Source organism: Diceros bicornis, chromosome X (genome assembly GCF_020826845.1).
Source record: "Diceros bicornis minor isolate mBicDic1 chromosome X, mDicBic1.mat.cur, whole genome shotgun sequence".
Lineage (NCBI taxonomy): Eukaryota > Metazoa > Chordata > Mammalia > Perissodactyla > Rhinocerotidae > Diceros > Diceros bicornis.
In genome coordinates, this window is record NC_080781.1 from 30,223,132 (window position 1) to 30,295,220 (window position 72,089).

Genomic DNA, 72,089 nt, shown 5'->3' on the forward strand with positions numbered 1-72,089 from the left:
TTAGTGCCCTTATAAAAGAGACCTCAGAGTGCTCTTTGGCCCCTTCTCACATGTACAGTTATAGTGAAAAGACAGTCGTCTATGAATCAGGAAGCAGGCCCTGACTAGATACCAAATCTGCCAGCACCTTGATCTTGGACTTCCTAGTATCCAGAACTGTGAGAAATACATTTCTGTTGTTTATAAGCCACACTTAGTCTATGATATTTTTGTTTTAGCAGCCAAAAAGGATTAAGACAGCATCCTTAATAATTTTTGCTAATATTTCAGCCTAAATTATGTATGTGTTGGGGATGTGTAGTTTATGTTAATATGATGAGTTGTAGCAATCACAAATTCGATCGATTTCCTTTTAGCAATTTCCTTAATCTCAACAGAGGTAAATTCAAACACTTTTTCAAAAATGGTTTTATCTGGCTATGTGTTGCAAATAACATGTAAAGGAGGGGTTGTAGCAACAGATGTTTGATACAGAACTACTTGTTCCTTGAGTCATTTTGAGAGTCAGTCAAGCCTATCTTTCCCTTAAGATTGAATTGCAAATTTAGGCTTCTTTTCTTGTATATATGGATGACCTGGTATGTGATTCACTCTTTTCCAATTTTTTCATTATCTACTAATCCCAGAAGATCAGTAACAGTCTTACATCCATTTCTTTTTCCATACATAAGGTTTTAGTGTATACTGCATGTAATAGAGCTAAAAGAATAACAATTGCATTCATAAATGAATAGGCTTTCTCCATCATTTTTCCATTTTTGGAAAGATTATTCATGTCTTTGGCTTTGAACAGTTTGAATCCATACAGTATTTTCTCCACTTTTCACATTCTATACACATTTAATATTCCAAGCAATTCATTTTGTAATTTGATCAAATGAAGGTGGGTCACAAATGTTTTCAACCTGTCAACATGCTCAGTAGCTGACTCCACTCATTGGATGTAGTATTTTCAGGACTGTGAACAAAACCAAAGTCGTAATTACTCTAGCAAAATATTCTGATTTTCATACGTTTGACAAGTATTTCTTGAGTGTCTATTCTACACAGTACACTATGCTAAGTGATGATCCCATTATTGTGTCTTTGTGTGTGATGACAGATGAATTATTGGCTTTTTGTTTCCTACAAAAGAGTACCAAGAGAGATTTGTCATCATTATTAGCTACAAAGCATATGTAGTAAGGTAGTTGTGGAACCTATTGCTCCTGTTAAAATTGCAAGTGAGTCTTTGTCTTTTTGCACTTGGATTCATTGTGTAGATATTTGTTTTGAATAGTAAGCAGTTGTACTTCATTATCCTCTGTCTTTTGCTGCCTGAACTCCACACCTTTAAGTAAACATCAGTGGTAAGAAATAGTGGGCTATGTTGATAATGTAGTGTGGTGGGGTGAACCGAGGTTCCTCTGCCTTTCTTAGACACATTGGATTTAGGGATCAGAATGAAGCAATCTGGGCATGATGCACTTCCATAATAGTTAATACAAGAAAGCTTATAAGAACACCAGGTCAGCGAAAGGGGAAAAACTCTCTTAATATAAGAAGATACTATTTAGTTAGAAATCAGGTCAAAGTCAAAGTAGACAAGGAAGAGAAATTTCTTTTGTGGACCAGTTGGGAATATTTGAAAAGAAATTTTCTCCTATAAGTTGAGATATGAATAATTTCAGACATATTTTAAGGAAAAAGAAACAGAGTAGAAGCCTTTCACTATTCCAAACTCCATTCTTAGGACCAAAAGAAACCCCTCACCACTGTCCCTCTGGGCAGTAACTGGGCAGATCAAATGCCATTTACATTCATCGTAACCAAATTGCCACATTTGCAAGTCTCAAGGGGCCAAGTTGATTTTCTTAGGCAGAGGTAATAGCCTAGAAGATTGGGGCAAGTGAAAGCACAGAAAGCCTGTTTTTGAATGAGAGAAGACTGGGGAAAGGGTTGGAATGAGCAAGTTAGGAGCATCGAGAGGGATTGTGTATATGCTGGAGGAGTCCTAAGGAGTATCCCCGAAGGACCTTACCCCTCCACTGCCATCCTTCACCCATGGCTCATAATGACCCAGGCAGTAGGGTGTGTCTCTGTGTGCAGTACAAGTAGTGTTGCTAGACACTGCACCCCTTTCCTACGTGCACTCCACCCAATCTATTTGGTTTTGGAACAATCATCTGATTCAGCTGTGACCCTCTTATGGCTTCTTTTGGGTCAGCATATATTTTCATTCTGGGAAAAGCCGGCCAGACAGTATTGGAAAAGGTAGGAAGCGTCCCTCTATCCTTTTAGGCCATCTTCCTCTATGGTCTGCTGAGCAACCAGATTGTGAATTCCAAGAGGTAGACCAAGCACTTCATGCTACCCCAAACCATTTATTTTAAATAATGAGCCTACTCATCATTCAACCTGATAATCAATTTCAGTTTTATAACAACGAAGAGTATAAAAAGATGACCATCTGTTGCCACAGTTTTCTGAAAAGGTCTATGTTCGTTTTAGGTTTCCAGAAAAATATAAGCAAATTAAGCATGAGCAAAGCAAAATACTTTGTGACCAGCTCCTTCCCAAATTCTGGTAATGCACATCCTCCTCCCCCAAACACACACACATCCCATGACTACTAGCAGCTGGGAAAGCATATCAAGCATGTGAATGTGAGTGTGAGTGAGCCAGGGCATACGCAAATATAGTCGTAATCAGTGACTAACTCAATAGAAGAATGCCTTCTCTAAACTTGAACTACAGCACATATTCTTTACTTCAGTAGAGTTCAACCTTGACTGCCCATTAGAACTGGAAAACAGTTACAAATCTGGATGATAAGGCCACAGCCTACACCATTAAATCAGAATCCTTGGGGGTTCGGTCCAGTCAGCCATAGTTTTACAAACTTCCCGGGTGATTCCAATGTGCAGCCAACTTTGAGAATCAATGCTTCACACGATAGTTTGCAACTGAGAAAACTTTGTTGAGGATTATCCCTTTATAATCTTTTATTGCAGTAGTTTATACCTCTATAATGGACATTGATCTGACATAATGCAGACCTCCAAAGATGCAAACTCACTTTAATAAGATATAAATTTGCGGCAGGTATGATACCTTCCTAAGTCAGATATTTTAATATGGGCTGTGGTTCTAAGAGAAAATGTTCTCTATCCACAAACTATTCTCACAGGGTTAGGGGCTCTGATATGATGCATTCTTCCCATGGTGCACATTAGCATACACAGAAAAAGTCCACAGAGGCAGACTTCATTACCAGGATGCCAGTGGAGTCAGGGGAAAAAAATCAATACAGCCCACTTACTGCCAGCTTTGGGAAGCATTTGATATTTAATATTCGCTAGAGTGCAATGCTGAAATGCCATTTTCTATTGATGTGCAGTCCGTGGAAAGGCAGCAGGGAGGCACAGCTGTTCTTTAAGAGCTCTCATAAACCTGTCAATGTGGTTTTCGTGCCATTGTGGTATTTAGTGTTGTAACTGGTCTTAGTCATTTTATATTCCCAGATTCTAACAGGGCGACATATGTCACTTATTACTGGAATGGAAAATAAGAGTTTAGTTCTACTCTTTAAGAATCCGAGTACTTATCCTATAAGATCTTCATTTCCCAAATCCATACATTTCTGAAATCTGTGTAACTCAAGATAAGGACTGAATTATCCCAAGTTCTCACTTTGCCAGAGTAATTTCCCACTACTCTTTGCTCTTCCTCTCTCTTTTCTCTTTATCCCTATTTCTTACTTCTTTAAGTCAGTGTTAGGAAGTAAAGAAAAGGAGAGGGAAGATAGAATAGTATAGTTCTTATTGACAGCTCTCTTGAACAGTCACCCTATAAAACTTGGCTTTAGCAGATAAAACACTGATAGATTAGAATTTAAACAGTGCCCTAAGCCTCAAGAATTTATATATTTAAAAAAAATTCTTACATTAGCGAGTTTTAAGCAGTATGGCTTTATTTTAGACCTACTTCTCATGACATTACTCAGAGTCTTAATAGATTACTGTATTAATTCAGTTTGGGGAAGCATCTTTTCATAAAAATATGTACAACTGAGTCCATTCTCAAAATGAAAATGATGACAAAGTCATATTTGTGAAAACATTTACTCTTTGATTTGTAAAAAGCAAAAGATGTTACAATTGGGTTAGAACTCCAAAGTGTAATCAATTTTTAATCAGTGCAGGAGAAATTCAGGTCAAAACATGGAAGATGTTTCCCAAGTCCATGTTCCTGGGCCCATAGAAGAAGTTCTTGGAAGTTACATATGGTGGGTTGATTTGATTACTTATTCAGAATTACTCATAATGCCTGGTATTTTCTAAAAATTGACCTGGGTGTGAGGATACAATATGTGTCCTGGACATTCCCAATATAGAGAGGAAGAGACACATTTAAACAAATACACTCAATTGGGACTGCAGTGGCTGTGTGTGTGAGGATGCTATGGGACCACAGCAAAGGCTATGCCAATGCTTTTCTGAGATACTCAGCAGCATCCCATTTGGGAAAATTATATTTGAGTTGATTTTTGAAATGTGAAGGAGTTCACAGGAAAGAAAGGGATGAAGGAATCATAGGAAGACAGTAAAGCTTTGTTCATGGAACTACAACCAATGGAAGGAGTGTCACAAGGACTCGACTCTTAGAGTGAAAGTTGGAGAGTTGCAGGTGACAAAGCCCAAAGGGCAGCCAGGGCAACGGAAATTAGGTTCAGGAGTCTGAACTTCATTCTTTCGGGAAATCACTGCAGGTTAAGGCATGATCAGTCCTTCCACTTTAAAAGATAAATGTGACATCAGGATAGAGCTACAGTGACCCAAGGGGGACAGACGATTTAGGCAGCCAAGGCAACAGTCCAAGTGAGGACCTGAGCAAAGCAGTGGCCTTCAGTGTAGCAAGGATGTGACAGATCTAATAAATTTAGTAGACTGAGAACCAGCTTGGAGTCAAGTTGCCGGGTTCCAATTCTGACTCTGCTGCTAACTGAGCAGTTTTGAGTAAGTAACTCTCCCTTTCTGGGCCTCAGATCTGTCCTCTATAAAATAAGGAACTTCTTTCAGCCCAGGTGATCTCCATGGTCCCATCAAGCTCGCAAACACCATGGATTTTATGACCAGGCTGCAGAGGCCTCATCATGATTCGGGGGCACCTACTCAGTCAGAGTGGGAGAAGGAGGAGGGTTAAAGCATCTCAGGGAGTTGTAGAGAATCACTTGTTCTCCTTGAATTGCAGCAACCAGGGCTTCTGATACATGCAGGACTGCCAAGGTTCGCCTCTCGTCAGCCTTGCTCCGCTCCATTGACCGCACTGTCTGACACTGGGCCAATACAGCTTAGTACACTCCCTCTCCATGAAGTCCTTCCCTGCCTACTCCATCTATATTCATCCTTGTCCACTAGACTCCAACAAACTTCAAAATGGTCACATTGTAGGGGCCGGCCCCGTGGCTTAGCGGTTAAGTGCGCGCGCTCTGCTGCTGGCAGCCTTGGTTTGGATCCCAGGCGCGCACCGATGCGCTGCTTGTCAAGCCATGCTGTGGCAGTGTCCCACATAAAGTGGAGGAAGATGGGCACGGATGTAAGCCCAGGGCCAGTCTTCCTCAGCAAAAAGAGGAGGATTGGCACAGATGTTAGCTCAGAGCTGATCTTCCTCACACACACAAAAAAATACTAACATTGTAGTGAAAATTTGTCATTTTTTTACTTCCTAGCACCCAATTCTCCTCTTTAGTTTGGAGGAATCCTCCCTAATGGGAATCTTTGTAAAAGACAGGACTCAAACTCCCACGTAAAAAACCAAATAAGGAGAATCTGTCTTTCTCTGCCCCTGGCAACCAACTTAACACAACTTAACTCTGTGGTTAGGGAATTAAAATTTTGAGAGAGTGTCACAAAGGTGAAGGAAAGGAACAATAAGATGTACAGCTATGGAAGCATCTGGTGCAAGGGGCTGGGTTCAGCAGAAGTGAAAAAAGCTTGTATCATTTTGTTCTTATACAAGCACCCCCGTGTTTTCATTTTCTGAGCCTGGTTCTCCATACCTTCATTTTCTGCCTAACTAAGCCAAAGTCGGTTTCAGTTTGCAACACAAAACCCTGACAGATACATATCAGTTTTTAACTATACTCTTTTCAGATTCTTTGGGTCTTATATAACTAGGTAATAAGAAATATAAGGGCAGAGAGTATATGTAATATTTAAGGTGAATTTCATCATAATGCTCCAAGTATTATAGAATATGTAGGAGTTTATCAGTTAATATTTGTCAGTATATAGATTTACTAATTAAATTTGTCAATTCTTGATGAGTGAGAGTTTCCGTTTCTGTATATCTACAAGAATAATAGTTGCAGATTAGTTTTCATTTCTTTTAAATATTGGTCTTACTTGATCTTAAGAGTCCCGCAAGAAAAAAAGGAAAAAAACGTTATTTTATTTTTATAATTTGATGGACTGAAGGATTAATGGTAGATGCAGCATGTCTTCCTCTGAAAACAAAGCAACACTTTAAACTGAATGTTGATTATGAAGCCTTGTTTTCATCTAGAATTGGGTATTTCATAAGCTGCAAGTTAAAATGCAACCGCTGTACAGGATGGTTTCCAATTTTCCTATGACCTCAAAATAGAAAAGCATTGTCAGGGAGACAATGAAGCCTAAAAATATCTGAATGCACTCGGGGTAGCCTTTAAATGCTAGCCGTGGCTAAGTTTCTCATCCTGCTATAAAATTTCCAGTTGGAAAATCTCCCTTTCCGTTAGAGGTTGTTTCCTTATTTTTGCTACCTTTGTGTTATTCAGAAAGCTTCAGAATAATTCTATCCATGCCTGTAAGTTGTATCCATGTGTTAACGTAATCCTTGTTCTATCAAACAATCAAAAGGATTTTCTGTACTTGACAAATCTCATTTGAAATAGACGAAAGAGATTGTGTACAAAAATACCTATCTTGGCCCAACTTGGGACACTTCTGAAGGGTTTTCCCAGTGCCCAAGGTACCCGTGGGAATGGTTGGGGTCTCCATTGAGATTGCACTGAAGCTTGACTTTTCCCTCTACCTAAGCCTTCTTTCCCCTCCCTTCCACAGGTGTTGATCCCCAGGATTACTAAACATCGTGCTTGCCAAACTCCAGGTCAGATTCTGTAACCCAGGGAACCCAGTCCATGACCCTTGTCCAAATTCACTGAGAGAGTAAATTCTAGCAGAGCTAGAATTTTAACTTCATATCTGTTGACTACAAAGTCCATTTGGAAAATCTTTATACTGAACTATGCCCAATTCAAGATAATGCTTCAACCAAAGTTATTCAAGCTAATTCCATGGTCTGAGAACTACCCAAAGGCCTGTTTCTAAGAAACAATCAAATAAACGTCTGCGGTTGACGCTTATTGATCAACTGCGATGATGAAAAGACTACCATTCAATCAGTTATAGGACCGACTCGGCTTTCTCAGATCTCAGAACAAGTGGCTTGAATCATCCATGAACAGCGTAATTGATAGTTCTGCAATTGGCAGGCTCTTCTGAAACAATGAGTTCCCTTTTCAAGCTAGCAGGCTCCCTTATCCATCATTGGCTGCTCCATTAAGACCCACTCTCTTCTCCCCTGCTTCACCGTTTTGGCACTCCCTGATCCTAAATGATGCTTTGTTTTTCTTCTTAGCATTTAACATCGTTTATCATGACTTTGTTCATTCACTTTCTTAATTTTCTTTCTTCTCCCTCACTAGACTGTAGTTCCATAAGGAATAATGGAATTTTGTTTGTGTTGTTCCCTGCTGTATCCTCAGCACCTAGAGTAATGCCTGATACATATTAGACCCTAACTAGCGTTTGTTGAATAAGTGATTGAATGAATGGTCACATCTTCTTTGCCAAGAGTTCCACGGGCAGAACTGTTTTCCCCTATAAATTCCACAGCATCTAGTGTAGAATTTGATTATAAGATCTGCCTCATTATAACACAATCACATGTTTACTTAAATACCTCCCCATTAACTCTTCTCCAATCTTTTCAACATAACTCTAAACCTCCAATCAAGTATTCAAATGCATCAGGTATCCTATCAGTTTCACCATTTTCTTAGATTTGTCTCTCCTTGAATATTCCATCCTTCTTCTCCAATCTGGGCTAATTATTCTCCTGGCTTGCTTACAGCTGTCCTTTTGGAATTTCCCTTCAGCATCAGCCTCAGAATTTCACCAACCACTCTACTGTGTTGTATCCCTATTTCCTACATTTCATATCTTACTCTTTTATCATTTACTATCAAACTTTTGGTAGAACACGTCCTCCAATAACTTTCCTTATCTATTAGAGTGACCATTCACATTCTAAAATGCCTTTATTCTATCCTCATATTTGATAATTTCGTTGGGTGCAATATTTTAGGTTGGAAATAATTTGTCTTTAAAAATGTTGCAAGCATTTCTTCACTCTCCTTTAGGTTCCAATGTTGCCAATGAGATGTCCAATGCCACTTTGATCCGTGATCCTTGTAATCCCATTTCCCTGTTATATTTTAAGATTTTCTCTTTACCCTTGGTGTTTTATAATTTTATGTTTATTTGTTCGTTTGCTTTTTTTTTTTTTTTTTCTGTGAGGGAGATCAGCCCTGAGCTAACATCCGTGCTAATCCTCCTCTTTTTGCTGAGGAAGACCGGCCCTGAGCTAACATCTATTGCCAATCCTCCTCCTTTTTTTTCTTCCCCAAAGCCCCAGTAGATAGTTGTATGTCATAGTTGCACACCCTTCTAGTTGCTGTATGTGGGACGCGGCCTCAGCATGGCCCGAGAAGCGGTGCGTCGGTGCACGCCCGGGATCCGAACCCAGGCCACCAGTAGCAGAGCGTGCGCGCTTAACTGCTAAGCCACCGAGCGGGCCCTGTTCGTTTGCTTTTAATTTTCCTGTCACTGAGTGGGTCCTTTCAATCCAAGGAATTCACGTCCTTTACTTCTGGAAAGTCTTCTTGGAGAAATTTCTTTTATAATTTTCTACCATTTTTTTTCTCCATTTCTTTCTTTCTGAAACTCTTGTTATTCAGATGTTAGTCAGCCCAGATTTATCCCCTAATGTACTAAATTTTCTCCATTCTATTTTGCAACTCTTTATCTTTTTCTCTATTTTATAAAGTATTTCCCGATATTATCTTCTAACTTTTTTATTGACGTTTTGATTCCATTTCCAAGATATTTTTCTTGGTCTCTAAAGTTGTTTTTTAAAAAATTTTAGTAGCATTCATCACTTCTTTAGTAGATATAATATTTTCTTTACCTTTATAAAAATGTTATTATTATTTTATTTTCCCTGAATTGTTTTTAACAAGTTTCTTCTCTATCTCTCTCTCCCTCTCTCCTTCCTTCTTTTCCTTTCTCTCCACCTCCACCAGCTTTTCTTGTTAGGGGCTTTCCTAAGAGTCAGAATCCTTGTTTGACCATTTATATTTAGGAGTAAGATGTAAGTATGCCGATAGTAAGTATGCTGCATGGATAGGGCTTAAAAAATACTGATCTTCACAAATTGGTGGGTTATGATTCCAACCGTTTCATCAAGGGCTCTACAAATGACAGCATCTGTAGGCCTCTGCTCCTGGGTTGATTAGGACCTATTTTATAGTTTCTCAGATTACCTGCAGAAGGGAGCGTGTGGGGAGGGGTGGGTTCTCACCATTCTATTAACAGATCTCACTTCATTTTCCTGTTTTCACTATGACATCTCACTCCAGTCCTCAGTTGTACCTGGTGCCCTCAAATCCATATTCTCTCTGGCTTAACTCTAGAGAGAGTAAATCTCCAGGCCTGGAGGGCAGAGGTGGAGTAGTTTCTACTCTGTGTTGGCTACGGCAAGGGATTTCACAATGTTGAATTATAACTGAGCTCTGTGTTCCTAAAAAACAACGAAGGTTAAAGAAATCCCCCCCAACCATTTTGTGTTCTGGATAAGGGCTTACTGCAAAGAACCACCGTTCTCCATATGACTTAGGTAAGACTCACGAATGTTAGCCTTGCTTACCTCTGACAAGGCCAGGCATAGACTCTCCAAATTCCCATTCTCTGTCTCATAAATGATTGGTAGACTGCTTATTTCCTCCTACCCCCCATCAATCTGAACAAAATGCTTGTTAACCAAACATTGCTTAAGGTTCTCTCCTTCCCCCAGGTCCCTGAACTTTGGCCCACCCTCAGCCTGAGCCAGCATACAGCCCCTCATTAACAGCCCCTCCTGAGAATAGGCGGGAGTTAGAGTAAAACATTCCCTGATCTACTATCTGATCGCCACCTCTTCATCCCCCTTCCTCATACCCAATTTTTTTACTCCTCTCTATAAAAGAAAAACTCCTTTTGCCTAATTCTTGTGATGCTTGCAGATTTTGTGGTCAGAATACCGTATTGCAATAATCTCTTTACAATAATCCTTTTGAATAAAGCATTTCTTTACTAAGTCTGCATTTGTTTTTTATTTGACAGATTTAAGGTCAAATTGTCCCTTTTACAAACATACAACCATCTTATTTTAAATTTACCTGGTGAGGAAAGTTTTCAGTTTTGTATCCTTTTGTTAAAGCTTTCCAGAGTTGTGTTGTTCTAATCATTTTGTTTCATTTTAGCTTCCCTCTAGCAGTTTTAATTTTCAATTTTCTCTTGTATATTTAGTCAGTTACTTCAATGTGTAGAAGTATATGTCATATTCATGATTGCTCCTTCTTTTAATTAATAATAGTTTTACTATACTTGAGGAAATTCCTGTATTGTGAAGCTTACGTAGCTCACAAACATAAAAAACAGAATTTCATATTCCAAACCTCCCTTTCAGCTGGGAAGAGGCAGGTGACCTTGGTTCTATGGACCAGGAACACCATGGGTGAATTTGATCCCAAACTGAGCAGTGTGAGAAAACGGGACCAGTACGGAGCTTCCATTCTGTCTGGTTTTGTTGGCAGAAGAGGCATCTAGCTTTCAGAAAAGGGATGACTCGCTGTCACAGAAATGGCATTGGTGCTGGAAAGTGGCTGTAAAATCAAGCTCCTGGTTGTTATTGCTGGTGCCAGTTGCTCTTATAGCTGCAGCAGCACTTGCCCAGTTAAGACAATTGTGTTCCTCGGTTTAGAGCACTAGCCTCTAGACTTTCTCTAGCCTTCACAAGACTCTAAGGTACTCAATAGTCTTTAATAAACCACTTTCACTTAAGTTAGCCAGAGTGAATTCATTGTACAGAGGTGGTTATTTATGTTACATACTCATCATCATGCCCTGTTTTGACTAAGCATAAGATAAACATTTTTGTGAAGAATAACAGTGAATTATGGTAAGTAAAATTACTGCTAGAGACATGTTTTCTCTGCTTGAGCAAATCAACACAGGCTTGGTGTGCAGTTTGTAATCTAGCAACCCTTTTATCCCCTCTTTGTTAAAAGGGAGAGAACAGAAGAATAGCATGCTTTCACTTGACATGGAGAGCAGTACTCCACTTCACTTCAGATCTATATCATCAACTCTCTTTTTCACTAAGTTAGTCCACAGGGACATTATATGCCTCAAAAACTTTATAGGACATTCAATTAATACACTATATCACTATATTAATAATTCCTGCCAATAAGTCCTAATAAGGAGGATGTAGTAGGTACCATAGATGCTTTGGAAAGACTCATAGCTTTGGTTTTCAAGGTAGGTCACTAGGAGAATATGGTAAATTGCATTATTGTCAAACATATTCGTATGTTTCTTTGCTCTTTGTCTTCCTCTCCCAGTGGAAAAATACACTTCTCTGTACCGTGGATTTAAGCTTGGCCGTATGATTTGTTTTGGCCATATGATTTGTAAGTAGAAGTCACCTGGGTCACTTCTGAGGAGAAGAGTTTATGGCCAGAATGTGTCTTACTATTCATATCTTTTTTTATCTGCCATGAGACTAGAAATATCTTAGGCAGGGCTCTCCTGGAATAAAGTCACATCTGGTCCATAATAGATATGTAAACTGAATGAAAAATGAATCTTTGTTGTAGTAAGCCACTGAGATTTTTCTGATGAAAGTTACTATAGGAAAATTTAGCCAAACCTGACTTATAAAAACTATTTTATAACTTTGCTTTTATAATCAGGCAATTAGTTTTCATATGTTAACAGTGTATAGGTTTTTAAATTGATAGATCTATAGAAAACTATGATATAGACAAAATGATCTTTTGTTAAATTTTTGTTTGTGTTAAGTTTTCTAGACAGCCTTACCCGGTTGTGCTATGGGAAAATTCTAATAAGGATTCTTTTGGTCCAGACAGCTTTCTTAAGCCTGGTTTAATGAACACATTTATGATTCTCATCTTCTTCAGAGTAAAGTGCAGGATCTTCTTGAATACACAAGAACTCACATAACCAGTCCAATGTAGACAATATCCTAAGCAAATATGAAATTATCTTACCCCAATAACTTTAAAATATGAAAAATAAGATAATTTTCTGAGAATTTAAGGATAAAACCAGGGAGTGAAAAAATTATTTTAAGATATAGAAAGCAAACTTAAGGAGAGAGGAATGTCTCCATTTTGGTAAGACTTTATCTGATTAAATGTGCATCTGAAAAATGGTGTCCATGAGAATGGAGTTGACTCAGCAGATAAGGTATAGGAAAAGAGGGTGATTTTTTAGAAAGCCATTGGCAGTACCCATCCAAGTATTTTGCAGGGAGAAGATGGTTCTAATGCCAAGTACATTCCTACTTCAGGCATGGAAATTGTTAGCAAACTAAACTTGACATTATTATTTACTTGCATTTTCAGGACTTCATGCCAAACAAGCAGACTGCTGATTATAATTTTGCTTCCAATGTACAGAGAGAGGATGCCCCATTTCAATTGTAAGTGTTCTAATGCATGTGAAAATTATTTCTGATTGTGAAGTCAGAAATTGGTATTCTGGTTTATACATCAGTTTCTGTAAAAATGGTGTGGTGGATATTCTCCAGGTGTTCCTCCAGGCATACTCCATTCATTTCTCCACCTTTCTTTTTGTTCCAGAAGACTGCTTTTGTGGACTGCGTTACCTGGAACCCTTGCTATTTATCTTTTGCTTGCATATTTGACCAATGCGTGGTACCAGCAGGCGATCAAAAAGCAAGAAGAGGGGTGGGAATTCTGGAATGGTGGAGCAAGGCTGAACAAAAAGCCATAAAAACAAAAAGAACACTGGCCAAAATTGTCAAAATGGACATTTTCAAAACCTTGAAAATTAAACAAAGTCTTACCATAACCAGAGAAGCATTTATTCAAGAGAAACAGTTGAATCTTGGAAAGAACAATGAGCTTTATTGAGATAGGATCTTCCCTAACTCTGTCCCCCTGTCCACACCTCCAAAGTAACATTGACAATGAGCGGCTTCAACAACCTTGATAGGTGTGAAAACCTAAACAGTCTAGCAGACCCCTGAGGAAGTAGAAAAGGTTTGCAGCCTCCTCATGAAGGCCCCCTCCCCGCCCCCCCACAGAGAATTGCCACTATTTTATCTCTCTGGCAGTTCCCTGGGAAAGACCCATTTGCAAAGCTTCTTGAAATTTGACTCATCTCAGAACTCACTCAGTGGAAAAAGCCCTACCTAAGGGCATGTGTCAAAAAAAACATAAATTAAAAGCAGCAGTTGGCTACCGCCACTGTTGCCTAAAGAGCAATACAAGTTGGGGCAAACAAGAGACTGACCAAAAACTTTAATGGAAGATCTGGAGAATGAGATGTTCATAGGGCTTTCAAAAGTTCTGATGTAATGGTGGGAATCTAGAGAACCATACGCATACACAGGGCTGTGCACATGCCCAGGAAAGACCTGAGAAGGCCTTAATAACTCACCTCAAGACAACTTTGTTGAGCCTGATTCCCAAAAACTTTAATGGAAGATCTGGAGAATGAGATGTTCATAGGGCTTTCAAAAGTTCTGATGTAATGGTGGGAATCTAGAGAACCATACGCATACACAGGGCTGTGCACATGCCCAGGAAAGACCTGAGAAGGCCTTAATAACTCACCTCAAGACAACTTTGTTGAGCCTGATTCCCAATGAGAATATTTATGGTTTTCATCTCTTTAACAGCAGATTTTTGGGTCACCTTGAGCAGACAAGGCAAACTTCCCAAGGATGTATTAATGGATGTTTATAGCATTCTCTAACCACTACACTGTTTATGGCAAAACAAACTTTATTTTTCTCACCACATTTCTTTGTGAGGACCATCCTCAGCAGGACAAAGTATGGAAAGAATAGTGTGGTGCTTTGTGAAAAAAAGTAATCTGGGCTGAGCTGCCTTTTACAGGAGCAGCAGGGGCAAAGTGTCAGAAGAAGAAGGAGCCTGATGCCTAGAGGAAAGGAGAAGATCGAGAAAGAGCTAAGATTGCTCTAAGTGCTCCTAAGAGGATATTAGACTCCAACTACGTCTACTAGTGACTCCTAATGGTAGAAATTTAAGAGAAAAAAAAAATGACCATCTTGGAGAGAGAGAGAGAATGGGGAAAAGGCTTTTTCACTCTTCTTTAAGAATGATGAGGAAAATAGTTTCTTCTGATAGGATAGAGCCCAGCTATGTGTAATTTTATTTACTCTTGAAGGTAGTCTTTTTGACAGATTATTTTTCTTCATTTTCATATCTTAGGGGAGAGAAAACTAGAATTCTTAAGGTAGAAAAAAGTAAGATTACAGCAGAGAAAATCCTAGCCAAGCTGAGTTTCCAGAAACGTGAACAGAATCAGCTGATTTCATTCAGTGTTTATCAGTACCGCTTGTGGCTTTCCGGTTGAGAACTACTGTTCAAGTGAGGCCTTCTAAGTTGTTACTAAAGACCGTCTATATCACTAGTGAGTGCAGAGGGAAATGGAAACAATTGAGAATCCCTACTCCAATCACCTCTAAGAGAATAAAAAAAAAATTAATAGCCAGGCTGTGGAAGAATTACTGACAGCCGCTCAGAGAGACATTTCAGAGATGTTTGAACACAAAATGAATCTGAAAACTGGGGGCAATAATAGTAATATCAAACACCGAACATTTTTATTATTACCAGGAACTGTTCTAAATGTAAATACCCTATATGTGTTAGCTCAGTAAATTCCTACAACAATTCTACAAGATAGATACGATTCCACTTTATAAATAAGCTATCTGAGGCACCTAGAACTTAAATGTCTTTTCCAATTACTTAGCATGCGAATCTGTCCCCAGGACCCATACTCCCAACCTTACATCATAATCACATAGAAGATTTTACATTTAATAGAATTCAGTTATAAATCCTCAGTTTCATCAATATCTGAGTGTAAGCTGTAGATTGGATTAAGTGGTAGTTCATACCAATTAAAGTATTTTAAAAAGTTATATAACTGAATATAAATATTCCCCAGAAGATATATCTTTATTACTAAGTAGTATTTAATTACATTCATATAATACAATGAGGTTTGACAAATATGGACCATAGGTAACCTGAGTATAGTATTCTCTATTTGGATAAATGCTATCCAAGAGTGTAACACTACACTAAACTCCTAAGTGTTGAAAGTTTAGTTATAAGTAAATGACGAGTATCTCATACATAGATATAGCAGAGCCAGGCATAGTGGTATACATGTCTGTTGAACATGATGAGAATTAATCAAAAGAATTTTATTGAAGGAGAAATGTATAAAGGAGAAAAAATTAAAACACTCAACTGTAGTGCGCCACCGAAGTAAAGCTATTAACATTGAATGTATTTCCTTCCTGTCTCTGTAGAAATTTTTGTTTTATGTAAATATGGTTATATAGCATATGCACAATTTTGTATCCTGATTTTATTTTTCACTTAGCATTATGACAGAAGTCTTTTCAACATTTTAAACATTCTTTAGAAATATCATTTAAATGACTTTATAATATTTAATCAATCAAGGTGTGCTATATTTTATTCACCAACACTCTCCATTTTTAATAGGTTTTTCTATTTTTCACTATTACAAATAAAATATCAGCTAACTTCATGTTTATACATTTTTCAATATTTAATTATATTTTATACAGAAATATTCCTAGAATTATAACTATTAAATGAAGTATAGTAATATTTTTAAGATACTTGGTATATGTTGTCATATTGCTTTCCAAATGGATTGCACTACATTGCACCACCATCTTCATTTTATTAAAACTACTAGATCAAGTAAAACATATGCCATCCCTTATTTATGGAATTGCTATTTACATTACACTGATATATAGGATGTTGTCCTAATTTTAATATTTGTTGATTTGACTTATGAAAGCTGTTGTATTTCTCTCTTTGTCTCTGCCTCTCACTCTGTCTCTCTCTTTCTCTTTCTCACTCACTCACTGGAAAAGCTGGATAGTTCAGTAATATTAACACATTGGTAGTCAAATGAACTTGAAATGGTGTCCTTACTTTGCCACCAAGAAGTCATGTGACCTTAGGCAAATTATTTATCTCCTCTGAGCCTCAGATTCCTCATCTACAAAACAGAGATAATAATATATATCTCATAGGATTGTGGTAGGAAATATACCAAGGTTTCAGTAAATTTGAGTAAGTAATAGTTAAAGTAATAGTAGTAGTAGAAGCACTATTTAGAAACAAACAACATCAACAAATACAGTTGAATCATTTGGGTAAATATCTTTGGATAATTGGTCCACACAACAGTGATATTCAAAATATTTAACAACTGGTATGTCCTCAACTCTGACCAATCAGAATGAATGCCTGAAACACTAAAAAAAGTTAAAAAAGGAGTATAATAGATATGCTAAGGAAGAAGAGAAAATGAAATCATATAAAATGCTCAATTAAAGTCACCAAAGACAGAAAAAGAATGTAAGGCAAAAATAGGAACAGAGATTAAGGGCAACAAATAAAAGACAGTAATGAATATGGTAGATATTAATCCCACTATATCAATAATCACTTTGAATGTCAATGGTCTAAATACACCAATTAAAAGACGACAGAGACATCAGAGTAGATCAAAAAACAAGACTCAACTATATGTTGCCTATAAGAAACCCACTTTAAATATAACGTCACATATAAATTAAAAATAAAATAGATGGAGAAAAATATGCCATGCTAACACTAATCAAAAGAAAGCAGAAGTAGCTGTATTAATTTCAGACAGAGTAGACTTCAAGGCAAGGAATAAAAAGAAGAGAATTACATAATGATAAAGAAGTCAGTTCTCCAAGAAGACATGACAGTCCTTAATGTGTCTGTGCCTATCAACAATGCATCAAACTACGTGAGGCAAAACCAAATAGAATTGCAAGGAGAAGTAGATGAATCCACTATTATAGTCGAAGACTTCAACACGCCTCTCAGAAATGGACAGATCTAGCAGGCAAAAAATCAGTAAGGACATAGCTGAACTCCAAAACACCATCAACCAATTGGATATAATGACATACATAGACTACTGCATCCAACAACAGCAGAATACACATTCTTCTCAAACTCACATGGAACATTCACCAAGATAGACCACATTCTGGGCCACAAAACACACCTTAAAAATTTAAAAGAATAGGAAGCATATAATTTCTGCTCTCAGACCACAATGAAATTAAACTAGAAATTAATAACAGAAAGATAACTAGAAAATTCCAAAATACATAGAGGTTAAAAAACACACTTCTAAATAGCACATGGGTCAAAGAAGAAATTTGAAGAGAAACTTTAAAATATTTTGAATTAAATGGAAATGAAAAGACAACTTACCAAATTTGTAGGATGCAGCAAAAGCAATGCTTAGAGGGAAATTTATAGCATTGAATGCATATATTAGAAAAGAAGAAAAATCTAAAATCAATAATCTAACTTTCTACCTTAGGTTTTTCACTATGGTACAGATGCCAGAGTTCTTTCCTTGTGGTTCTATCACTTCCAGGCCCAATACTTTCAATAGTCAGTCATATTTTGTTCAATGATTTTTAAAAAGTTAACTTCTGTAATTATACTTCATTTTAGAAAATTTAGCCATCTTTAAAAGGAGCTAAGATTCAGTTTTAGAGAATAAAATGTCATCTTTCATGAAGACTTTATAGTTTCATAAATATTTTACAAAATTGAATGATGAACATTGCAATTTTTTCCTAAGAAATTAAGGTACAGAAAGTTATGATACAGAATTAAAAATTTTAGCTTCATGTTTGAAGGTGATCTAAAAGCTTAATCCTTCAAACAATTCCCAAGTAATTAAATATTCACCAAAATCAGATATGTGTTATAAATGTAAAAAGTTTTCAAATAATATTGTCTCTTGTCATCCTCAAAGAAACTACATGTAAAAAGAATAATTCTTGGCTCTTTTTGTTTCATTTCATAATCATTGCAATTATATCACATATGTGTTATTCTATATACACAGTACTGTTACTTATACTTTAGATAATCCAGTTGTCAGAAGAAAAAAACTAAAATGCTTTGTGCTCTAGTAATTTCCTTTTTTATACATTAAAACAATTGTTTGGAGAGATAAAGCTTTGAACAATAAAAGTTAGTGAATATTTTCAAAGCCTCGTTTGATTTGAAGCAGCATATTTCCTCTTGAAAATGCAGGTATGCCTCTGTATTTGTTCTATACAGTTAGTGAATGTGTGGTCTTAGAACACTTTTTTGTGTGTGTCAAGAAGATGAGCCCTGAACTAACATCCGTTGCCAATCCTCCTCTTTTTGCTGAGGAAGATTGGCCCTGGGCCAACATCCATGCCCATCTTCCTCAACTTTATATGTGGGACGCCGCCACAGCATGGCTTCACAAGCAGTGCATCTGTTCACGCCCGGGATCTGAACCTGCAAACCCTGGGCAACTGAAACAGAGCCCGTGAACTTAACTGCTATGCCACCAGGCCAGTCCTCATTAGAACACTGAATAATTCCTGATTATAAGTCCAGGAACCAATTATTTAATTAAACACAATGATTTAGCAATTTTGTTAAGAACTTAATATCTAGAAATATTGTTCAACTATGGGATCTCACTACTTTCAAATTAGATACAGAATAGTGGGACCAAATTTTGAAGTGAAAAATGATATCATCAGAATAGTGTAAGTATTTTTATTTGTTAGTGCTAAAGAATCTTCGTAAAAGAGAGCTTATTAATCTTTTCACGGAATTTTGTCACCCAAGAGAGAAGACAACAAGGGCCAATATCAAGGGCAGGAACACCAGTGTCAGAATCAAAATCAAGCAAGATTAAAAAAAAAATCTTTGCTAGAACCAAAGTCAGCACAGCATCAGGGAATTTTACTAGAATTCCACAGCCAATGGGCATAAGGAAAATTCTTGGATTGTCATCATTAGGAAGGATCAAAGTGTTCAGATCGCAGATCCTGGAAAGACTGAATCTCAGTATAAGGGAAACAAAGAAACAGGTTTAATTGCTCCCATCAAACTAGGCAGATATAGATTGGGAAGCCATGCAAAATGGGGCTTGCCTGGGCAGTCCCAGCTTTCACTTCTGTCCAATTTAGTGTCCCTCAGTATAGAAAATGATTGCAGTAATGCAGATGCTTGGAACCCTGACACTAATTTGCACCAATCTGGGTTTTCTGCAGTAGGAAGCTTACATCTTGAAGTGGATCAACATTGGTGTTGTCTAGAGAGCCGGAAAAAACAACAAAAATCACTAAAACTACATCATTTCTTTCAAATGGCCTTTTCTCATATCTAGGAAGGTAACATAGAGGTAGGAAGTGAGGTATTTTTCTAGCATTCTGGTGCCTTAAGCAAAAGTAGCCCTTTAAAATGATAGTTCTGTTAATCAGGATTACTCAAAATTGATCATTGAGAGTCGGAGGGAGAAAGTAAGAATATCCCAGTGAGCACAGACAGATTTGTCTTAAGAATGAAACTTTTCCTTGGTGGTAGAATTGTCAGTGATGAAGAAACTATCCTGGGATTAGTTCTCTACTCACAGTTTTTATGGGCAACTAAGAGTGATAAAAAGATATCAAATCTGGAAATTGTTGTGACCTTCAACAATCCCTTTAATATCTATGGGTCGCAGTTTCTCCAGATGGAAAAACAAAGGGCTGGAACACGATGATCTTTAAAATCCATCAAGCATTAATGTTCTGAGAGTCCTTTTTCTTACTGCTCTCCCCCTTTTCCTGTTTTGTGCTCAAACTCACCTTCTGTATTCCCTCCACTTCATCCTGAATAAATCTCCCTGCTGTTTCTTGTCATCTCTGCCAAGAAGGAGCCATTCTTAGAGACTGTCAGTCAGAAAGACTACATAATTATCATCAACACCAGACAACCAGTCTTCATCAGGGAGAGGAGGGCTGAATAAGCATGATAGCAACAGTTATTGGATTGAAATGAATGAACATGAAATATCACCAAGGCGAAAATGTATATCATACTGGATTACTCTGATTTTCTTTATTTTCTTTTTTAACTGATTCTTTCTTTATTTCTCCCTATGAGGAAGAGTTCCAGGAATGTTTTGCCCAAACAATATAGGAATGATGAATTATAATGTCTTCTTGATTTCTCCTCCTCACCTCCTAGCTTGGGAGACACTAATTAATTCCCAACAAACTGATTAGCTGGCTACATAGTGTGCCAGTCACCTCCAAACTCCATCCTGTCAATAGTGCCTACTGTTTGTGATGCTAAAATATGTTGTAAAATATGTGTGTATGTATACACAAACATATATACACATTTTGTTCCTCTATCAGTTTTAAGGGGAAGTCAAACCTTTCGTGCTTGTGCTAAAAAAATGAAATGACTGATGATTTTGACATTTAGTGGTATTTAAAGATAGAAATCACCTATGCTGCAGAGAACTAAATGTAGATGATTGTAAATTTAGTATGGATACTGTTGTTCTTCTTCCATAAAAGACAAAAAAATCCTAGTGTGCTCTGTTGTCATTGAAATGAGTCTAAACACCAATTGTGGTCATTTTTAGGGGTACCAGATCAGTTATTCCATTTGACATCAGATATTCAGAGCAGATTTTATAAAAATATAAAGAGAGAAAAAACAATGTACCCCGTTGTTTAGTGAAAAGGGATTTAAATTTGTGAAGGGTAGCAAATGAGTCACACATCAGAAAAGGGGGTGATGAGAAAACATGAATTTATCGACCAGAAGATTGCTACCATACCCTGCTATTACACACAGAAATAGGAGATGGTGCTATGGATTCTTAGTTCCATGCCCTAAAAACCTGGCAGTGAATAAGAATATTGACTATATTGTGATTTAGAAAATGACAGTTTCTAAAAGAAGCAAGAGTGAAATAAAAGGGCATTTATTAAGACAAGTTAATGTACTGAGCAACCCAATAGAACACATCAGGGATCTCAGTAGTGCTAGATCCACAGTACCCTAACTGCTTTTATGCTATCCAGTAATACTTTGTAAACATGAGGTATGACAGTGCATTTGTCTTGTTGAAGGGCCTCCAATGAAATAGAACTTACACATGAAATAAAGGAAAATTAAGAAAAATATCACTTAACCCCATGATCTTGTCTGCTACTTGTATCTATATAGAGTAACATATATTTTCAAATTACTGCTTTCTGATGCCTTGCAGTGCTTTACCATTTTGAAGTTGTTTGTGACAAAAGCTAAAGCTAACTACCCCAGACTCTGCCACTACCAATATAACTGCTATTTTTATGGAGAAAGAAAAATGAAAATGCTAGCAAAAAATACTGGAAAATATATATCCGCTCATTCATTGAGAAAACATTTTTTAGGTATTTCTATGTTCTATAAAGTTTCCTAGGAACTAGAGAGAAAAGATGGTACACAGTGTCCCTCTTCTGAAGGAAATTACAATATTTAAGTTAAGACGAGACAGATCTATCAAGAAGGAATTCACAAGAAATGTGCTAAGTGTAAGTAGCATCGATAGGTTCTGTAAGAGCATGGCAGAGGGAGGAGAGAGGGCCTAGTTGCCTGTCATTAGTATTTTTCCATCACCACACTTGTTTCCTGAAGTGTCACTAGTAATTTGTAAAAAATAAAACAAAGAAAACAAACAACCAATGTTTGTGAATGATTTCCTTTTGTTATATTTTAGAATGTATTCAGGTTTATTTTTATATCTTTACTTGGACTCATTTGCTTTCTGATGTTTTATCAGATGGAGCAAATGAGGAAGTGTTAGAGCTAGCAGGAAGGGATTGCACAGAACCTTTACTCATCCTTCTTTATCTATGTCAGTGCAAGGACAAAGTACTCTTAAAGCTGAGAGGAAGAAGAAAAAACATAGTACTCCAAAATTGAGATTAAACTTACTTTTCCTTTTAATTTAGCTGATGATACATTTTTATAAGGAGAAAGGTAAGTATTACCAGAAAAAAAACCCACATACTGTGCTTATATTTTCTTTAATCCTCTGAAAAATGTTTTTTCTGTGTGTTTGTGTAGGAGTATTAAGTTCTGGGTATGGACGAGGCGCCATGTCGCTCATGCAAGTTCCTCATGCTGGAAAAAATTTGAGACCCACTGATCTACAAGATTCAGGAATGCTCTAGAAAGAAGGGGTGGTTGGCACATTGAGAAGTTTGCATTTATCAAAATGAGAAGAAAGTGTTTTAAGCAGGTTACTTATATTATCAGATTTGCGTGTTAGACCAGTTCTTCTTCTGGATGTGAGGAATTTGTTTTTGTGCTGGCTGAAAATGGCAGAAAGACTATAAAGACACTGTTGAATAGTTCCAGCCGTAAATGAAAGGGCTTCATGTTGGTGCTGAGTGGGATGGGGGAGTGAATCCAAAGAGAAGGGAACAGACATGAGACATATTATAATGGTAAAATGAGTATATTGGTAACCAATTGGTTCTGGTTCAGATTTCTGCCTTTTAAGTTTGGGTTGTGAAGATTAGGACAGACTTGGGGGAACAAGATAATAGTTGAAGTTTAGAAAATGGTAGAGTTTGAGGGAGACATCTCTGAAACTGAAGAAAGCAAAATGTTTAGTGTGATGGTTAATTTTGTGTGTCAGTTTAATTGGATAAGGGATGCCTGGATAGCTGGTAAAACATTATTTATAGGTGTGTCTGCGAAGTTGTTTCTGGAAGAGATTAGAATTTTCATTGGTGCATTGAGTAAAGCAGATGGTCCTCCTCAATGTGTGTGGGCGTTCATCCAATCCAAGGAGGGCCCAAATAGAACAAAAAAGTGGAGCAAGGTAGAATTTGCTCTCTCTGCTCGAGCTGAGACATCCATCTTCTCCTGCCCTTGGACGTCATTGCTCCTGGTTCTTGGGCTTTCAAACAAACTCAGATTGAGACTTACACCATCAGTCCCTCCTTGATTCTCAGGCCTTTGAACTCGGACTGAATTACACCATCAGCTTTCCTGGTTCTCCAGCTTTCAGACAGCAGATCATGAAACTTCTCAGCATCCATAACCAAATAAGCTAATTCCTATAATAAATCTCTCTGTATGTGTGTATATGTATATATATATATATATATATATATATATATATCTTATTGGTTCTGTTTCTCTGGAGAATCCTCACTAATACATGTAGGTTTATATGAAAAAGTGAGTGTTAAGGTATGGAGACAAGGACAGTGGTGTTGGCTGGAGGGAAATGCTTAGGGATTATTGGCTTATAGGTGGAAATTTAAAATATGGGCTTGTGCCCAGAAAGGGGGACTAAGAATGAATTTTGAATAAACTGACCATTTGAATGAATGAAAGAGAAAAATGATGTTTTGACTGACCTTGAGGAGAGATCTGAGATCTGAGCAAAACCTGGAACAAATAAAATACTGAAAAAGTGAGAGATTGTGAAGAAAGGGATTGTTAGCAGTGACAATCAAACACAACAGAGAAGGCACGTTGAATTGGGATCTGTCAATTAGGAATCAGTGATTACAGTAATAAGAGCAGATATATGTAAATACTCTAGAAGGAAGCAAGGTTTCATTAGGTTGAGAAGTTAATGGAAGGTAGTAAATTTGGGCCATCAGGCGAACCAACCGCCAGACTTATGCTTCCTTGAGGAGATGCCCACTAGAGTGACACTTTGAGTCTCTTTCTCAATCTCCCCTCCTTTTTAACATCTGTCACTCGTTTCCTAGGAAAAAATCAACAGATAGTATATTGACCAGGCAAGTCCCTCCTTTACTCCAGATGTTTCTTTTAATGAAGCAGCTAACTTACTAAAGCAGTGCTGCCTCCCCAGCAAGAGAATAATCTTTTATATTTTTGGTCTAGGATATACAAGCAGGAATGTGTCTCTGCTGGAGTACCCAAATAAGCCCTGAAGTTTCATTTGTAGGGACAGAGAACCAGCCAAGGAAGAACACTTTAATGTGTTGTGGGTGCAACACTATATTTGTAGTGGCACAGTCTGGGTAGTTAACATTATTTTTTGTCACAAAAAAAACCCTGAGGGGTTTAACACAATAATGATTTAATTCTCATTCATGCAAAGCCTGGTCAGGTGGTTCTCCTCCAAAGATAATGGAAGTCTCCAAGCTCTTTTCATACTGTGTAACCGCACCCTGAACAAATGGTTTCAAGATTGTCATTATAGTTTCCAGTCAGTGAAAGGAGTGGGTGTGAGGAGTAAACATGAGTCATACCCGTTTTTTAAATGCCTTTCAGTTCAGAAATGTCATACTACTGCCACCTGCTTTCCACTGGCAAGAACTAGTCATATGGTCCCACATAGATTCAAGGAGGCTGGGGAATATAGTTTAGCAACTAGAATATAGTTCCAGTTGCCTCAGAAAAGGGAATGGGTTTGGTGCATAATCTAGTCAGTTTCTACAAGAGTCTACCCTTCTGCTCATCATATGTATCTTTCCCTAATCCCCAGAAAACATACTCCCGTTCTCCAGGGAGAGACTTCAAGGTTCCACCAGTTGCTCTACCCAGTTCAAAGTGCAGGATCTCTAGGTGATGCACAGTCTTACACATCCAACACAGATGAGGATCCTTGTGCTATGGCAACCTATGAGCTAAAAAGAGAAGTAGTCTGCTCTCTTTACCTCATATAATAAAAAAATGTTTAAACAGGGACACAATCACAACAATAACTATCCATAATTAGAAGGGGACAAATGAGAATGCACAGCAGTCCTTGGTGTATTCAATTATGAAATGCCAATGAACAGACATTGTGAAAGTCCAGATTCTGGTCTCTGGGGAAGAACTCCCTTGTCCGTTGTTCTTCTTAGCCCCTGGCTTTACTCTCTGAGATTCTTCCCTGTCCATGATTCTCCTTGGTGACATCAAAAATAAGTTTTGGATGGCTGGCCTGGTGGCCTAGTAGTTAAGTTCGGCACGCTCCACTTCAGTGGCCCGGGTTCAGTTCCCAGGCCTGGACCTGCACCACTCATCAGTGGCCACACCGTGGCGGCGACCCACATATAAAATAGAGAAGGATTAGTGACAGATGTTAGCTCAGGATGAATCTTCCTCAAGAAAAAATAAAGTTTTGGAAAGCGTGCCTTCCTAGGGTGCTGTGCCGCTATTGTAGCCTCCTTCCTATGCTATGCTTATTTTAAGGCTCTCTGAAAGTTACACAATTTTTTTTTTTTTGCAGATGAAGATTTTGGTTGATTTGGTAACACAATTCCTCAAAACCCTAGTGGACTTCTGATATGCATTTTTCAGGCAGTTCCACATGCTAGTGACATCTTTCACAATTCTTTTTTAGTCATTGTTTTCATATTTGCCTTATTTCTCTACTCATTCACCCCTTGCTTCTTTCTCTCAATGTAATAAAAGATACCTTGAGGCTATCAGGTTTGCGTAGGAGAGGCCATACCACTAATTTGACCTTTGCTATAAGATAGAGTCACTCTGTTCAACTGAGAAATCTCATTAGATCTTTGTTGATCAAAGCCTTTTTTACTCTCATATATGCTTGGAATCCAGAAGCTCTTGTATTTTTCCAGAAGTTGTAAGGCTATGAATTTTTGGACTCTCTATTCTACTTCATTTATATTTAAAATAGATATCTTATTTCCAGAGCTCAGCTCTATCCCATTTGTTTTTAAACAAAATAAAGCTACTAACAATCTGCACTATTAAAATTTTGCTTTTTAACCTCTTTCCCTCAAGCTATAAGCTTAGTGGTTTCTGGTCTGCCTCCTATTTTTTCAGGCAACAGTTTTACCAACCGTTCTGTTGATATGTAACACACGCCGTCTTTCTAGCCTCTGATGTTAGGTTCCTTGCCAGCTCACTCCTACTGTCAACGTCCAATGGCAAAATTTAGCGTTGTTACAGAAGCACTCCACTTAAAGGTACTAATTTACGTATTATTTATGTTAGATTGGGCTAAAATATCAGTAGATTGACCCAATAAAAATTCTTTCTCACTCACATCAGAGTCTAATAAGGTCTACTAAGTAACTTAGACACTCAGGATTCTTCCATGTTGGGACTTCATTCTTGTTGTGATCATTCTTTAAAGACGAGATGGACCCTCACTCAAAATTTGGTTTAGATGTCAAGACTGTTGATCACACACACACATACACACCAAGAAGGATTTTTACTGACGTATTGAGGCTTTCTTTGGAGAGCAGGAAAGGTTCCCAAAGCAGGTTCAAAAAGGCTGAACAGAGAGTGGTGACTGACACAGGGTTTTCAGGTGGTTAGAAGGTTAGGCTGGGGTGAGAATTCCCTCATGTGGGCTGAGCCAATCATGGTTTGAACTTTCTACTGGGATTGAAGGAGAGAGAACTCAGATTTTCTTATCAGCTTGCCCCAGTGTGGGCCAGAAGGAGAAAAGGGGAGGAACTTGAAAGTATTTAGCAGTCAAACTCAAAAATTGAGTCAGACTTTTGCTCACAGCTCTCCTTTACATGTGACCTCCAAAGTTGCTGTGAAAGGGGAACAGAGAAGAGGTTCTTACATTGAATATTGTGCATAGTTTATGGTACAGCTCTGGAACTCATTTATAACTTCCCCCTAGAGTCCATTGACCATGGCTACTCATATATCCACCTCTCTTCCACCTTCCCAAAAATAAAAAGAGGTAAAATGTAGTCATTCCATTGGCCCAGGAGAAATTTGAGGTAGCTTCATGTATACTTTAGCACAGCCTTAATGTGCTTAGTTGTGTGATTTAATTATGAAGAATGTGAAACAAAATACGTAACCAGGGAAGTTATGAACACGCAGATGGTCCCATTGAATTTGCATGAGTGAGAATTATGAAATTTTATGAATACAGAGTAAATAAAATCCCTTCATAGCTCTCAATTCCATTAATGTTATGCCCTTAGCATATGCTACTAGGGCAAGGAAAAAGTATGAAGATGAAGATGAAGATGTAATCATTTTAAGCACTTTAAAATCCCTAATTATACCGTCCTATACACTAAGTTTCTAAGTTATGTATTATGAGAGAATAATCTTCATAATAATAATCAAAATTATGTTGATGTAGTCCCACTTTTTAATTTTTGCTTTTCTTGCTTGTGTTTTTGGTGTCACAGTCAAAGAATCTTTGCCAAGACCAATGTCACAGAGCTGTTTCCCTATGTTTTATTCTAGGAGTTTTATAGTTTCAGGTCTTATTTTTAAGTCCTTAATCCATTTTGAGTTCATTTTGAGGTGTAAGATAGAGATCCAATTTCATTCTTCTACATTTGGTTATCCAGTTTCCCAACACCATTTATTGAAGAGACCATTCTTTCCCCATTGGGTATTCTTGATTCCTTTGTCAAGTTTTAGTTGACTGTATATGTGATGGTTTACTTCTGGGATTTGATTCTGTCCCATTGGCCTATGTGTCTACTCTTATGCCAGTACCATAATGTTTTGGTTACTACAGCTTTGTAGTATAGTTTGAAATCAGGAAGTATGATGCCTCCAGATTTGTTCTTTCTCAGGATTTCTTTGGCTATATGAGGTCTTTTGTGGCTCCACACAAATTTAAGATAGTTTTTTCTGTTTCTGTGAAAAATGTCATTGGAATTTTGATAGGGATTGCAGTGAATCTATAGATAGCTTTGGGTGGTATAGACATTTTAACAATATTAATTTTTCTGATCTGCAAACATGGTATATCTTTACACTTATTTGTGTCCTCTTCAATTTCTTTCATCAATGTCTTCTAGTTTTCAGTGTACAGATCTTTCATCTCTTTGATTAAATTTATTCCTAAGTATTTCTTGATGCTATTGTAAATGGAATTGTTTTCTTTATTTCTGAATAGACATTTTCCCAAAGAAGACATACAAATGACCAACAGGTACATGAAAAGATGCTCTACATCACTAGTCATCAGGAAAATGCAGCTTGAAACCACAATGAGATCATCTCACACCTTTTGGAATGGCTACCACCAAAAAGAGAAGAGATATCACGTGTTGGGGAGGACTCGGAGAAAAGGAAACCCTTGTGCACTAGTGGTAGAAATATAAATTGGTGCAGCCACTATGGAAAAGAGTATGGAGGTTCCTCAAAATATTAAAAATAGAATTACCATATGATCCAGAAATCCCACTTCTCACCATATATCCAAAGGAAATGAAATCATGATTTTGAAGAGATATCTGCTTTCCCATGTTTGTTGCAGCATTATTCATAATAATCAAGGTATCGATACAATCTAAGTGTCTGTCAGTGGATGAATGGATAAAGAAGATGTGGTATATACACACAATGGAATATTGTTCAGCCATGAGAAAGAAAGAAGGAATCTTGCCATTTGCAACAACATGGATGGACCTTGAATGCATTATGCAAAGTGAAATGTCAGGCAAAGAAAGACAAATACTGTATGATATTACTTATATGTGGAATCTAAAAAAGCTGAATTCATAGAAACAGAATAGAATAGTAGCTACCAGGAGCTGGGGGGTGGGGAAATGGGGAGATGTTGGTCAAAGCATGTAAACTTCTAGGTAGAAGATGAATAAGTTCTGGGGAGCTAATGTACAGCATGGTTATTATAGTTAACAATATTGTATTATATATATGATAGTTGCTAAGAGAGTGTAACTTAAATGTTCTCATGACAAAAATAAATAGTAATTATGTCATGATCAAAGTTTTAGGTAACACTAAGGTGGTAATCATTTTGCAACACATAAGTGTATTAAGTCAACACATTGTACACCTAAAACTTATACAATGTTATATGTCAATTATATCTCAATAAAACTGGAAAAACATATTTTTTTCTACCCTAGACATTCTGTCACTGTCACTCCTCTCTTCCACACACACAGATAAGCATGTGCACACACACACAGAGGAAACTGCCACGGATACTAGGTAGAAGGCCTAAAACACATAAGACCACCCTGATGAGGTATCCTTGAAACTAACAAAAATTTTTTAACAAATTATTCCATCGGATGATTTAGAATTATTGATAAGAAATTTCTTCTCCTTATTAATTTGTTCAAATCACTCTCTGTAATTTTCTGAGTGAAATTAGTCTTCCCTCTGCTGTGCTCATAAATTCTTTCTATTCTTCCAAACTCTTTATATCTCTTCAAGAGACAAATGTACTTTGTGACTCTTTTACTTTTCTATTAAGTCCCTTCCTAATTCATCAACCCCTCTCCAATCCAGTCTTTCTCTCTTCTGCTTGAAACATGACTCTTACTTCAGTACTAGAGAGTTTTGGGTCCTATTCAAATTTTTATTTGAGAAAAATGGAATATTCCATTGTTTTGCTACCAAAGATCTTTATAATTGAGTTAAATATTATTAATTACAGTTTCATGCCTTTCTATTTGTGGCTTTTCCAAAAGCCTTCAGTAATTGGCAAAACTAAGAAAAGATACAGCAACAGCAGAGATAAAATGGCATGGAATAAGCAAAGATCAGAGAAAAGTAACATAGAGACAATACATTACTGCAAATCAGAACAAAACAAGAGCTTGTTTAGGTAAAAAGGAATCATTCTGTTGTCCTGTTATTTTCAGCTATTCCAATTTCAGTAAAAATGAAAAAGAAGAATTTCTTTGAGTGCATGCATCAGGGAAACAAACAATGCATTTCAAAATTGAGATGCGTCAAGACTTTGTTCATAAATCAGGGGAGACAGAAGGCTCTGCATCTCTCTGATGAAGGCTATTTTTCTATCATTACTTGGCTTCTTCTATTTTGTTATTTACCTGTGATGTGCCCTTGATGTGCAACTGAGTTTTAGCTTCTGATGTGCAACTGATTTTTAAGAATTACAGAAAGGTAAACAACTCCCAGTTAAAGCTTTGAACAATATTCTCTATAGCAAACTGAAATTTAAATATATTTGGGGTCAATTGTTTGGGGGATTAACGAGGAAACTTTATTGCTGAGGAATGCTTTCAAGTGAAAGAGGAGACAAATATTTCTTTAGTTCCTAATCCCATATTCATTGCATTTTTTTCTCAATCTCTTCTTCTCAATGATTTCTTGATGACTCTCAAACGTTCCATTTTTTAAAAATCAACTCTGTGGTTTTGCTCTTTATTGCTCCTCTCCTTTTCTGTATTAGTCTCCTTCCCATTATCTTTTTTCTCTTGATATTGAGCTTGTATTTGAGCTAGACATATTCCTGTCACTTCTAAGTTTCTGAGGAAAGAATCTAGATTTTTTGGAACATAAAGCTTATATAGTTTGAGGTGAGGAGACTCTAAGAAAAGTTATATAAATTTATCATAACTAGACAGAGCTTTGGAAGGGACCTGTGCAAGTGAAGGACCCTGAAGTTTGAGCTTTATGGTAAACCTTCCCGTTATTTTTAATCCATCCCAGACCTGTTCTTCTTCTCCATCGATTTCTCATTATTTATTTACTGGAGGATAAAATATAACAGGTCTTTGGCTGTTGTTATTCAGTGTCCTATTTTCACCAACTATGAGGCAGCTAGTTGTGTAAAGAAGCAGCTGTGGACCTGGTAGAAACTCTCAGAGATAAAATTCTTATCAATGTACACCTCTCTCTGAACAAAATTGGAGCTAGATGAGATTCTGATCTAGGGAGGCAGTTGTTTAGCAACGCAATTTTCACTTTGAAAGAGAAGGAGCTGAAGATAGAGAGGCATAGATAAAGAGAGTTGACATACAGGAAACCAGTTTTGCACTTCTTATGGTGAAAAATAATATATAAATGCAAAAGGAATTTTGGAAGCAACTGTCAATAGTGAGTTGAGAGATATATCAACTTATTTATTTATAATTAGTTAATCTTTAACACCCCTATTCCTATTGCTAGAGAAGCAGTATGAAGTGATAGAAAAACTGCAGGCTATGAAATTGAATTGAGCTCAATGAAAACCTTGAGTCTGACACTTACTAGCTGTGAGATTCTAACAACTCTGAGGCAACTGTTCCATCAGCTATAAACTGGAGAGGGGAATGACCAGGTTGCTGTAGGGATTCACAACCATATTTGCGTGTGTACGTAAAAAGTACTAGATAAATCATAGTCATCATTATTAAACATATATATGTTTATGTTATATATATGTTTATATTATATATATGATAATTATATAATATATACATATAATGGATACAATTGGCATTTAAATAGGAATTAGGGATTAAATGTGCAGAAAGATCCATATTTAAGGCAGAACAGTAAGTACATTATTTAAATACTTTTCACTGTAATCTTCTATGTGCAAAGTATCTTTCCAAAAGCATTTTACATTTATTATAATTTTAGTAATAATTGTAAGTAGTTGTAGATTAATAAATATATCTTTCTTTCACTTCTTGCATCACACTCCATCACTTCTCTCTCCAAAAGTTGCTGTTAACAGCTGTAAATTAAGCTTATATCCTTATTAAACATTTAGATATATAAAAAACATTATTAAGCCAGCCCTGATGGCCTAACAGTTAAAGTTTGGTGCATTCCACTTTGGTGGCCTGGGTTCAGTTCCTGGGCACGGAACAACACCACTCATCTGTCAGTAGCCATACTGTGCTGGCGGCTCACATAGAAGAACTAGAAGGACTTACAACTAGAATATACAACTTTGGGGGGGCTTTGGGGATGGAAGATAAAAGAGAGGAAGATTGGCAATAGATGTTATCTCAGGGTGAATCTTTCAAAAAAAATTATCAAAGTGACAATTATTTTCAGTCTCATAAGCATTTTTCTGTTTAAAGTCATGAGCCCACTTGAGCAGAAACTTAGCTGGGCTAGAGGAGGTCAAAAGGAAATGTATTGGAAGTCGTATTGAAAACACAGTTTGGAACAAAGGACAGTTAGTACCTCAGTCACAAGACATGCAGAAATGAGAGAGATCTCTGGAGAATTATTTCCCAACACAAGCCAAAATAATGATCTTGCCCCATGACAGTTTCCAAAATTTACTTTATTCTTCTACAAATAAATAATTTTACATATGTAATATTATTTTTAAAAATTGAGGTGTAATTTGCATGCAAAACATTCAACCTGTTAAAACTATACAATTCAGTGAGCTTTGACAAATATATACGCCCATTTAAGCCACCATCCCAATCAAGATAATGAACATTTCTATCATTCCAGAAAAGTCCCTCCTTCACCATTCTAAGAAATCTCCCAATCTAGACAGAGGCAAACTCTGTTCTTATTTGTCATCATCACTTATTGCTTCCTGTTCCAGAAATTCATGTGAAAGGAAGCATACAGTATGTACTCTTTTGTATTTGATTTCTTCTGATCAACATTGTGTTTCTGAGACTTTTTTTCATGGTTGTGAGCATCAGAAGTTCAAATCTTTTTATACCTTTTTAGTAGTGCATTGAATAAATGTAGTACAATATTGATAAGCATTTGTATTGTTCCTATGTTCTGCCAAAAAAATTAAAGCTGTTATGAGCATCCTGTCACATGTATTCTTGTTGCTATATGTTTTTATTTCTCTTGATTCTCTAAGGATACAATTGTCTAGTTATTACACTTCCAAAATGATATTGCAATTTTTGTTTTGTTTTGTTTTATTCTGTGACTAAGAAACTCTCAGTTATTTTCAAAGAAAAGGCAAACCAGTGGGTCGACAGTCTCTCTCACACATTGTTGCTGAGAGTTTAAAATGAGATAAGTGATATGGGGGTAAATTGGGCAACCTCTAACAAAATTACGTGGGTTTTGCATATTATTTTATATTTGTGAATGTGTAACTTAGATTTCTAGAAGTGTGATCGGGTTGAAGGAAAAAATGTTTATTAAGAAATTAGGATATTTATCCTACCTTTAATCAAGACTTGCTCTAAAGCTTTATTAATTAAAATTATGTGATGTTGGTACAGATATATAGACCTAGAGAATAGAGATCACAAAACTGACCTGTATGGGTCAGTTGATTTATGGCAAAGATTGCACTATATCCATGGGGACAAAAATGACTATTCAAGAAATGGTGTTGAGATAAAAGGGAATTCATATGAGACAAAAATAAATTTAATCACTATCTCATACTATACACACACAAAATGTCAATTCCAGGTGTACTAAAGACTGAAATGTGAAAAGCAAAGTTTAAAATATTTAAAAGATGAAATTTGGAGTCAAGATGGTGGCATAGGTGGACTCTGAACTCACCTCCTCCTGCGGACAAAGCCAATTTATAACTACTCATGGAAAAATTACCCTTGAGAGAGAACTGAAAACTGGATAAGAGGAACTCCTGCAACAAAGGACAATCCTAATTGAGGTGGAGGAGGCAGAAACTCCCTTCTGGAGAGAAAAAATGTCTCCTTTACAAGCCGCCAGTTTCACGATGGCTCGGAAGCAGCCCAAAGGTACGTAGCCCTCCTTGGAGGAGCAGGGCCCTGAGCCAGGGAGCACTCCCACTGTAGGCATTTTGTGGACCCAGCACAATCGAGACAAGTGGCATAATATCTGACTTTGCCTGCTACTAAAACACTGGGGAGTACCCCCAGAAAAGCTGGTTCACAAAGAAATTAAAACTGGCTCTTAAATGGCCCATGCACAAACTCTCCCATTTCAGAAAGCAACCTAAAATCACCAGAAAGAAAGGTGCACAGCCCTTTGGTGAAAAGAGACACACCTGATAGGCTCTGAGTGCATCTCAGTGAGAGGTGAGACCTCTTCAGGGACTGGGACATTGGCAGCGGCCCTTGTTGTGACCCGGTGTGGGCATGCTGACACAGACACTGGCAGACGCCATTGGAGTTCTCCCTGGGGCCTGCTAGCCCAGGGTCTGCCCCACCCACTAGAGCACAGATTTAGTCCCACTCAGCCAGGGCAGGCAGCCCACCCTAGGGAATGGCCCCACCCAACAACAAGCCCTTAGGCAACTTGTGGGCCTGCTAAGGGAGCTGCCTGGATTCTCCACAGCCTTGTGCTTGGGTCCACCTCTGTGGGCAGGGCGTGCACAAGGAGTGAGTGGAGGGTGGGAGGTGGTGGTGGAGTGTGTGGGGCTCCCATGTTGAAGAGATTGGGTCCACTTCAGGATGTTGGGGTGTGCACAGGGGGCAGGACTGTGTTGACCATGTGTGTGGACCTGTGGGTGATGGGGCTTGTCAGCTGCAGAAGACTTGTTCTTCTCAAAGAGCCACATAGGGGGTTTGCTGCACCTTCCAAAGCCTGAAACAATTGGGTGGTCTTGTGCCTGAGACTAGCCCCACTTGGCTGCAATCCTCAGAGAGCTGACAAGAGACCTAAAGGCTAGAGGTTTATAGCAATTGTAAACCTCTGAGCCTAACAAGCTGCCACACTGGGGGCCTACTCACTTAATAGAAACATGGCAATAGGAATGTGCTATTAGACCTTGCAGCCAACTGTGCTGGGGCTTCCCTCACCAGATAAAGAGACTGAAGGGTCCACAACTACTACAAGCAGCTGAGCATTACAACAGCTGGCGAGGGGCATAGCTCAGCCTCCCTGGGCACCTACGGGAAGAAGAACCCCACCACAAGAGGAGGATACACATAGCCCACATAGGGGTCACTCTTGGAAAATTTGGAACAGAGGGAAGCACACTGCAAGGCCTCATAAGGCATCACTTATATAAGGTCACCTCTCCAAGAGAAAGAGATGAAGCTGACTTACCTAATACATAGACAAAAGCACAGGGAAAGAGGCAAAATGAGGTGGCAAAGGAATATGTTCCAAGTAAGGGAACAGGACAAAACCCCAGAAAAGGAACTAAGTGAAACAGAAATGAGCAACCGACCTGACAGAGAGCTCAAACAAAGAGTGTTAAGAATGCTCACTGATCTGGGGAGAAGAATAGATGAACTCAGTGAGAATGTCAACAAAGAAATGGAAGATATAAAAAAGAACCAATCAGAAATGAAGAATACAATACTGGAAATGAAAAATTCACTAAAGGGACTCAAAAGCAGAGTAGAGGATACAGAAGAATGGATCTGCGAGCTAAACAAAAGACTAGAAGAAATCACCCAAGCTGAACAGATAAAAGAAAAAAGAATTAAAAAGAGTGAGCACAGTCTAAGGGACCTGTGGGACAACATCAAGTGCACTAACATCCGTGTTATAGGTGTCCCAGAAGGAGAAGAGCAAGACAAAGGGGCAGAGAATCTATTTGAAGAAATAATAGCTGAAAACTTCCCTAACCTAAGGAAGGAAACAGACATCCACGTACAGGAAGCACAGAGAGCACCAAACAAGATAAACCCAAAGAGGCTCACACCAAGACACATCATAATTAAAGTGTCCAGAATTAAAGATAAAGAGAGAACCCTAAAAGCCACAAGAGAAAGACAAGTTTCATACAAAGGAAACCCTATAAGACTGTCAGCTGACTTCTCAGCAGAAACCTTACAGGTTAGAAGAGAGTGACATGATATATTTAAAGGGCTAAAAGGAAAAAACTTCCAACCAAGAATACTCTACCCAGCAAGGTTATCATTCAAAATGGAAAGAGAGATAAAAATTTTCCCAGACAAACAAAAATTAAAGGAGTTTGTCACCAAGAAACCAGTACTACAAGAAATGCTAAAGGGACTTATTTAAGGGGAAAGAAAAGACCACAAATAGGAAAAATTATCTATTTCCATGATAAGAGGGTAATAGATACAAATGCACAAAAAAGAGGTTAGATATGATACCAAAAACATAAAATGAGGGAGGAGGGGAGTTAAAGAGTAGAGGTTTCAGACAGAGGTCAAACTAAAGAGACTATCAACTTAATATAGATTGCTATATAGGTAGGTTACTATATATGAACCCCATGGAAATCACAAACCAGAAACCTATAATAAATACACCAAAAACTAAGAGAAAGGAACCCAAACATAATACTAAAGAAAGCCATCAAACCACAAGGGAAGGGAGCAAGAGAAGAAGAAATGAACAGAGAAGGACTACTAAAACACTGAGAAAAAAAAGTTAAAAAATGGCAGTAAGTACACACTTATCAATAGCTACTTTAAATGTCAATGGACTAAATGCTCCAATTAAAAGGCATAGGGTGGCTGATTGGATAAAACAGCAAGACCCATATATATGCTGCATACAAGAGATACGCTTCAGACCTAAAGACACTCACAAACTGAAAGTAAAGGGATGGAAAAAGACACTCCATCCTAATGGCAATGAAAAGAAGCTGGAGTGGCAATACTCATATCAGAAAAAATAGACTTTAAAACAAAAACTGTAAAAAGAGACAAAGAAGGGCACTACATAATGATCAAGGGAACAATCCAACAAGAGGACATAACACTTGTAAATATCTATTCACCCAAAGCAGGAGCACCTAAGTATAGAAAGCAATTATTAAGAGACATAAAAAGAGAAATAGACAGTAACACAATAATAGTAGGGGACTTTGACACTCCACTTACACCAACGGATAGATCATCCAAACAGAAGATCAAAAAGGAAACATTGGCCTTGAATGACACACTAGAACAGATGGACCTAGTAGATATATACAGAACATTCCATCCAAAAACCAAAGAATACACACGCTTTTCAAATGCACATGGAACATTCTCCAGGATTGATCACATATTAGGCCATAAGACAAGTCTCCTTAAATTTAAGAAGATTGAAATAACACCAATCATCTTTTCTGAACACAACGGTATGAAACTAGAAATCAACTATAGGAAGAAAATCAGAAAAGCCACAAATATGTGGAGATTAAACAAAATGTTACTGAACAACGATTGGGTCAATGAAGAAATCAAAGGAGAAATCAAAAAATACTTGGGCACAAATGAAAATGAAAATGCGACATGTCATAATTTATGGGACACAGCAAAAGCAGTTCTAAGAGGGAATTTTATAGCAATACAGGCCTATCTCAACAAACAAGAAAAATCTCAAATAAACAATCTAACTATGCACCTAAAGGAACTGGAAAAAGAAGAACAAACAAACCCCAAAATCGGTAGAAGAAGGGAATTAATAAAAATCAGAGCAGAAATAAATGAAATAGAGACAAAAAAAATACAAAAAATTAATAAAACCAAGAGCTGGTTCTTTAAGAAGATAAACAAAATTCACAAACCTTTATCTAGACTCACCAAGAAAGAGAGAAGGGTTAAATGAGTAAAATCAGAAATGAAAGAGGAGAAATTAAAACAGACACCTCAGAAATACAAGATTATAAGAGAATACTATGAAAAGCTATATGCCAACCAATTTGACAATCTGGAAGAAATGGATAAATTCTTAGAATCATACAACCTTCCAAAACTGGATCAAGAGGAAGTAGAGAATTTGAATAGACCAATCACCAGTAAGGAGATTGAAACAGTAATAAAAAAAACTCCCCAAAAATAAAAGTCCAGGACCAGATGGCTTCCGTGGTGAATTCTACCAAACATTCAAAGGAGACTTAATACCTATCCTTCTCAAACTCTTCCAAAAAATTGAGGAGAGGGGGAAGCTCCCTAACTCATTCTACGAAGCTGACATTACCCTGATACCAAAACCAGACAAGGACAACACAAAAAAAAAGAAAATTACAGGCCAATATCAATGATGAACATCGATGCAAAAATCCTCAACAAAATACTAGCAAATCGCATACAACAATATATTAAAAAGATTATACACCATGATCAGGTGGAATTTATTCCAGGGATGCAGGGATGGATCAACATTCACCAATCAATCAATGTGATATACCACATTAATGAAATGAAGAATAAAAATCACATGATCATCTCAAAAGATGCAGAGAAAGCATTTGACAACATACAGCATCCATTTATGATAAAAACTCTGCATAAAATGGGTATAGAAGGAAAGTACCTCAACATAATAAAGGCCATATATGAGAAACCCACAGCTAATATCATCCTCAATGGGGAGAAACTGAAAGCTATCCCTCTAAGAACAGGAACCAGACAAGGATGCCCACACTCACCACTCCTATTTAACACAGTGTTGGAAATACTAGCCAGAGAAATCAGGGAAGAAAAAGAAATAAAAGGGATCCAAACGGGAAAGGAAGAAGTGAAACTGTCACTATTTGCAGATGACATGATTTTATATATAGAAAACCCTAAAGAATCCACCAAAAATCTTTTAGAAGTAATAAACAAATACAGTAAATTTGCAGGATACAAAATCAACATACAAAAATCAGTTGCATTTCTATACACTAACAACAAAGTAGCAGAAAGAGAAATTAAGAATACAATCCCATTTACAATTGCAACAAAAAGAATAAGATAAGATAACTAGGAATAAACTTAACCAAAGAGGTGAAAGATCTGTACACTGAAAACTATAAAACATTGCTGAAAGAAATTGAAGAAGACACAAAGAAATGGAAAGATATTCCATGCTCTTGGATTGGATAGTTAAGATGTCCATACTTCCTAAAGCAATCTATAGATTCAATGCAATCCCTCTCAAAGTTCCAACAACATTTTTCACAAAAATAGAACAAAGAATCCTAAAATTTATATGGAACAACAAGAGATCGTGAATAGCTAAAGGAATCCTGAGAAAAAAGAACAAAGCTGGAGGCATCACACTCCCTGATTTCAAAATATACTACAAAGTTATAGTAACCAAACCAGCATGGTACTGGCACAAAAACAGATGCACAGATCAATGGAATAGAATCGAAAACCCAGAAATAAACCCACACGTCTATGTGGGCAGCTAATCTTTGACAAAGGAGCCAAGAACATACAATGGAGAAAGGAAAATCTCTTCAACAAATGCTGTTGGGAAATCTGGACAGCCACAAGCAAAAAAATAAAAGTAGACCATTACATTACACCATACACAAAAATTAACTCAAAATGGATTAAAGACTTGAATGTAAGACCTGAAACCATGAAACTTCTAGAATAAAAAATAGGCCGTACACTCTTTGACATCAGTCTTAGCAACATATTTTCAAGCACCATGTCTGACCGGGCAAGAGAAACAATAGAGAAAATAAACAAATGGGACTACATCAAACTAAAAACCTTCTGCACAGCAAAGAAAACCATCAACAAAATGAAAAGACAACCTAACAATTGAGAGAAGATATTTGCAAACCATACATCTGATAAGGAGTTAATCTCCAAAATATATAAAGAACTCATGCATCTCAACAACAAAAAAACTAACAACCCAATTAAAAAATAGGCAAAAGACCTGAACAGACATTTCTCCAAAGCAGATATACAGATGGCCAACAGGCACATGAAAAGATGTTCAGCATCATTAATTATCTGGGAAATGCAAATCAAAACTACAATGAGCTATCACCTCACGCCCGTCAAAATGGCTATAATTAACAAGACAGGAAACAACATGTGTTGGAGAGGATATGGAGAGAAGGGAACTCTCATACACTGCTGGTGGGAGTGCAAACTGGTGCAGCCACTATGGAAAATAGTATGGAGATTCCTCAAAAAATCAAGGATAGAACTACCATATGATCCAGCTATTCCACTGCTGGGTATTTATCCAAAGAACTTGAAAACACCAATTTGTAAAGGTACATGCACCCCTGTGTTCATTGCAGCGTTATTCACAATAGCCAAGACTTGGAAGCAACCTAAGTGCCCACCAAGGTACGAATGGATAAAGAAGATATGGTATATATACACAATGGAATACTACTCAGCCATAAGGAATGATGAAATCCAGCCATTGGTGATGACATGGATGGACATTGAGGGTATTATGCAAAGTGAAATAAGTCAGAGGGAGAAGGTCAAATACCGTATGATCTCACTCATTAAGTAGTAGATAATACCAACAACAAACAAACACATAGAGACAGAGATTGGATTGGTGGTTACCAGAGGGGAAGGGGGGAGGGAGGAGAGTGAAAGGGATGATTAGGCACATGTGTGCAGTGATGGATTGTAATTAGTATTTGGGTGCTGAACATGAGAACATGATGTAATCCATGCAGAAACAGAAGTATAATGATGTATACCTGAAATTTATACAATGTTATAAACCAATGTTACCACAATAAACAAAAAAAAATAAAAAAATAAAAATTAATTAATTAATTAATTAAAAGATAAAATTTGAAAATGTGATTTAGGGCATCATGGTATATAGGACATAAAAAACCTAAATTATAATGGAAAGATTAATAAATACAACTACTTTCTCTTAAGAAGTTCTGTTCATCAAGAAATGAAAATATAATTCACAAACTGGGTTTGGATAGTTGCAAAGTATATAACCAACAAAAATTAATATCTAGACTATATATTTTTAAAATCTTAAAAATCAATGAAAACAGAAAGTATTCATTAGAAAAAATAGTCAAAAGTCAAGAACAGTTATTTCATAGATGGCAACATCCAATTTACATACAAAGAGATACTTAATTTCAGTAATAATAAAGAAATTAAAATTAAAACCACAATTCAGGACCATTTTAGACTCATCAAGTCCTCAAAAATGAGGAAAATATGATAATAACAAGAGTTGACAAGAATGAAGACCACTGTGTATGCTTATAAGCTGCTGTTGAGAATGTGTGTTAGTTGTTATTAGGTTCTGCTGAGTGTGTCAGAAAAGCTAAACTATCAGTGACTTAACCTCAATGGTGGCTTATTTCTCTCTCACATTAACATTACAAGTCCATCACTAATAAGAAGTTCTATTATCATCTGCGATCCAGGCTCCTTCTCTTTTTGTTGTTGTTCCCATCATCCTCAAGACATGGCTATTCCCTCATGATCTAAGATTCCTCCCCCTTCAGCCATCTTACCTTCATTCTAGCCAGAAGAAAATAAGAATGAGAAGGAGAAGGGCACACGTTTCTCTTTCAAGATTTCATACCACCTCTGGCTACATTCTATGGGTCAGAACTCAGCCACTGACCTGAAAGGGAGACCGGGAAATAAGTATTGGATATCCTTACTAGTCTTTCTTACAGACAGGAAAATTTTACTGTCATCATAGAAACCAATTGTATATTACTTGACAAATGGAAGAAGCATAAACTTTACAAACCAAAAATTACACTCCTAGGTATATACCCCAGAGACACATGTTTACAGAGACACGAACAAGGATGTTCAAAACAGCATTTATAGAAAAAGAAAAGGAAAAAATAGCCAAAATACCCATAAGTGTCCATTAATTGAAAGATGGATAAATAGTAGCGTATTCAGTGGAGTGCTGTAAAGGGCAGAGGAAATTTAGAAACATAATATTGAGCAGAAGTTCTGGATGTTACAGAAGAATGCAATCTTCCAGTGGTTTTCCCATACTTGCTATACTATGCACAATGTATCTGTAGTTTTAAGGTGATATTTCTCAGTTGGGTTCACATAGATCTCAGGATTTGGCTAAAAACTGTTATTTGGTTTCAGCTTTAGTCTCAGAATTTGGAAAACTGAAGTGCTAAATGTCTACTTCATTGTCGTCTCTGGCATTCTTGAATTGTATTTGATCATATGATTACCACTTACTTCATTCTCATCAGTGTAACAATCAGTAATACACACAAGACCTATAATTCAGATTTATTTTGAACATTTAATTAATTGCTTTCAAAGATAGGTCCCTATAATAAGCATAACTTGAAGCAAAAATTTTATGTGTTTCATGTATTGAAATTCTGTCATTCAGTTGATATGTAGGTTCATATATACTTCTGCAAGACTAAATTTGATAGTTATAATGAATGACACACAAAAACAGTTGTTAAGAATTTTCAAATAGTTAAAAAAGGAACTAGATAGCCAATATGAATATTATGGGAACATAGCTAGAAAACTTTATGTGGGATACTACATCCTGTTTGAGCCAACAAATGTGTATTTAAATTCAAATATCAATTCCAGGTATAATAATAGAGACTCTGTTATGTTGTTTGATATACTTACATTCATAAAGAGATAAGATTTATGAGCATCTTTAGTTTTATTTATTTAATATCAATTAGGCCATGGTCTTGCAGATAAAAGTCCCATTTCGTATCTTGTGGGGATGAGGTAACAGCAGAATGCTGAACTTGCCACCCCAATTTTTCCTAAGAAAAACTCTAAAATTTTGTACCACATATAATAAAGAATAAGAAGAGGGTGGAAAAAGAAGAAAGTGTAAGACGCTTCTCCGGAAATACTAATTGAAAGTGAATATGTAGCATCACAAATGAGCAATAGAGTGAATCCTGGAGCAATCCTGAAGTTCACCATGCTTAAAAATGACTACTAAACTTAAATTATAATTTTATAGTAATAGTTTTAAAACACCATTTCAGATTTATTCTTGTATCCTAGAGGTTCATTTTATGTCATTAGCCAAATCTTGTTTTTTCTTTTCTTTTGTTTTTTTTTTTTCAGGGAAAGATTAGCCCTAAGCTAACATCTGTTGCCAATCTCCCTTGTTTTTTCCTTTTCCCTCCCCAAAGCCCCAGTTCATGGTTGTATATCCTAGTTGTAGGTCCTTCTAGTTCTTCTATGTCAGCCACCGCCATAGCATGACAACTGAACAGATGGGTGGTGTGGTTCTGTGACTCAGGAAACAAACCCGGGCCGCCGAAGCAGTGAGAGCTCCGAACTTTATAACCACTAGGCCATCAGGGCTGGCTCAAATTTTGTTTTTTAACTTTTGCTCATTTGGCATTTAGCAAAAATGCGTACTCAGTGCCTATTTTATCATTAAGGCCGACTGCCTGGGTTTCCTCCTTAAAAGGCAATCAAAAACGAAAGCATTTTCTTTTATCTTTTATACTTGCCTCACCTGGTTCTAAGTTCTTAAAGTAAATCTCTCTTTATTAGCATAATCAGTCCTTATTCCTTTATTTTTCTTTCATTTTCCTACTGCTCCTATGCAGATAGTAAGTCTGAAGTATTGATGTCAAACTAATCTGGATTTTCCTTGACTACTTGAACAAATTTGATTCTCTAAGACGGAGTATTTCAAAAACAGGTGTTTTTGTGCTCTGAACTTTTGGTATTTCAATTTCACTCTGATGTTCCTTTACTTTAACAACAAAAGATAGCATGTTGTCTTTATCTTAAATCTCTTTTTTAAAAATTTACCCTCCTTTTCTAGGTGAAAACACAGTCTGGGTCCATGAACACTAAAACTTTGGTCCAAACTTATGTAATTGATAAATCTAGGTCCCAGTTGAGATGATGTAGTGAGGTCTTAGACTTGAGCATATGAAAAAGCCACTTAATTCCAAAAGATTGGACTATCCAGGTTTTTTCCACCTTAACCTTCAATATAGTTAAAAATGACATTAAGAGGAATTGAACTTGGGGCTTCTGAACTAACATCACTTATTTATGCCTGACAAAACACGCATACTGTTAGCCTCCATCCTCTGTGTTTCTTTCTATTATTGTAAGTTTAAAAATTCAGTATTTCCTTCTTTCTCATGGCTGAATAATATATATATATAATATTGTCAATCACATATGACAATAATCAATATATCAATCACCTCTTCTTTGTCCATTCATCAGTTTATGGATATTTAGGTTGTTTTCATATCTTGGCTATTGTGAATAATGCTGCAATGAACATGAGGGTGCAGATATCTTTTCAATATCCTGTTTTTATTTCTTTTGGATATATACCCAGAAGTGGGATTATGATATTACTTATGTGTGGAATCTGAAAAAGCTGAACTCGTAGAAACAGAAAGTAAAATGGAAGTTACCAGGGGATAGTGGGTAGGAGAAATTGGGTGATGTTGATCAAAGGATACAAACTTACAGTTAGAAGATGAATAGGTTCTGGAGATCTAATGTACAGCATGGTGACTATAGTTAACAATACTGTATTATATAATTGAAAGTTACTAAGAGACTAGGTCTTAAATGTTCTCACCACAAAAAAGAAATGATAATCACGTGACGTGATGGAGGTGTTAGCCAACAGTACAGTGGTAATCATATTGCAATATATAGGTGTATCTAATTAACACGTTGCACACCTTAAATTTTCACAATATTTTATATCAATTATATCTCAAATTTTAAAAAATTCAAAATGTGTATTTGCCTGAGAAAACAGCAAAAGTTTTCCTTTTTCCTCTTTACCCAATGCACAAATGCTTAGAAAGCTCAAACGCTTGGAAAGCTCAGTTTGTTTTGATATAGGTCTTAACTAAGGCTAAATGGCTTTCTCCTTTGATCATTTAATCCTTGTGTCAGCAGACCCTGCTCAGTTAAAAGCTAAGCCAGTGTGGGTCAGGATAAGGGCAACCAGAGTCTCTCATTTTTTATGCTTACTGAGGTGTGTCCTGCCTGATCCAGTTAAAAAGCTACTGCAAAATAAACTACTGCAACCCACTGCAGTCAAAACCCCACGTGACATAGAAAAGCACTGAACCTCATGCCTCCTGCCCAGGACATGCTGGCAGTCTGACTTTTTCTTCCCCAAATATCAAGTCAAGATTTCTAGCCAAAGATCCAAGATGTTGGGATATTGGTTAGTTGATGAATAGCATCCATATTCCCTGCACTAAGTTAGAAACTAGTTAAGAGACAGGCAAAAAAAAAAAATCAAAAGGGGATTAATCAAAGAACAGTTTTATTACTGATAAGGCTGAATTGGCAGCAGCTACAGAGGGATTCCTAGAATTCTTTGTGAATTAGATGAACTTAACCTTCAAGAGTCATAAGGAGGCTCAGATATGGCCAACCCAAGCACACACATACACAATCCTGAAGGACCTAAAACTGTAAAATTCCTAGGAGAAAATATAGCAGAAAAGCTTCTTGAAATGAGTCTTGGGACGATTTTTGGGATCTGACACCAAAAGCACAGGCGACAAAAACAAAAATAAACAAGTGAAACTTTCACGACTAAAAAGTTTCTGCACAGCAAACAATCAACGGAATGAAAAGACAGCCTATAGAATGGAAGAAAATATTTGCAAGCCACATATCTGACAAAAGGTTAATATCCAAAATATATAAGGAATTCTTACAACTCAATAACAAAAAAAAAAACAAATAAACAAATAACCCGATTAAAAAATGGACATTTTTCCAAAGACATACAAATGCCCAAAAAGTATATGAAAAGGTGTTTAACTTCATCAATCATCAGGGACATGCAAATCAAAACCACAATGAGATCATCTCACACCTTTTGGAATGGCTATCACCAAAAAAAAACAAGAGATTGCAAGTGCTGGCGAGGATGTGGAGAAAAGGGAACGCTGATGAACTGTTGGTGGGAATGTAGTTTGGTACAGCCACTATGGAAAACAGTATAAAAGTTCTTCAAAAAATTAAAAATAGAACTACCATATGATCCAGCAATATCACATCTGGGCATATATACAAAGGAAATAAAATCACTATTTTGAAGAGATACTAGCACCCCCATGTTCATTGCAGCAGTATTCACAATAGCCAAGATATGGAAACAACCTAAATGTTCATCGATAGATGAATGGATAAAGAAAGTGTGTTGTATGTACAATGAAATGTTATTCAGCCATAGAAAGAAGGAAATACTGCCATTTGTGACAACATGGATAAACCTAGGGGATATTATGCTAAGTGAAATAAGCCGGACAGAGAAAGATGACAAATATTGTATGATACCTCTTATAGGTGGAATCTGAAAAAAAAAAATGCTGAACTCATAGTAACAGACAGTAGAATGATGGTTACCACAGGCTGAGGCTGGAGCATGGGGGAGAAGGGGAGATAAAATAAAAAAAAGAAAGTGGAATGGTGGATGCCAGAGACTGGGGAGAGGGGTTATGGGAAGTTATTGTTTAATGGGTAGAGTTTCAGTTTTGTAAAATTAGAAGACTTTTGGAGATGAATGGTGGTAATGGTTGCACAACAATATAAATGTACTTTATACCACTGAACTGTACCCTTAAAAATGGTTGATAGTTAATTTTATATTATGTGTTATTTTACCACAATAAAAAAACTGGAAAAAAATGAGAAAGTATTATAAACTGAAAAGTTCCCAGACAAAATTCTGATTTCATGTTTATTATGAAATATATTTTTCTGACTCTTAATTTCGTTAAGTGCCCTAAAATAACTATGAACCTTCGCTTTGACAGCATGAACACTATTTAAAATGGTGCTATGAAGAAAAAAGAAACTGGTAAATTAAAAATCTTCAGAAATTGTAAAAAGAGCATAAAAGTATCCCATTTGGGAAAAATTGCATAAAATTTTAATGAAGAAAACCCACTTTTAGAATAGTAAATTTGGAAATCTGGACATTTAGTTAAATGTCTTGCAGAAAATTGATATTCGGCCAGTTGACCTAAAGCCCCTATCCACCCCCTCGGCTCACTGTGTTTCAACAACATTCACCTCTGTCACTTCCTCAAATAGGTCCAGCTCTTGTTTGCTTTTCCATCTGTCTGAAATTTTCTTTCTCCTTTTTCACCTGAAAACTACCTATGCATCCTTCAAGTCACAGTGAGTCACTCAGAGCCTATATTATTAACTTTTAATACAAGAAAAGAACATCATAAATGTTAAAATATCATGAAGAATACTAAAATGTAATGAACAAGAATATATTTGCAGCAAGTATAGCAAACTTTTAATATATTTATTATGTAAAAATATATAAACAAAGTTATATAAAACTCTAAGAAACACTTGTACCTTAATTTAAAAAATGATTAAAAACAGGAAAGTAACCTAAAAGAATATGCAATAGCTAATAAATAAGAAAATTATTCAATCTTGCTATTAATCAAAGATATGTATATTAAAGATCAATGAGATTCCAGTTTTCTTCTATTAAATTAACAAATAATTTGTAAAACGCTAATGTTAATGCTGATGAGAGTACAATGAGAAAGATATTTTTATGCACTGTAGTGAGACTGTAAGAAGACAGATAAAAGCAATTTGCTAACATATATCAAGTGTCTTAAATAAATCCTGACCTATGATTCAGTTATTTGACTATCAAGAATCTGTCCAAAATAAAAAAAGATAGAAATGAATAGAGCACTATTTATAATAGCGAAAAATTGGAAATAGTCTCAATGGACACTCTTCAGAGTCACAAAGCAGAATGTATGCAAAAATTCACTTTTCTGCAAATCTTACGGTTTAGAACAAATAAAACAAAGGGACGTTGGGGCAACTTTCACCCAGATTGCATTTTTAGTATATGTTACAACTATTCAAGGTGAGCCTTGAATTATTTTTTTAAAAAGAGGCTTAACTAGTTCTAATGGGTTTTCTAGAGTGAATTAAGGTATAATTTAAGGAAGTGCAGAAAATATTGGTTAGTTTTCCAATAGTCTCACAGCTTTTCTAGAAATCGATATCAAAATATAAGAAGAGGGTGGAGAATTTTCTATTCAATCTCTTCTTAATATCAATCTAAATGGTTAGATTGATTAATACCTTGTGGGCAAAAGGAAAGCAATATAAATTCTAATTAATCTATTAGTTATTATATCAATGCATTGATATTTTATATTAATAGGGCAATGCAATTTACTCCAGTTATTTTTCTGCAGAAATTAAATATCTTGCATTTGGAAAAAAGCTTAAGATAATTACCCACATAGATAACTATATATATACATACTTTAACCCCAGAAAGACTAAGCTAAATTTATAATGCACATATGATTCTTATTCCACAAACTTTAGTGGACACTGTCTATTTTCTTAGAACTCAAGTTAAACCTAACTTCCATTCCCCATCCTACAGTGTTGCCTGTAAATTCAATCTTGGTCAATATTGGGAATCCCTAAAACATCACCCCTTCCATGGCTGCTCCCAACACAGCATTGTATGAAATTTCCAGAAGGATATTTAGGAAAGTCTCTCTGTTTATTGGTCCACATGCTAAGGTGCTCATAGTCCAAGTCAGCATGGCCTCTCAGTGTTGTATAGCTTCACTGTGTCTAGCACTGAGGATGCATGAAACTTGATAAAAGCTATCGCTGGGGCACAAGGATCACCTCCCTATTTGCACCAGGTAGTCATTTTCCTTCAAGAGAAGCAAAAATGCAGTTAATAATTCCCGCTTCTCAGATAACTTATCAACCTCAATTTCCTTCCTGCACCCTTTTTGCTACTTTCAAAATTATCATCTTTCTTCCCTCTTTTCAAGGAGCATAGTCTTCAGGAAAACAAAAGCCAAGAAGATTGTTGTGTTTCCTGTTTGTACAAACCTACCATGAATTAAGGAAGCACCAAAGATTGACTTTTCTTACAGTAGCGAGTGAGTAAAATATAAAGAGAAGAGAAGAAAGCATAAACCAATAACTCAATAGTTTTAACCAGTGTTATTTCTATGGATGTTTTTGTTTGAGTACAGTATATTTATTTTGTGTATTATCAGTTTGAATAAAAAGAATTCTTACATAATTGAAAAACAATGATTATTTTTCCCAAAAATATAAGTTCTTAAACATGTCATCAAAGAAATAGCAGTAGCTCTAGAAGTCTGAAATAAGCGCAGTATCCAATGTGTTTACTAGAAGATGAAATGATGCCAAATGAGATCTCTACCTATAAGTAAAAAAAGTATAGTTAATTCCTTATTTCTGGAATTGTCTTTTTTCTCCTCTTTATCTGATTTGCCCCCGTGTTAGGACATAACAAAGCATACTTTACACACTCATTCTTGTGGCATTGTCTGTGACTGGCTCGCTCAGTCCACTAATAAGTGAAACATCACTGATTCTATCCCCAAAGAGACCTCTGAATTTTTTCTGTCTCCAGTGCCTCAGACTGTACCATTCACCCCAATCAGCCATTCTACAGTCAGCATCACTGGTCACAGAAGGAACTGGACCAGATAAGAAGATGAAGCAGAATAGGAAGGGAAAAATTCTTCAAAGCATCATGCATTTCCCAGTAGTGAAGAGTTGGTATTATCATTCCAAGGACAGAGCTTCCTTTTGCCAACTCCCAATGTAGATCATGTCAGTCAACCCAAGGTAAATACCTCAATAGTATTCCAGAAAAATATTTCTAGAAGTAAAATTTGCAATTCTATTTTGAAGTTTCTTTTGTGTTTATACCAAAACTCAGACACTAAATTGACAGAAACAATTCAGACTCTGGAGGTTGAGATCATAGTAATTTACACAGTAGGAAAACCAAGAGTAGTGCTGTGAAGTTTTTGATTCAACAGTAGTGATGTTGGAATTCCTTTCCCATCTCCCCACAAAGAGGAGAGATAGGATTCCAGGTCCTCTCCAGTTTCACAGATCAAGTCACATAAAATGTCATTAAGAGTGCCCAGGAAAAGTGCTGGCTGGGTCATTTTCTCTCTCTGAGCCACACACAGATTGTATTCATAAATCCAAGTGACTAAATCCACCTGGTTGTCATTTTTAGAGAGATACGGAAGATGGACAAGTGCTTCAGTATGAATCCACAGAGCGACTTGACTGTTTTAGAAGTAAATCAGAATTGAATATTATCCAAAACGCTTCCTTCTCAGTCTTCCAATTACTATTGGAAGATCCCCAAATATCTCCTGGAAAATACTTACACACCTTGGGCTATTTCTTATCACTGATAACCACTGTATACTTATTCTTTCTCAATTATATGGCCCCAAAATTAATACTGTTAAAAGTGTTATTTATTCTCCTTAAAATTAATACATGTTAAATTATATGTTTAAATACAGTGGAATGGAAGCACCTCAAACAAACAGACAAAAAATCAAAACAACAACAAAAAAAGAAAAACAAAAGCCCTATGTTTAACGCTAGTAGCAGCTTTTGCCTCTTTCCCTCTCAGACAGACTAGCTCCTGCGTTGTCCATTTCCTGGATGTTTCACCATCAGCTGTATGCCTGTTCAGCTCCCCTGCACTTGCAAGATTCATTAGTGTCACCTGAGACTTCCCGCATCGTAGCCAGTGGCAGATTGGACAGGTAGCATACATTGATGCTCTAATCATTGGGAGAAAAATACATGAAATCAATCCTGGGCTAAAATGGATCTTCCAAGAAACATTTTTCTATTAAAATTATAGCAAAAAGAGGAAACTAGACAACTCTTTGGTTAGGTTATAAAAGCTGCAGTTAGTTTTAAATGAATAAAAGTAACATCCCTCACAGACAAATACACATTAAAGTGTAATAAATCATTTTTGTCACTTAATCCAAGATGGAGGGCAGTAGGAAATTAGACTGTAAAGCAGTTTTATTTTACTATTGATAGTTGGATGTTTAGGGTGAACTATCTTGCAATTCTCAAAAATTATATATTAGTGGACAGGTTATACACCTGCTGCCACAACATGAAAGTATGATGCTTGTCAATGGAAAGAGATAGGATACAAGCAAACTGTTATATCCTCGACATGCACACTCATACTTGCATTTAAAAGTCTCTGGGTAATATTTGCAGTTCTAATAAGTAGTTGAAAGAACAATGAAGCTTCAAATCCAGAGTATAAGAATAGCACTCATTGGGGTTAAGCAAGGCAAGAGACAGCTAAGAGGCTGTGTATTATTAAATGTCTGGCTCTGTGTGATTAGACTAGATGTATGCAGTTATATTACCTGTTATCATTATAAAATAACAGCAGAGATTAGGGATTTGGGTTTATGGCAAAGAAAAATGCATCTTTAACAGCTGCAAGTGTATTATGATTTGTTTCGGAATTTGTGAACTTTCCTAGAGCACAGAAAGTGAAATCATATCTATTTTGCCCTTTAAAAATCTTCGGTCCCTCATTGCATCTTCATGAGCACTACACTTGTTAAGAAGCCCTCCTGAAAAAAATTTTCAAGTTACTTCGATATTACAGCATCTGCCAAAAAGCAAAACGTGCCATCTAAAATGAAGCAATGGTTCATGTCGCTTCATATTCACAGTTAAATTCGTGCACTTGGAATATAGAAGAGTATGTGCTGAACTTTGTCTATTTCAATTAACCTTCAAGATTTGAGAGTTTAAAATCAAATAAATACATTCTTCTATGTATTTCTTTCCTCAAAAAATATATAAAAAGAAATCAAACTTATAATCTTCCCTTTCAAACAAGCTTCTCCATCTCTATTTCTATAAAGCATAGAGCTACAATTCTCTCAATTATACAAGATCAAAAGCTCAAAGTCATCCTTCATTTTTCAGATTGCTCATGCACTGGGCTAGGATCTGGGGACACAAAGTAAAGGTTTTCTTCCCTAAAAGAAAACCACACTTTGGTTGCCAGCCACCAAGATGTCCCCCAATGATTCTCTCCTCCTGGGATCCATACCCTTGTACACTCTTCTTCCTCTTTGAATTAGAGTTGACCTATGTGACCAGTAAGATATTGTAGAAGTAACAATGTGAGACTTCTGAAGCTAAATTATAGAAGACATTACAGCTTCTGCCTTAGGCTCTTTAATTACTCACTCTGGAGGAAACCAGCCACCACAATGTGAAGACGTACAAGCAAGCTTATGGGGAAAGCAACTGAAGCCTCCTGCCAACAGCCAACACTACCTCGCCAACCATGTGAATGAGCTAGCTGTGGGGTGGATAGTCCAGCTCTGGTAAAGCCTTCAGATAACTGTAACCTTGGCCAACACCTGCCCATAACCTCATGAGATGCTCCAAGCCAGAACCCTACCGCCCAACCAAATGACTCTCAAATTCCCTATCCTCAGGAATTATAAGAGATAATAGATGTGTATTATTGTTTTATGCCAATAAGTTTTGGGAGTAATTTATTACACACATCCCATACCATCATCTAATCAGCTGCCAAATATGATAAATTCTACCTCCATATCTCACATGATCCCTTCTTTGTCACTCTCTTCATTAGATTGCTGATTCAGAACTTCATAATTTCTCACTTATACTATCACGCTTGCTCCCCAAGTGGCAATGATGAGCCTAGCCTTTCATTTCTTCATAATACTATTGAGTTAATGTGCTAAAATGACAACTCTGACCATTTCATTCCCCTTATCAAAAGCTCTAAATAGTTGCCCACTTACTCCCAAAATTTATCACAGGTTTTCATCCTTGTACTTAAAGGCCTTATATTGTACACAATCATTTTTTGCTGCTTAGCTCTCACGTTATCATGTATTTGCTCAATGCTAGAGCCAAACTTACTGTAAGTCATGCTTGTGTATCTTTTCTTATGCTCTTTTCTCCACAACCAGGCCGTCCATATCTGTTGTTGCTTACCACAGTAATATACAGGTTCAATGCAATCTCTATCAAAATCCAAGCTGCCTTTTTTTGATAAATGGAAAAGATGATCCTAAAATTCAAATGGAATTTCAGAGAATACAAACACACACACATAAAAAAAAAAAAAAAGAAGACAGAAATACTCACACTTCTCCATTTCCTGTCTTCAAAACTTACTACAAAGCTACAATAATCAAAGTATAGTACTAACATAAGGATAGACACACAAATCAATGGAATAGAATTTAAAGCCCAGAAATAAACAATATATCTATGATCAATTGATTTTCAACAAGAGTGCCAAGACCATTAAATGCAGAAAGAATAGTCTCTTCAACAAATGCTGCTGGGGCAAGTGGATATTCACATGCAAAATAATGAAGTTGGACTCTTACCTCACACCATATATAAAAAATTAACTCAAAATAGATCAAATACCTAAATATAAGAGCTAACCATAAAACTCTTAGAAGAAAACATAAGAGTAAATCTCCATGACCTTTGATTTGGCAATTGTTTCTTACATATGACACCAAAAAAACAAGCAGCAACAAAAACAACAATTTGAACTTCACCAAATTTTTTTTTAAATTGTGCATCAAAGAACTCTTTGGGGAAAGTGAAAATACAACCCAGAGAATGGAAAAAATATTTACAAATCATATATTTGATAAGGATCCAGTAGGGAACATATAAAGAACTTCTACAACTCAATAGCAAAAAGACAAATAACTCAATTATAAAATAGAGAAAAGGTTGAAAAATATTTCTCCAAAGAAGATACACAAATGGCCAACAAGCACAAGGAAAGATGCTCAATATCATTAGTCATTAAGGAAATGCAAATCAAAATCACGATGAGGCACTATTTCACACCCAGTAAGATGGCTATAATTTTAAAAAAAGGATAATAAGTGTTGGTTAAGATGTGGAAAAATTTGAACCATCATACATTGCTTGTAGGGATATAAAATGGTTCATCTTCTGTATAAACATTTTGGTGGTTCTTCAATATGTTAAACATAGAATTATTGTATGACTCAACACTCCCAGGCATACAACCCCAAAATTGAAAACAAGTGCTCAAACAAAAACTTGTACATGGATGTTCATAGCGGCATTATTCACAATAGCCAAAAGGTAGAAACAGCCCAAATGCCCATCAGTGGATGAATGGATAAACAAATTGTGATGTATCTATACAGTGGAATATTGTTCAGCTATGAAAAGGAATGAAATACTGATACATGCAATAACATGGATGGACCTTGAAAACATTTTGTTAAATGAAGGAATCCAGACACAAAAGGCCACGTATTTTGTAATTGAATTTATATAAAATATTCATAATAAGAAAACCAATAGAGACAGACAGTGGATTAGTGCTTGTCAGGGGCTGAGAGGAATGGATAAAGGGAAGCCATTGCTTAATGAGTATAGTATTCCCTTTTGGAGTGATAAATATTTTCTGGAACAAGATAATGGTGATGGCTGCACACATTGTGAATGTACTAAATGTTACTGATTTTACACTTTCAAATGGTTAGAATGGTAAATCTTATTTTATGCATTAAACTACATTTAAAAAAAGAAAGATTTTTATGTAACTATATAGAAAGCGGCTTATGTTATGTTGTATTTAAAAAACAAGTTGTAGGAATGAGTGTGTAGTGTGATGGGGCACAGATGCATGCAGGTGTGTACATTTAGAATATTTCTATAGTTTTAGTTAAGATAATGCTAGCTGTCATAACAGATAAGTCCCCAAATCTCAGTAGCTTAAGGCAAGTAAAGTTCATTTGTTGCTCATGCAGAATTCAAAATGTGTTTTTCTATTCTGAGCAAGTGTCAATCTTCTAAGCAGTGACTCAGGGCCTTTTAACGTACAACTCTGCCATCTTCAACACTGTGATTTTTATCAAACTGCAAGGGGAAGAACGTGAAAGTACACACATGGGAGTTTTTATGGGTCTGGCCTAAACGTGCAGCATGGCGCTTAAGGTCACGTTCCATTGGTCAAAATGTAGTCCGATGGCCACATCTAACTGCAAGGGAGACTGGGAAATATAGTCTAGCTTTTTTCCCAGGAAGAAGAAAGAATAGGTTTAGTGAACAGGTAGTTAATCTCTTACACAAATATTTGAGAGTATATTAGCTGACCTTACCTCTGGTCAGCGAGTCAGGGAAAAGTAGAGCGAAATTCTCACTCTTAACCCCATAACTTTCCGTCTATTTTGAATTATTTTCAATGAGCATGACTATTATGAGCTGAATTGTGTCTCCTTCCCTCAAAATTTGTTATCTTGAAGCCCTAACCCCCAGTAACTCAGGATATCACTATATTTGGAGCTAGGCCCTTTAAAGAGGTAACCAAGCTAAAATGAGGCCCTTAGGGTAGGCCCTAATCCAATCTTATAGGTGTCCTTATAAGAAGAGGAAATTTGGACACACAGACACCAGAGGTGCACACACAGAGGAGTGATGATGTGAGGACACAATAAGAAGGCCACCAAGGAGCTATAAGCCAAGGAGAGAGGCCTCGGAAGAAACCAAATCTCCTGACACCTTGATCTTGGACTTTTAGCCTCCAGAACTGTGAGAAAGGAAATTTTTGCTGCTTAAACCAACCAATCTGTGGTGCTTGTTATGGCAGATCTAGCAAACTAATACAATGACATATTTTTATAACAAAATAAAAATTAAACTTCAATATGATTACCTAAGTTCCATTTTCAAAAGTAAGAGGAACGGCCTCCACATGCCCTAATATCAAAGTCTCTTCTTTTTCTGGTAAGTGCCTAAAATACCCTTCAATGTTTTTACATAAAAAGGTTTATGAGCCACCATTTAAAAACACTCAAAAAACAGTACATCACTTTCTAGGAACAATTAAGTTTCAAATGAGCTAGAAAATTAATTGGCTTGCTTGGTTCTGACAATGCCCATGTATTGCACTGAATTACTGTGTTTAAAACTTGCAGAGATGGAGAGTTCAATGCTTTTATACTTCTATTTTTCAAATAGCTGAGTTTCCGCTTTTGATTACTTTTTAATTTTTCTGCTTTTATTGTGAATACTGAATATTATGATCAAAAGTTGAAGTTTTTGTGTCCTCTGCATACTATTGTTGGTTAAGCAACAAGCAAAAATGTGGCAGCCAACAAATATTTATTGAGTGATCACCACAACAAACAAACAAGCCAAGGAAGAATCTATATATTGTTGACACATAATTAATGCAGGCACTTATATATATGCAACAAATTTCAAATTAATGCAAGTCTAACCACATTGTGGCAAGAGTGGCAACTGCTAACCACTTCTTCCCGAGATATGGAGAGGACTCAAGTATTGTCTTCAGGATTCTCTTCTTACCTCATCCAATCCAGCTCCACGCAAGACTACTCTCTTACAGTTCTGAGAAGCAACATGCTGATTATAGAATTCTCGGTCCATATAATGCACATATCCTGTCTCCATCCCACAAAATTCAGTGACCGTATTTACTTCTCTCTTTTGACATCTATTTGAATTGTTATTGTTCAAACCTGTGCCATGTATAACTATTCAAATGCCCTTTCATTTGTGGTAATATTCTTTCTCTATACATAAGGAAATGAAGTAAGAGCCTGAAACAAGAGAAGGGAACAGTGTTCCAAGGTTCAATGAACTCTTCAGGTTGTAGAGGTGATACTGGGGTCTAAGCCATCATAATTGAAAACATGAGCTCCTATTCACACTAGTGATACTCCCATAATTCTATAAATGTGATCCTGTGGTCTTCACTGTTCTTTGAATTTAGTCCTGCACTTTTCATATTTTTTAAGAGTATTTTACGTTTGCTGTGATCATTATTAGCATCTTTCTGTGACCCTATTATTAGAGGAAGATGAGTATTCCAGGAGCTGATGTGGGCAGTCAGGGAGCCCAGTGGTGCCTTTTTCCTAGAGTTAAATACAATTGGATTGAGCCAGAGGAGATGCAAAGTTTATCCACATACATAGTCATTAACTTACTCAGGCTTCCTCTTAAGACTACTTAACAATGGAATTTTATTTTGTGTATACATACATATGCGTGTAGGTGTGTGCATTTCCTCAGAAAATGTGTGACATTAAATTTGCTGACACAAATTTAATGGCTTTCAGGGCATAAAAAAACGGAAAATTTGGAGCCTATTTGGAGTCAAGTGGAACATTGTTCATTTTTCTGTAAATGAAATCAAGGCTGCCTTCACCACATGCAGCAGTAGTCCAAGGCTATGATTCACAGAGTGAAATTACCACCTGACCCTTGGAGATTCTAAGTGCATCAGCAAACAGCAGAATCTCGTTCTTCGTTGTATGCCTGGAGAGGCTCTCCTTCTAACTAGCCCATCCCCTCACTCCTGAACACAAACACACACAAGAAGCAAGAACTCCCAGGGTTCACCAACTCTGGCATTGTTATAAAAATCAAGATAATAGAGAATGCAATGCCCTCTCTTGAAATAAATAAAATAACTCCCTTTGCATGGAAAGGGAATTACTAAAAATGTATCAGTAGAGAAGAACAAATTGAAGCATTGTATATAGTTTTATTTCCGTTTTCTTTATTTGACATCTGAGATCAGTCAGACCATGAGTGTTTACTGAAAATGTAAAGAAATAGATAAAAAACCTTGGCTCTGCATTTTTTTCTGAGAATTCAATATATACCTCAATTTAATAGAACTAATATACTCATCTCAGGCTCTAATTTATACAACCTTAGGTTTCAGTTATGTGGTATTATTTTGCCCATGTTTCTTATAAAACTTAAAGATCCCCTTTTTTCTACTTTAATTTACAAGATCTTATAAGAAATACATACCAACACTATACGTTGAAACAAAATACCATTGTGTAAGCACAATATTCGTCATCATGAAACTACCAACTGTATTATGTTGTAATAATGACCTAACAATTAACTTTGGGTTTTTGAGTAAATATCGTAAGTATTTTATTAAATTTCCAGAGAGTAGGGAAGCAGACATGGTAGCTGTTGCTGTTTTATAATCACATGATTATTATTCTGCTGCCAGTAACTATGGGATGCATTTTCAATGTGGTCAATAGGGTTGAGATGATTGATTACATTATAGTGATTATAGCCAGTAGAATATTTGAATGTCAAATTCTTCTTTAAAAGCGTCTAAGATTTCTGATTTGAATGTGTTAGCCTAAATCCATGTGAAATCTCCTCCAATATAGCATTCTGAGAACTAGAATATAGACAACCACCTACTCGGAGTGATCTAATCTTGAGCTGGTCTATGGACACGGAGATGGACAGAACCGAAACCGACTATTTAAACAGAATTAAATAGTCAATAAAAGCAACTCTTTTGACCTCTGTTTTCATGGAATTGTCTTCATCAACTATTTTTGTTTCATATAATAAAATATATGTTTCATGAAAGATAATTATGGGAATTGTTTTAAAGATCTGAAGTGGATATAGATTCCCTTTTAGGCCTTAATAAAACAAATAAAAGCTAATATTTATTAAAGACTCTCTCCATATGTTATGCACATTTTAACCATTGTATTTAATTGTACCATTAAACTAAGAGTAAAATTTTTATCTCCCTTTTCAGCTAGGTTAAGGGACTTGCTCAAGATTACACAGTAGCAAGTAGCATATTAACTGTCTAAATGAAGATCCTCACTGCCCTAAAATAAAAAGACTGGTTCTAAGTAACTCTAAAACAAATGAATGAGTCAATAAACTCAATGAAGTGTTTAACTTTCTGCTTGGCATTAAGTAGAGGTCCTAATTTTTTAAATAGACTTTATTTTTGAGAGCAGTTTTTGATTTACAGCAAAATTAAGAGGAAAGTACAGAGAGTTACCATGTACTCCATGTCCCCACACGTGTACAGCCTTCCAAACTATTGACATCCTGCATCACAGTGGTACATTTGTTAGAACCGATGAACTTACATTGACACATCATTATCACCCGAAGTTCATACTTTACATTAGGGCTCATTCTTGGTGTTGTACATTCTATGGATTTGGACAAATGTATAATGACATGTATCCACCATTGTGGTATCATACATAATAGTTTCACTGTCCTAAAAACCTTCTGTGCTCTGCCTATTCATCCCTCCTTCCCCCAAATCACTCTTAACCACGGATCCTTTTACTGTCTCCTGAGTTTTGCCTTTTCCAGAATGTCATATAGTTGGAATCATTTACTATGCAGCCTTTCAGATTGGCTTCTTTTACTTAGTGATATCCATTTAAGGTTGCTCCATATCTTTTCATGCCTTCATAGCTCATTTCTTTTTAGTGCTGAATAATATTCCACTGTCTTGATGCACCACAGTTTTCTATCCATTCTCAGATTTTCTAATTTTAAACATATAAATTAAGCAGTGGAGTGAGATTCTAAGTAACTCTAGAGTAAGTATACAACATTGATAAAAGTATACATTATTCATGCAACTCTTCATGGCTAGTTCTGCACAGTTTTTCTTCAGGTCTCTGGAAACTCTTTGCCCATTATTTAAGCTCATGAATATAAATATATACTTGCTTGGACCAGGATCCATCCAACAAAGAATTCCATCTCTGAGAGCAGTTCTAAAGAACATTTTGTGAAAGAACATAGTTGTACTTCAGGGTACCAACCCTAAAATATTATGCCCTGGGTGTACAAACTCTCATTTTTCCTCAGTTATCTAGTAATAAACCACATAAAAAGAAAAATTCCTTGAAGTCAATACAAAGACAAAGCAGTTATACATTGATTAGTCAAATTATCAAGGTTGCTCTTGGTTTATTGAGCACCAAAGGAAACTTGTATCTGGCAGTTATCAAATCACTTCAATGACTGAAGGTGAACAGATTAGATAATTCAAGACTTAAATTTTAGTAATTGATGTCCTTCTACATTTTCGTTTGCTTTGGAACATGATATCATGTTCTTCTTTCAGAAAATAAATCTAAAAATACTAGTATAAATATAGCAAAGCAGAAGTACCTTTCTTGGTGTTAATTTTATTTCAGATGTGTTAGCCTTTTAGTACACATTTGTTCATGGAATTGACATAGTGCCAATTGAGTGGTTACAATCCACCATATAAATAATGAGACCCAATAACAAATAACAAGATTACATTTACTATTTTTTTATTGTGGTAAAATATACATAACATAAAATTTACCAAATTAATCATTTTAAGTGTAAAAATCAGTAGCACTAAGTAGATTTGCATTGTTGTTCAATCATCACCACCATTCATCTCCAGAATTTTTTCATTGTCTCAGATTGAAACTCTGTATCCATTAAACAATAACTCCCCATTATCCCTCTCCCCCAGATCCTGGCAACCACCATTCTACTTTCTGTCTCTATGAATTTGACCACGTTAGGTGCCTCGAATAGATGGAATCATACAATATTTGTCCTTTTTTGATTGGTTTATTTAACTTAGCATAATGTCTTCAAGGTTTACCACCTTGTAGCATGTGCCAGAATTTCCTTCCTTTTTAAGACTGAATAATAGTCCGCTATATGTGTATACCACGTTTTGTTTATCCATTTATTCATTAATAGACACTTGGGTTGCTTCCACCTTTGGGCTATTGTGAATACTTATTCTTGAGTTTTAAAAGTTATTTATATATTCTGGCTATTATTCTCTTCCCTAATAAGTGATTTGCAAATATTTTCTTCCATTCCATGAGTTGCCTTTTCACTCTGTTGATAGTGCCCTTTGACACAGAAAAGGTTTTCATTTTGATGAAGTCAAAGTTATCTATTTTTTCTTTTGTTGTCTCTACTTTTGGTATCACACTCAAGAAATTACTGCAAAATCCAGTGCTATGAAGCTCTTTCTCTATGTTTTCTTCTAAGTGTTTTATATTTTTAGCTCTTATAGTCTAGATCTTTGATCCATTTTTAGTTAATTTTTGTACATGATGTAAAGTAAGGGTTCAACTTCATTCCTTTGCACGTGGATATTCAGTTTTCCCAACATCATTTGTTGAAAAGAATGTCCTTTCCCCATTGAATGGTCTTGGTACCCTTGTCAAAAAAATTTGACCATATGTGTGAGGGTTTATTTCTGGGTTCTCCAGTATATTCTATTGACCTATATGACTATTTTTATGTCAGTACCACACTGTTTGATTACTGTTGCTTTAAAGTAAGTTTTAAAATCAGGAAATGTGAGACCTCCAACTTTGTTCTTTTTTCAAGATTCTTTTGGCTATTCAGGGTCCCTTGAGATTCCATATGAATTTTAGGAGAGATTTTTCTATTTCTGCAAAATCATTGCTGGGATTTTGATAGAGATTACATTGAGTCCATAGATCTCTTTGGGTACAATTGACAGCTTAACAATATTAAGTCTTCTAATCCATGAACACAGAATATCTTCCTATTTATTTGTAACTTCTTTAATTTCTTTCAGCAACATTTTGTATTTTTCAGTGTACAAGTCTTTCACTTCTTTGGTTGTGTATTCCTAAATATTTTATTCTTCTGATGCTACTATAACTTGTTTTCTTTATGGGTTGCTCATTGTTAGTGTATGGACATGCAATTGATTTTATGTTTTCATTAGGTATCCTGCCACTTGGCTGAATTCATTTTTTAATTCTGACAATTTTTTTTATGGAATATTTAGAGTTTTATACATATAAGATTACACTATCTGCAAACAGAGATAATTTTCTTTCTTTCCTTTCAATTTGGATGCCTTTATTTTTGCCTTATTTCTCTGGCCTTTAATTATTTTTTCACCTAATCAATAACAGTGACAAAACTCACTTTACTCTCCCAGAAGACTTTTTTTTAGAGAATTTTAAGTTAAATATTCAGTGAAAAAAATATGTGCCATAGACAGGCTTTAGTACATGAATCAAATGTAAACCTTGAATTCAAGAAGTATATAATTTCTTATGAAGCTTTATTCCAACATCAAATGTTTATAATTAAAGATAGGCTTCTTAAGAAACAGAAATAAGGGGCCGGCCCAGTGGTGTAGTGGTTAAGTTCGCATGCTCTGCTCTGGCAGCCTGGGGTTCACGGGTTCGGATCCCAGGCATGGACCTATGCACTGCTTATCAAGCCATGCTGTGGCAGGCATCCCAATAAAATAGAGGAAGGTGGGCACAGATGTTAGCTCAGTGCCAATCTTCCTCAGCAAAAAGAGGAGGATTGGCAACAGACGTTAGCTCAGGGCTAATCTTCCTCACCAAAAAAAAAAAAAAAAGAAACAGAAATAAGGTGGTATGCTGGTGTCTCCATTGTTATGGTAGCCTCCAGGGGCAGATGGATCCCCAGAGGAAGTTTGCTTCAGATGTCTGAGAATGAAAACACCACATACACACACACCAAGAGGATATAAAAAGGTTTAATAGTTACATAACTGAGGTTTCTGGGCAGAGCAGGGCAAGCCTCTGAAGCAGTTCTGAAGTGACTTGAGAAGGAAAGAAGAAGGACCTAGGTTTTTATTTTGGCTAGGGACTGGGGCCAGGATAAGAGTTCCCACGGAAGAGGGGTTTGCATGGTTTGAATCTCCTGTCTATCCTGTCTATGCCAAAGGAGGGAGCACGTAGGTCTTCTTATCAGCTTTCCCAGATGTGGGGCGCAGGGAGGAGAAGGAGAGGTGAGTCATAAAAGCTGTCAATAGTCAAACATCAAAAAACGAGTCAGATTCCCTATTACAACCTTTTACTGTTGGTGAGCATTTGAGTTGCTTCTAGTATTGTGTTTTTAACAACAGTACTACTATGACTATTCTTGTATATGTCTCTTGGTAAACACGTGTTTAATTTTCTGTTGAGTATATACCTAGAAGTGGAATAGCTGGGTCATAGGGTACACTTATGTTCCATTTTAGTAGATACTGCCAAGAAATTGTCCACAGAGGTTGTACAAATTTACACTCATATCCACAGACAAATCAAGTCCTGGCTCCTCTACATCCTCACCAATACTTGGTATTTTCTTTCTTTTTAATTTTAGTCATTCTATTGATGTTGTTTATAGAATTAAAGAATATAATGCATATAATATCTACTAAGGTGCTTATCATATATTTTTAGCCTCAAAATACTTATTATTATTGTTACTATTATTATTATTACCAGTGTGGGAGATCAAGATTTGGCCACCCTGAAATCTCTTTACCTTGGTTGTTTTCTCTGAGGACATTTGACCTCCCCCACTAACTGCCTAAAGAATTTGACATAGTAACTCCTTCCTGGAACAGATCTTCTATCTGATGGCTGTAATATAATGTAAAATAGATGTTACAATAGGAAAGGCACCAACAAGCCCATCTTATGTCTCTCTGGCCACATTCTCTGGATGACCCTGTAAGGAGTTGCCAGACAAACATTTACATTTATAAGGGAAATCTCCATTTGTAAATGTATCTCCCTCTCTGTATTGGGAAGAGGGGGGAAGACCTCATTTCTAGAAACTTATCAATGTGGAAGATGAGGCCTTAAATCTGCATAATAACCTTACTCTTGTTTACTGTGCTTTAGTGGTAATCTCCTGTAACTGACTCCCCCAACCCCCAACATCCTCCTTTGTCTTTAGCTGAAGACGGTATTTAAGATGAGAATTTCTGCTATTGTGTTGAAAAACACAGTGTCCCTGGTTTCTCCCATGTATACATGTTATTAAACTTGGTATTATTTTCTCCTGCTAACCTGTCTTGTTAATTATTTGGCCAGCCATTAGCAGCTTAAGGGAAAGGGCAGAGGGGGATTCTCCCTCTTCCCCTACAGTTCTAATAGGTACATTACTTTGAACTTTTCCTCCTTGGGGCTATTTAAATGCAAATTTCGTTACCTCTAATTTGAGCTACTCTTAATGCTCTGAAGTCAGACTGGGCCCATCTGGCTATTCAAAGGCAGCCCAAGTACGTGCATCTGCCAAAGGGTAGATTTGCATCTGGGATCTTGTACCTCCAGTGCTGTCTTCAGCCTGTGCCACGTGCCTTCAGGGCACGGGCTTGCAGTGTGGAACTTCTTGCATATCAACTTCTGTTTGGTTGATTCCCGTTAAGCAAATCTTGTCTTTTTTTTTTAAAGTAACATTTCATTCATTCTTCCGTGATCCTATCTATCTGTTCTTGACTATTGTCGGGGGAAGAGGGAGAATCTCCCTCTGTCTTTTCCCTTAAGGTTCTTCTGGCTGGCCAAATAATCAACAAGACAGGTTAGCAGGAGAAAATAATACCAAGTTTAATAACATGTATACATGGGAGAAGCTCAGAAATGAGCAACTCGTCCCTCTGTCTAAGCTGCTTGCTTAAGTATTGCAGCTAAAGGCAAAGGAACGTGTTGGGGGTGGGTAGTGGCCTGGGACTTCAGAGGGCAGAAGGACAATTCTTTTCAGGGTCATCTATTGATCATTTGGTCAGGGAGAGATAGAGTTTTTTGATAAAAGGGGCTTGGTGCCCCTCCCATTGCAACATCTATTTTACATTATCTTTATAGCCATCATGATAGAAGACCTGTTCCAGGAATGAGCCACCATGCCAGATTCTCTAGGCAGTTAGTGGGGGAGGTCAAATATCCTTATTGTCTTCAGCTCGAAATAATCCGCATACCAGAGTGGTGCTTCCTGGGGCAGCTTGCCCTGAGCACCATCAGTTCCCTCCTCTGAAACTTCCCTAGAAGTTTCACATATTAAAAGCTGAGCTGGTGACTGTGGAGAGAGAAATCGTGTTAGTATCCGAGTGATAAGAAGTCTGCAAAGACAGAAAAGAACGTAGATTAGAATGAGGATGAACAGGCAGAAAAGAACAAATCGGAGCACATTTCCCCACACTCCATTAAACCAGTCCCCCAATCCTGGAAATAAGTCAGTCCAATAAAATGTGTTAGCTTCGTTTATCTGATGAAAAATGTCAATCTTCTCTTTTAATAGATTTAAGTTAGATATTACTTGACCTGTTTGATTCACATAAAAGCAACATTTTTCTCCAATGATTGCACATGCTCCTCCTTGCTGGGCAGTGAGCACATCCAGAGCACGTCGATTTTGGAGCACCACAGAGGCTAGGCTGTTAATCTCTGACTGGAGTATGTTCAAGGTTTGCATGGTGGTGTTGAACTCTTGCTCCATTGCCATAGAGAGACTTAATATTGCCTTTTCCAACTCATAATCTCCAAAGCTGGGGAATAGGACTCTCAAGGCTGAAAAGAACTTGGAGTTGTGATATACAAGTGGATTTTCCACGATTTCTCGACTGGCACGTTTATGTGGCACAATCTTATGAACAAACGAACCCAAGTTTGTAATTTGGCTAGCATTTAAGATGGAGTGTTTGGTGACAGAAGGAGCCAGGTATCCAAGTCCGCATCGTCCTGACCAATTAGGTGGGAATCCTTTATACACTTTGTTGCCGCATAAAATGAAAAGACCAGTGTAGTTTAAAGACAAGGTTAGAATTGAGTCTGTAGTTCCCAGGATCTGGACTATTTCATGATCTGTGCCACTTGCACTGTTACTACCTAAACATCTCCATTTCCCATGAGCTCCTGTCAGTCTGCGAGAACAGAATAGATTGCGGAATAGCTGGTACAGGAGGCCTGCAGTCTGATTTTGGCAGCTATAAAGCCTGGTCTTGTCACCTGACCAGGTGAGTCCAGATTTTTGATCCACCCATATATAGTCTGTGGCATTGGGCAGCCTAACCATGCGGATAGCTGCGATACCCCAAGTTGCACACGGGTGGCTCGTAGGCCATCCAGAGCACTTGGTGATTTGGCAAATGTTTGTGCCAGAGGGAGTAGTGATAGAGTCACTTACAATTCCCTTGAGAATTCTGAAGATGCCACCTGCGGAATCAAACCACAGAGTTTGACTGCAATATTGTCTCGGTATGTCACCCAGGAAAGGTCCAGCACCATGTTTACTTTCAATGCAGAGGGAAAAACTTTCACCTATTGCTTGTACTTGGGCAAGGGACAGTCCTTGACCTTCTAAGTAGTCTTTCTGGGGCCCAAGTGACTCACCAGGAGAAGAAGCAGAGTGAAGTTTCCCTTGTTGCGGATACCATACTCTGTTATTCATCCATTTTCCGTACTTAGTCTACCAGGTGTTCATATCAGCAGGAACAAAGACTAGTTCAGGTTCTTTTGCACTATCTAGCTGTTGACATAACCAACAGTCAGATTGATTAGTTAGCGTGGCTAGGGCTTGGTAAACTGGCATAAGGGGGTTTTGGTCTGTGCCCGACCAGTTGAAAAGGAGAGGGTTAGTAAAAGCAAGACACAGATCGGAAAAGAGCCCATAGCAGAGACTTAGAGAGGGGAAGAGGGACAGATAGAGACCAGCACTCTCCAGTCAGCTTTCTAATAAATGATTAAATATATATATATATATATATATATATATAAATATCCACTAATAGTTTGTGTATGTGAGTGTGTATATATATAGGGAGTTTTGAAGCAAGGGGGAGGAAATGGGTCAAAGCAGGTTTTCTCGATCCGTGATCTTGGGAAAAGCTGTCTACTTCGTGATGTCGGCTGCTTCTGGGGCCTGGGTTTTGGCCCTCGAAATCCTTAGTTTAAGGTCACCTGTGGGGATTATCTCCCAGTTGTCTTGAGAGCGATGTTCTGGGTCTATTTTGGCGTGGCTCGCATGGATCCAGGAAGATTTTTCCTTTATTTTGATGGCAGTGCAGGTTGTCAGTAAGACTTCATAAGGTCCTTCCCAGCGAAGTGACAGTGCGTGTTTTCTTCTAAAGATCTTGATGTACACCCGGTCTCCTGGTCAAAAGGGATGCCAAGGCTTGTCAGAAGGTGGTGGCCATGCCTCTTTTACCTGTTGACGATATGCTTCAAGTATACTAGTTAATTTTTGTATATAACAAGTCATAGAATCAAATTGTTCACTTAAGTTCCCATAATATTCACTTAATCCAGGAATTGAAGATTTAGAGACGCCAGTAGGCATCGGACGTCCAAAAACTATTTCAAAAGGAGTCAGTCCATGCCTTCTATTTGGAGTATTTTGAATCTTCATAAGGGCCAAGGGCAGAGCCTCTGGCCATTTAAGTCCAGTTTCTTAACAGACTTTTCCTAGAGTTCTTTTTATATCTAGATTTTTACGTTCCACTTGCCCTGATGACTGAGGGTGATATGGGGTGTGAAATTTTAATGAATACCCCAGAGTTTTTGCAAGCAAGTGGTTTATCTCTGCTGTAAAATGAGTTCCTTGGTCTGATTCAATCCATAAAGGAATGCCAAAGCGAGGAATAACTTCAGTTATTAATTTCTTTACCACTGTTGTGGCATCTGCATGTCTGGTCGGATAGCATTCAGTCCATCCACTAAACATGCAGACAATAACCAAACAGTGAGAGTAACCTAAAGCTGAAGGGAAGTCTATAAAATCCATTTGGAGTGCCGCAAAAGGCAGCGTGGGCCTGGGAGGACTTCCTGGATCACGCTGATTTCTCCCAGAGACTTGGTAAGATTTGCAAGTTGTGCACTGGGAGGTGATTTGGTCAGAAATTTTATGGATGCCAGGGCAAAACCAATTGTCTTTTAGTTCCTTAACTATCCCCCGTTTGCACATATGTCCCATTTGGTGGGAGATAAGTGCAAGCCAAAAAGTCAAAAGAAAAGGAGCTACTGGAAGTCCATTTGGTCCAATGTATAATCCATCTGATAATTGTTTGGCACCCTTTTGTATCCAATTGTCTTTTTCAGATTGTGGGGCATTTGCCTAATAGTTAATAACATCAGTCAGGGATAAAGGCAAATTTAAAATTGAGTGGAAAACGGATAAGGGGGTCCATAGTGAGCTGTATGTTTAGCAGCTCTGTCAGCCCTGTCATTCCCTAAAGATATGACATCAGTCTCCTTAGTATGGGCTGAACAATGAACAATGGCAATTTTTGAAGGAAGGTGAATAGCTTGTAATAAGGCTGCAATTAAGTGTCCATTAGCAATAGGAGTTCCTGCAGAAGTTAAGAATCCACAGGATTTCCAAATTGTGCCAACAGCATGGCAGACTCCAAAAGCATATTTGTGTAAACGAAAGAAAAACAAGGTTAACGGTTAGAGCAAATTGTAAACCAGTTTTTGAGTTCAGAGGACAGCCAGTGAAGAAGAATTTTAGATGTCAGCGTCAAAGTATCTTTTGCAGTTTAAAATGTCTCTGATGGTGTCGTCAGGTCATCTCTTAAATTTATATCAAGTTCATCAGCTTCAGTTTGTAAGGCTTCAGGAAAAAGGGCAGGTTCAGTTCTCAGTGATTTCAAATGAAAATGATGGAAAAAATGAAAAACGTTAGTTTGGACATCTGTAGCCAGATATTTCAGGAGACTAGAAGAAATCAGGATCCAGTCCAGTCAACAGATATAAAACAAAAACCTCAAAAGACAACAAAACTAGGATCTAATATCTGCAAATTTATACTGAAATAGTTTTTACTGAAATATAATTTTTCTCTCTAAAATCACCCTCATTTTTATTAAGATAGCAAAATTAAAACTAGTTTGCAAAATAAGTCTAGTTCCAATAGAGTTGGCTCAATTATTTACATAAGTACAGCAAGAATAGCAGTTGATCACCTAGGCTCTTTTAAATCTGCCTTGCTGGAACTTTTTATAAGGAATCTCACATTGAACTTTAAAGGTCTCTCGAGGCCAGGAAAGCCAAGCCAAGGATTTTGTCATCAGACTTTGCCTGTAATACCTATAGATTTGGGTGAATTCCTCTATTCCGAGGTTTCCCCAAAATATTTCAAGGTTCCTTGTACCTGCCAGATAAGTGACATTCTTTACTTATCCTGGTAAGTGCTGCTTGGAACATAAGGTACCAGGCCAATATTTCCACGTGGCTTTATTCCATAAAGTCCAATCTTCATTCCTCAAAAGCTGTATGGTTATACTGCAAATATGATGTTCCAGTCACAACCTTGGTAATAGAACCAGTGTTTCCAATTGTGTCCTGTTATAAGGAGAACAGATTCTTATTGAACTTATGCAAATAACTATATTGCCATGAAAACAACAATACTCACTTACTAAGAGTTTCTAAATTCGAGGGATCAGGTAGAGAGAAAAAGATAAATATTTCAATTTTACTTACAAAAGTATCATTTACCAAATTGTTATGTCATAGCTAGCTCAGGAGAAAAGAGAAAAAGTTTTCCTTAAATCTGAAAAAAACAAAACATTAAAAATTCAGCAATACTTCAAATGAAAAATCATAAAAATTATAATCATCCTTATCAGTTCATTCAGTCCTGTATAATCCATTTTTGATCCCAATCTTTTTGTTAGCAGCTTCATGAAGTCAGTTTCTCCATCAGATTTCTGTAATTTTTTTTTTCCAAGTTCAGTTTTATGATCAGAAAGTTTGTCAGAAACCTGTATTCCAGTGTAAATATCAGAGTTTTTCCATGAATTTTTCTGAAGTTGAAACATATTTTGCAAAAGCATTAGAGCAAAGAAATAAGTCTGTAAACAACAAGACCTCAAAATGGCAATTGACAAGGAAATTTGGTTAATTTTGTGACATACAACACTTTAAAATAATAATAACCAGAATTATGACTGATAACCAGGACAGATCAGAATTTCAGTAATGTTATACAATTTTAAAACACCTATGTCAATAGCATTTGCCCACATAATAGCACCTAAGCAGGCTTATCATCACTGGTCTGACAATGCTTTCCATGTAATTGAACATACTGAATAAGCCTAATAAGTTTAGTATCTTTCCCCTTATAGGAAGAGAGCAAATTTCTTTGAGAAGTTCCAGGGCCCTTTGAAAATTCTCAAAGTAATAAAAGTTAAAAAAAGACTTTAAGATATGAATTTTGGGGGAGCTTGTCAAAAATATAAACAATCAAAGCAAACAGAGCATTAACAGTCTAAAAGCCTTAATAGAGAGACCTCAGTCTTTTGAACGTAGGAAATTATTTTAACAGTTTTTTTTTTTTCTGTCTTTTAGGTAGACTTACTCAAAGGTAAAGAAAAATCTTTTGTAACCTCTTTATCAAGTTTAAGCAAATTATCCTTTTAAGAGACAGAAGACCAAATTTTAATTTTGCACCAGCTTATTTCTGCTATTAAAACTCATTTACTTAATTAAATTCATTTCAATCTTAGCCAACTTGACCATGCATAAAACTCCTTTTCCAGAATTCCTCTCCCACAAACCTTCTATAACTTTCCTTTTACATTCAGAATTTGTCCCATGTCTTTCTTTTCCCTTCTAGTGCTTGAGGACAAATTTATCTTTCTTAATCAACCAAACAAAATATTTTCATTCTTTGTTCCTTCTTTATATATCTTACTTTCCTTGTACACAGACATATTTTTCTTAATTTTTCTTAATTTTCAATCACATATACTAATTAGAAATTTTAACCTTTAGAAACCTCAATTTGTAAGTAAAAACTAAACAATTATAAACTTTCTTTTACATTAGTATCTTGTGGCTTGGAAAATTTATAAACACTTCATAACTTCTAGAAACATGTTACTTTATAGTACAATCTTTTAATAAAACACATGTTTACCAATAGACCCAAAACACCTTTTAGTTTTCCTGTAATGAAAAGCCAAAAGTAGACAAATGTACATTTAGCAATCAATGTCTAATATCTTATCTTATTTGGAAATGATGATACTCAGAGAATTTTTATCATAAAACTTAGCAAAACTCTCAAGTTTTAAGTCACCAAAAAGAGTTTGGAAGCTGTAACCACCATAACACATGATTATTGTTTAAAGTTCATCCAACATTCATCTTTTTCACAACTATTTAGTTACTTATTCCCAATAATTATTTAGATTGCCTACAAGACTTCATAAGACTTGAGATAAAATTAGCCATCATTTAAATTACTATTTTTGTTAACCAGTTCTGTAATAGAAATAACATCAGTTTTTTTCCTACAAAATTTCATGTAAATTTCGTCACCTCTTATACCTTTAAACATAATTATCATTAAGATTTTTATCAATAGGTCTTGATCTTCTAATTTTGGACAAGAGAAGCATTCCCAGTCAGACATTTTAAAACATACTCAGGCAAAGTTGATGTAACCTCTTTGTATAAAATTAGCTCAAACATTCCAACCTTTATAATCTTATCAACACTTACACTTTTACATGTTCTCAATTCAATTGTAACCTGAGTCAAGGTCTTAAGGCTAGTCAAATTTTTCCCTTCCTTTTTCTGGTCTTTTTTTAGGTACCAAATAAATAATTATGTGAGAGCTCTCAAAACATTTTTTTTTTCCCCCAATTTAGAAGTTTTTCCAATTCAATGGATCTTTCGTCTGGCCATTGACGAGTAGGATCTTCATTTGTATATTTATTCCAATAGTGACTCGAACCAATAAGCCTTTTTAAGGAAAGACCCGGAGGTAACTTTCCACGCTTAGAATAAATCTACCATGGACGCAAGAGGCGTCCCTGGTGAGGGCGCAGATGATGTAGCCCCCGTGATCCACAGAATTCACTCCCAAAGATATTCAGAGAAAGTAAAGACCTTCGTTGCACAGGCGGTAAGGATCTCCGGTCTCCCATAATAGTGTGGGACGCCTCCAGTCACAGACCCGCTAATCTGTGACACCGGGCGGGCGATACTGGAATGGGATTTTTCCAGCACTAACAAGCAACAAAGGTTAAGACGACAAAAGCCCTTATGGACTGGGCCCTTTATGACAAACTCCCCTGAGAGCTTGGCACAGCCGGACAAAGAGACAGTTCGGAACCCCAGTCTACTCGACTGGCCACCAAGGTGCACCCCGGTAAATGCACCTTCCGTATGGTGGAGACCAAGGAGAATATTCTCACTGGTCACAAAGCCAAGTTTTCTCAGGACACAGAACAAGACAGAAGGAAAAACCTCATCCGGTTTTTTTTTTTTTTTTCTTATGTGCACAATGACAGCTTTAGCCACGCCTTAGGTCTCTTGGAGCCAGAATAATACCTATCGGGGGAGGTGCCGCGGGGTTGGGGACTGTGTGCTTTACAGAGTACCTCGTCGTTGCACGGACATTTTCTTGCAGTTGGCGGGGGACCTGTGTCATCTACCCCGTTCCGTGACCCAACTTATCCTGTCACGGGAGTCTTCTGAAAGTGGCGAGCGCCCTAATGGCTCTTAGCTGCTCGACCCACGCCCACCAAATTTGCGGCCTTTTTGGCTTCCAAGATGACCTTGGCAATGACCTTCACTTCATGTGCATAATAACCCACAGCAAAGTTTGTAAACGCCGGTCTGGTGAGACCCGCAAACTCACCAGTCTGTGGGGCTGGCCCGGACAGCAGGCTTATAGGGCCTATGCCTGCATCCTACTCTATGGTATTTCCTTCTTATGACAAAAGACACAGACAAAAGAGAAAAACAGAGACTACCTCTGGGAGGAAAAGGGATCAAGATCATCTACCAAGAGTACTCTACCAAATTTAAACCAAGAGTCACTAAAAGCCCAAGAAACTAGTTTCCCAAATATTTTCTCCTGCCAATCTAAATTTAGAAAGAGAAAAAATTCTCTCCGCTTCCTTCCGCCGGACTCCGCAGATAGAGATTCCGGGAGGCTGACGTGGTAAGAAGTCTTACCTTTTGCCGGCTTTCGTCAGGCGTTCC